The 72,089-nt window shown below is 35.4% G+C and overlaps 1 protein-coding gene across 2 annotated transcripts; it reads right to left on the reverse strand.

Annotated features, from left to right (window-relative positions):
- Positions 1-19,901: 19,901 nt before the first annotated feature.
- Positions 19,902-46,774, reverse strand: LOC104899206 (THO complex subunit 5A). 2 transcript variants are annotated; one of them, XM_010686367.4, is made up of 8 exons: positions 46,290-46,774; positions 32,157-32,447; positions 30,229-30,553; positions 23,475-23,812; positions 21,841-22,097; positions 20,961-21,549; positions 20,742-20,873; positions 19,902-20,317 (listed from the first exon to the last, which is right to left on the reverse strand). In XM_010686367.4, exons 1-8 carry the CDS (start codon positions 46,539-46,541, stop codon positions 20,060-20,062), a joined length of 2,442 nt encoding a protein of 813 aa, XP_010684669.2. In that variant the 5' UTR covers positions 46,542-46,774; the 3' UTR covers positions 19,902-20,059. The 2 variants fall into 2 exon arrangements, with proteins under 2 accessions (XP_010684669.2, XP_010684661.2); XM_010686359.4 differs by having other exon boundaries at positions 30,217-30,553.
- Between the last annotated feature and the right edge of the window lie 25,315 nt (positions 46,775-72,089).

The raw sequence follows: 72,089 nt of genomic DNA on the forward strand, positions 1-72,089 counted from the left end.
GTTGGACCACAATGGAGTCAAACAAGGGAACATCTTGAATGAGAAGACCCTAAATGGACTTGGCTTGTCTGTCCAAGAAGGTGTTCTCATTCAAGGAAGAATGCTCCAGTTCCTCAGGAAAAAGAAAACTGCCCAAACTGACTTAGAAGAGGATAATGATGTAATCTTGGATAACCCTGTTCCTAACCGGAGGAACCGAAACCTAAGAGGCGCAAACACATTGCCATAAGCCTAAACCCTCTGTTCCTCTGAGAGTGAGAAGAGCACTCGTGAAAAATTGCTCAGTTCCTGTTCCTTCCAACGAGGACTCTCCTTAGTCCTTTCGGATAATGAGGAACAGGTACCTCACTCTCAAGGAACCTACTCCACCACCATCTCCCAAACTCTCTGTTCCTTTCACAAAATACCCTCCATTTCACCTTCTCCTTCTCTGTTCCTTCCAGTTTTGAGCAGTTGAAGGATGAAATAAAAGGCCAAATCCTTTTGCTTCCACCTCCACAACTCTTCCACCCACACCACCATTTCTTCCTCCCATTTATCACCCTTCACCTTCTGTTTCCATTCCTGGAACAGATGAGCCTTCAACTCAAACCCCTCCAGTTCCTTCACAAAAATCTCCCTTTGCCTCATGTTCTAAAGGTAAGGAACAGGACACTTCGGATGATACTAACTGGGTTAATGAAGTTGCCTTCCTGCACAACATATGAAATTATAATCATCTTCATTGGACTTTGGATGCCAAAACTGATACTATGATAAGTCTTATGAAAAGCTTGAGTGATACCGTTGTTGCGCAGCAAAAGAAGATGGACTCTATGGCCCGTGCCTTGGAGGAGCTGAAGGAACAGGTTGGACTCAATCATGGGGTGGTGATGAACAAATTGGAGGATGTGGTTGAAGAAGAAGTTGTAGAGGAACACCATTCCCCTTCCCTTTCTTAGTTTTTTTTTGTTGTTCCTGTTTCTTTAATCAAGGAACACAACTTTTGTTTTTTTCTTTTCTTTCTTTTTTTGTTATGGAACAAGTGCTATATAATCAATGACTTTTGCTATTATGTCTATGTTTCTAAATGATTTGCATAATTTCTTCCTTGGAATGGCTAGTATTATGTGATTGATGTTTGAGCAAGTTTACTCTTTGAACTTCTAACTTAACCACAATGGTGCTTGTATATTGGTCTTAAGGTGTTAAAAATCAATACATGCAGAGTCTATTCTTTTTGAGGATGACAAAGGGGGAAAGAGATTTAAGGAACAAACTGTACATAAACTTGAAAAAAGGAAAATTGAAAAAAATAAAAAAATGGATAAGGTAAATGAAAAATCAAAAATAGGTTAAGGTAAATGAAAAATCAAAATTCAGTTACTCACATAATTGTGTATTATTTTTCATTTTCTTCTTTATGTTTTTATTTCATTCACTTATATTATTTGTTATTTTCCTTAGTTTGTACCTTTGTTGTCATCATCAAAAAGGGGGAAATTGTTGAACCCTAGTTTTGATAATGACAAAGAAACAAAGGAACAAACTAAGTAGTGAACTAATGAATTATTTAAGTGTATGGTGTTTAAGGTATCAATGCAAGGAACTGGGAGAATACGAAGTCAATGAAGAAGTCAAGAGAGGATTTCAAAGGCTAAGTAAAGAAGTTTCTATGTTGATACTGGAGCAAGCATTGGATCAAGAAAAATAGAAGCTAGGCGTTTTATTTTCTAGTTCCAATGTAAAGGAACAAAGAAAGAATGGTAAGGAACTGTGGCAGTTATTTGAGAATGAGAGTTTGTTCCTTTGTAAGGAACAAACAAGTGGCACTAACGAATATGTTAAAGGAACTGTTAATAAAGGAACTAGACTTAGGCGTGTAATATTGTAACGGTTAAAAGATATTGGAGTAAGTCATGCCTAATTATAGGAAATTAGTTATTCTAATTTCAAATGATAAAATCAGTTTTAAAAAGAAAATCTGTTTGAAAAATATTTTATTTTTCGGAAAATAAGAAAATAAATATCCGGTTGTTAGAAAGATTTTATTTAAAGATATTATTTTCTTAAAGATTAAAATTCAGTTTAAAGATAAAAAGAGTTTTATAAAACTGATTTTCGGATAAGCTCAAGGAACTCCTATTACTTAGGAGTAATGGCTGAATTATCCACGTTCATTTTAGTTCATGGGATCATGGGACATGATGTAAAACGTGTTCCTTAGGGGAAGGAACATCATGGGTAATGGACTTAAACATGTACTCTAACTTAATCCCACGTTCTTCATGATTAACACTATAAATATAGAAGTCTAGATAAGTTCCAAATTGTGTCTGACTAAGTAATTAAGTGAGTTTAACTTATTAAGTGTCAGTGCCTTCATTCTCTCATAATAGCCATTTGTTCTTTGCCTTCTTACTCTAATTCCACTAAGCTTATTTCGATCAATTGTATTTGGTTTTTGGGGTAAGGGAACTTTGAGTGAAGTTCTGTAAGAGAAGGCTTTGAGTGAAGCTTGTATGTGTGAGAAAACTTCGAGTGAAGTTGAGAGGAACTGCTGTTAAGGGAACAGTGGCTCAGGAACTTGAGTTTAGGAACTCAAGGTGTGGCTCGAGTTAGAATTAGGTTGTAACAGAGTTGTTTGGCCTAATTAGTGAAAGTGTTGAGTTTAAAATCCCTAGTGGTCGAGGTTGTTTCTTCTTGTTGGGCCCAAGAAGTTTTTCCTCGTAAAAATCCCTTGTGTTCCTTTAGCTTGTTTATTCGTTTAAGTTTTAATTTCCGCAAAAAGTTACGTTTATTTCTACACCTACAATTCACCCCCCCTCTTGTAGTGTTCCTAGGGAAATAACAATTTCGTTTTTATTAATTAATATGTTATTAATTAAATCAGATTTTCGAGTAATGCTTAAAGTGGTTGCTAAAATTGAGGAGTAGTAAATAAAAACACTCCCATATTTAACAGCGTTCATGGAGATCATGGGATGTTTAAGGAACGTGTTCCTCCAAGTAAGAAACATCATGGGATAATGGTTTTTCCATTAATACATGTTTTAAACCCATGTTCTAAGATATTACCACTATAAATACTAGTGTCTAGTTAAGTTCCAAAGGGTGTCTGACTAAGTGATTTAGTGAGTTTAACTAAGTAAAGTGTCAGTGCCTTCATTCTCTCATAAAAGCCATTTGTTATTTGCCTTCTTACACTAATTCCAATATGTTTATTCGATTAATTGTATTTTGGATTTTGGAGTAAGGGGACTTTGAGTTAAGTTCTGTAAGAGAGAAGCTTTGAGTAAAGCAAGGAAAAGTGAGAAAACTTCAAGTGAAGTTGAGAGGAACATCTGTTAAGGGAACAGTGCTTCAGGAACTTGAGTTTAGGAACTCAAGGTATGGCTCGAGAATAGAATTAGGTTGTGACAAAAGTTGTTGGGCCTAATTAGTGAAATAGTTGAGTTTAAAATCCCTAATGGTCGAGGTTGTTTCTTCTTGTTGGGCCCAAGAAGTTTCTGTTGAACCCTAGTTTTGATGATGACAAAGGAACAAAGATGCAAACTAAGTACTGGAGTAACAAGTTGTTTAAGTGAGTGAATTTCAAGGTATCAATGAAAGGTACAAAGAGAATACTAAGTCAAGGAGGAAATCAAGTTTGGATTTTGAAGACTAAGTGAAGATGTTTCTATATTTGGTACTGGAGCAGCATTGGAGCAAGAAGACTAAAAGCGAGGCTTTTGTTTCTAGTTCCATTGTAAAGGAACGAGTGAAAATGATAAGGAACTATGGCAATTTAGAATGAGAATGGTCGTTTGTTCCTTTGAAAGGAACAGACGAATTGGCGCTAAACTTATAAGTTAAAGGAACTAACAGTTAAAAGGAACTAGACTTAGGATGAAGCATTACAACGGTACATTTAATGGCAGTTGAGTAAATTATGCCTAGAATCTAGCTAACCAATTTATTTAAGGAAAAATCTGATTTTATGAAAAATCTTTTTAAGGAAAAGATTTTATTTTTCCAAAGATGATAAAAATACTTTTCGATTTTTACAGAAATAATTTAAAGATAAATATTTTTATTAAAAGGATTTTATTTCTTTTTTATTAATTAATATGTTTTTAATTAAATCAGATTTCCGAGTAATGCTTAAAATGGTTGCTTAAATTGAGGAGCATTAACTAAAAACACTCCCATGTTTAACAGCGTTCATGGAGAATCATGGGATAATGGTTTTTCCACTAATACATGTTTTAAACCCACGTTCTAAGATATTACCACTATAAATACTAATGTCTAATTAAGTTCCAAAGGGTGTCTGACTAAGTGATTTAGTGAGTTTAACTAAGTAAAGTGTCAGTGCCTTCATTCTCTCATAAAAGTCATTTGTTCTTTGCCTTCTTACTCTAATTGTACTAACTTTATTCGATTAATTGTATTTTTGTTTTTAGGGTAAGGGGACTTTGAGTTAAGTTATGTAAGAGAGAAGATTTGAGTAAAGCAAGGAAAAGTGAGAAAACTTCAAGTGAAGTTGAGAGGAACAACTGTTAAGGGAACAGTGGTTCAGGAACTTGAGTTTAGGAACTTAAGGTGTGGCTCAAGAATAGAATTAGGTTGTAACAAAGTTGTTTGGCCTAATTAGTGAAGGAGTTGAGTTTAAAATCCCTAGTGGTCGAGGTTGTTTCTTCTTGTTGGGCCCAAGAAGTTTTTTTCCTCGTAAAAATCCCTTGTGTTCCTTTAGCTTGTTTATTTGTTTAAGTTTAAAATTCTGCAAAAAGTTATGTTTATTTCTACACATACAATCCACCCCTCCTCTTGTATTGTTCCTAGTTAAATAACAACTTCATTAACTAGGAAAGGACCTTAAGACTCTTTCTAAGGTCTGAGGGTCGAGAGGATGTCTTATATTAGAACTCAATAATTGTTATTGTGTTCCTTCGATAACTAAGAACATAATTTCTGCATCTGTTTTTGATTCTCAAGGGTTTTGTTTTGAAATTAAGAACAAGTGTTATTCCATTTCCTACAATAATATGTTTTATGCCAGTGCTAAATTGATAAATGGCTTATATGTGCTTGATAGGTCAGTATAAGTATATAACAAAAATCAAATGATTCAAACCTAACCTACATTTGACATTGTCGAATGGGTCATATAAACCAAAAGCGTATCCAAAAGTTACAACAGGATGGTATTCTTCCATCATCTGATTTCGAATCATTTCAATCTCTATGTGAATCAACAGGATGGTATGTATGTGAATCATGCTTAATGGGTAAGATGACAAAATCACCATTTACTGGAAAGAGTGACAAGGACAGCGATATCTTCGGCCTCACACATACGGATGTTGTGGTCCTATGAGCACAACGGCTATGGGAGGGTTTAATTTACTTCATTACCTTCACTGACGATTTCAGTAGATATGGATATGTCTACTTAATGAAACATAAGTCGGAATCTTTTGACAAATTAGAAGAGTTCTAAAATGAAGTACATAATCAACTTGGTAAGACGATAAAAGCATTGTGATCCGATCGTGGTGGCAAGTATTTGAGCCAATAATTTGATGATCATTTGGAGGATTGTGGAATTCATTCACAATTGACTCCACCAGGAACACCGCAGTTAAATGGTGTATCCGAAAGGAGGAATCGGACCTTACTGGATATGGTTTGATCAATGATGAGTCTTGCTGATATTCCGATTTCTTTTCGGGGATATGCTCTCGAAACAGTTGCACACACACTAGGAGCTCGTCAAAGGTTGTAGAAAAGACTCCATCTGAGTTATGGAATGGAAAAAGTCCAAACATGTCCTATATTAAGATCTGGGGATGTGAGGTCTATGTAAAGCGGTTACTATCAGACAAACTTGCACCCAAGTCAGATGAATGTCTCTTTGTGGGATACCCAAAAGAGACAAGGGGTTATTACTTTTATAATCGTAAAGAGAACAAAGTGTTTGTTGCTCATGATGGTGTCTTTCTTGAAAGGAATTTGTTTCTAGAAAGAGAAGTGGGAGTAAAATAATACTCGAAGAAATTCGAGATGAGAAACAACTAAACATGGTTCACACCATGCCAGAGACGGCCCGACGAGACGAAATTCCTGTCCAGGAGATGACGTATCAACCCGTGAACCTCCTATCGTCCCACTTGAATCTAATTCAAGCGAAAATCTTCAAGAAGTTGAAGAAAACATTTATGTTGATGCTCAGGCCCCGCGTAAGTCAAGTAGACCAAGAATTCCAAACAAGAAGCTGGTTGATTTCCTATTAACTGAAAACTCTGAAATTACTCCCTCTGTCTCAATTTATTTGCTACATTTTGCCATTTAGGTGTGTCCCTTATTATTTGCTACATTTGCCTATCTTACTACAAATGTTAATAAAACAAACAACTTAAACTTCAGCCCAAAAAATTATCCCACTGAAACAAATACCCTAAACCCACCCAACCCACCTAACTCTATTTATTACCCAACTTTCCCCATTTAACCCTACCCCAACCCCCCTATAATTGCTCCCTCCAAAACCCTAATCTCATTTCTTTCGTCACTTTCCTCTCTCTCCTTCTGACTCTCACTTTCCTCTCTCTTCTTCTTCTTCAAACCCTCAGATCTAGGGTTTTTCACTCCAAAATTGTTGAAAAAAACAGCAGATTAATTATCTACTCTTTTCTACGATCATTATAAACCTAATTTTTGTGGTTTTTGAGTGATTTTAGAAAAGCGAGTCCCTTGTTTGTTGGTTATTTTTGGGTATTTCATGGATGAGTTAACTCCGAAATCAAAGAAACGACTCTTTGATTTGATGGACGAGTTAGATACGGAGGCTAAAAACTCTAGGGTTTCAAAAAAACCCTTGGATTTTGGTTCGTTTTGTTGGGCTTGTGGCGCGCCTTCAAGAAAACCACCAGATCTTCAATTTGGTGGTGTAGTTGAGGGCAAAAAACCTGAAAACTTGGAGGATCCACCTCCGGAAGGCTTTAAATCATGGCGAGCTTACCTCTCTTGGTATAAAAACCATCTCGAAATGGTTTCCAAGCGTCCCCTTTCAAATTTTGGCTCAGATCGGTCCACTCCTTAACTTAAATCTCTGTTTTTAAAATTTTAGGAAGTTTTTTTAACATGCTTTGCCTGTGGGGTTGCGTTTGATTAGATTGCATGTTTAGGTTTTTGTGTTTTTTTCATGTTTTTGGCTCGATTTGTTTATACGCATGTTGTTTTTGCCTCGATCTGTTTAAAAACTTGTTTATTTTCCCTTGATTTGTTTTATGTATGTTTATTTTGCCTCGATTTTGTTATATATATGTTGATTTGCCTTGATTTGTTCGAATAAATGTTTAGGTTGCCTTGATTTGTTTGATTTTTCCCTTGATCTGTTGTTTTTGTGCTCTGAATGTGTATAAATGTTTGATTTGCCTCGATCTGTTTAGAAATATGTTTATTTTTCCTTGATTTGTTTTATTTCTGTTTATTTTGCCTCGATTTTGTTATATATATGTTGATTTGCCTTGATTTGTTCGAATAAATGCTTAGGTTGCCTTGATTTGTTTGATTTTTCCATTGATCTGTTGTTTTTGTGCTCTGAATGTGTATAAATGTTTGATTTGCCTCGATCTATTTAGAAATATGTTTATTTTCCATTGATTTGTTTTATTTATGTTTATTTTGCCTCGATTTTTTATATATATGTTGATTTGCCTTGATTTGTTCGAATAAATGTTTAGGTTGCCTTGAGTTGTTTAATTTTTCCCTTGATCTGTTCTTTTTTGGCTCTGCATCTGCTGGTGCTCTGTTAAGGTCAAAGGCCTCTGGTTGTGGTATCGGTTCTGGTTCTGGCAGTGGGTCATTCAGATCAAAAGTTGGGTAATTTTGTGGTGAATTAAGAGCTGATGGGGATGGTGTTGAAGTGTTATCAGTAGAACTGTCTAGGGGGGGCATAGCTAAGCTATGGATGCCAGACATTTCAAGCTGAGAAAGCTTCTACACTTTCCTCAAGTGAAGCTATGAAATCATAAATGACTTCTAAAAAACTCTATGATGATTTTTCTAAGAGTTAATCTACCCAAACCCCCCCCCCCAAGGAAATGGCTACTATTTGGTGTCTTTGATGGTGGTGGCTCGCTGTTGGTTGGTGTCTTTGATGGTGCTGGTGGCTGGCTGCTGGTTGGTGTCTTTGGTTTGGTTAATGGCAGTGGTGAAAAAATTTAATGCAAGTGCAAAAGTGGTTGTGTATAAATAGTCCCCTGTTGCTTAGAAATTTTTTCCAAGTTTTTTGGGGGAAAATTCAATTCCCCCTTAATTTCGAATTTTTGGGGAAAATTTCAAACCCCTGTTATGTAATTTTGCTTAAAAATTTTGGAGGGAAAATTTTAGTTCCCTTTGGTTGTATAATTGTAACTGAAATTCAATTCATTAATTATTCCTTGTAAAATTTTGGAGGGAAATGAAATCCCTCCTTCAATATGACTGGCGCCTTCTTTTAAAAGCATGTGGGCCAAGTCCTTTTTTTTGGCTTTTAATCTGCTTTCTCACACTATAATTAAGCACCATTACTTTTGTTTAATTTCCCCTCTGCACAGTGGGCCCCACTGTTTTCCTTGGTCTTTTTGAAAAAGTGCTTGTAGCAAATTAATTGGGACGGAAGGAGTATGATTTTGGAGAATTCAGAACCTACTACCTACAAACAAGCTTGACGAGCTCAGACTCTACGAAATGGCTTGAGGCCATGAAGTCCAGTTAGACTCCATGTCTGAGAATAAAGTTTGGACCTTGGTCGACTTGCCTGATGGGGTTAACTCTATTGGATGCAAGTAGGTGTTCGAATTGAAAACAGACAAAGATGAAAATGTATATGTCTACAAAGCAAGACTGGTTGCAAAAAGGATTCATGCAAATTCATGGCATATACTATGATGAGACCTTTTCTCCAGTGGCAATGCTTAAGTCAATTTGGATAAAATTAGCGATTGCTCCATTTTACGATTACGAAATTTGGCATATGGATGTCAAAACCGCATTCTTTAATGGGTAATTGAATGAGATGTGTGCATGACACAACCTGGTTTTGAGGATCCAGAAAATCCTAAAAGGGTGTGCAAGCTTGAGAGATCCATTTATGGATTAAAGCAGGCATCTCGGAGCGGGAATCTTCGGTTTGATGAGGCAATCAAACAATTTGGTTTCCTCAAAAGCGAAGAAGAATCTTGTGTTTACAAGAAGTTTAGTGGGAGCAGCCTAGTCTTCTTGGTTTTGTATGTAGATGACATACTACTCATGGGAAATGACATACGATGCTTGAGTCAGTCAAGGAATGGTTGAAAAGTTGTTTCTCTATGAAGGACCTTGGAGAAGCTGAGTACATACTGAGAATTAAAATGCATAGAGATAGATCTCGAAGGATAGTTGGGCTAAGTCAAGAAACTTACATTGATAAAGTCATTTCAAGGTTCAACATGGAAAACTCGAAAAGAGGATTCGTTCCCATGTCATATGGCGTATCGCTTAGCAAGAGTCAGTGCCCGACTAAGCCTGATGAGTTAAAGAGAATGAGTAGCATCCCTTATGCTTCGGCTATATGGTCTATCATGTATGTCATGATAAGTACTCGACCAGATGTTGCATATGCCTTGAGCATGTGTAGCAGATACCAAGCAAATCTAGGACAAGCACACTGGACTGCAGCTAAGAGCATCCTTAAGTACTTGAGGAGGACTAAAGGCTTGTTCTTAGTATATGAAGGTTATACTAATGCAAGCTTCCAAACTGATAGAGATGATTAACACTCTCAGTCAGGGTACGTCTTTCGTCTAAATGGAGGAACAGTGAGCTGGAAGAGCTCAAAGCAAAGCACTATAGCAGACTCTACGGCTGAATCAGAATATTTAGCATCGGTTGAAGCTGCTAAGGAAGCAGTTTGGATAAAGAAGTTCTTGACAGAGCTGGATATCATACCTAGTGCTCTGGAAGGGATTGAGTTGTTCAGTGGCAATAATGATGCTATTGCGCAAGCAAAAGAGCCAAGATCGCATAACAAGTCCAAACATGTAATGAGAAGTTTCATTCATTTGAGAGATAGTTGACAGGAATGATGTCATGATCTGCAAAGTTCACATGGATAAGAATGTGGCTAATCCGCTAACTAAACCACTACCTCAACCCAAGCATGATTGTCATGCTAGGGCTATAGGCTTGAAGCAAATGATGGAGTGACTTAATTAGATTGTACTACACTAGTAGAAAAAGGACAATTTTCGTCGCACGAAAGGGAAAACGACGCAAAAACATAATTTGTATCGCACGTAAAGAAGAGTGCGACGCACAATATGGGTACATAAGCACCAGATACGAGCTATATGCGTCGCACGTGCATAAGGTGTGTTGCAAAAGCCCAATTTGCGTCATAAGGTGTGTTACAATATGGGTACATAAACACCTTACTCAACGTGCGACGCATATCGCATCTTAAATCTCCCACAAGGCCCGATTCCCTTTTTATTTCAAAGCCAACCCGAAAAAAACTCTACACGCACGCCGTCACTCATCTCCCATCTCTCTCCCCCCTCCCTCTCTCTCTCTCAGTCCCTTCTTTCTTCTTTCTACTTCATGGGTTTTTCAATCCTCTGAAATCCGGACAAATTCTTGAATTCCATCTCCATCATTAAGCAATACTTTCAATGGATCAAACCCTAATTTTCGAATCAAGTTCTGACGATGAAGTGGGCCTCGATAATTCTTCCATCGCCGATAAGTTCGTGTAGAACACGAAGTTTTTTGGCGAGAACACAATTGATAATTGAAGAAATCGCCATAGAAGAAATCGCCATCGCCACTGAACTCGCAATTTGTGACTACACAGGTTTGATTTATTTTTCATTTTCGATCTGATTCATTTAGGGTTTTTTTTTCATTTTTTAGATTTGATTTTCTGTTTTAATTTTCAGATATGAAAATTTGTTTTTTCAATTTAGATCTGAAAACTAAAATCTTCATGTTTACTAAAACACAAGCAGCAGGTGAGGAGGAAGATTGATACAACGCAAGCAACAACATAACAACAGTAGCGGTGGATGAGAATAGCAGCGATACCGGCGGCAGCAGCCACACAGAGCAGCAACAATACCGGCGATAGATGCGAGTGATTCATGCTATTAGTTTTTCATTTTGTTTGCAATACATACTGTAAATTTATGTTTTTCATTTTGTTTGCAATACATACTGCAATACTGGAATTTTGTTGGTTTACTGTTTTGTGTTCGAGTTGTAAATTGTGAAATCATGGAATTTTATTGGTTTATTCTTTTGTGTTCGGTTCTTCTACTGATTCGAGAATCATTTTTTGTTCGCTTCTTCTTCTACTACTAAAATTATGGAATTTTGAATGCAGTATAGCCTAGTTCATAAAATTAATTTTTTTTAAAAAAAAATAGCAATTTGCGTCGCACGTAGCCCATGGTGCGACGCAAATCACTCATCTGCGTCGCACCCTAGGCAATGTGTGACGCACATTACCCTCTGAAGCTCTGTGTTGGGCTGGGGAGAGCCATCTGCGTCGCACCATATACAATGTGCGGCGCAAATAGCTGAAGATCAGCGTCTTTTGAGCATCCAACGCAGATCACTCATCTGCGTCGCACGTAGCCCGTAGTGCGATGCAAATCACTCATCTGCGTCGTACCCTAGGCAATGTGTGACGCACATTACCCTCTGAAGCTCTGTGTTGGGCTGGGGAGAGCCATCTGCGTCGCACCATATACAATGTGCGACGCAAATAGCTGAAGATCGGCGTCTTTTGAGCATCCGACGCAGATCATTAATAGTTCATCTGTGTCGAGACCTGTGCCATCGGACACAAGTCCCACGCAAATAGGGGTCTCGGGTCCAACGCAAATAAACCTTTTTCCCTTAGTGCTAGGTTTAGTGAAACTTATTACAATGTAGAGACATGGTTTTGCTATTTTATGTTTATGAGAAATAAATTTTATCGTATTTAATTTATGTTTGGTATTAAATAAAATGTCCAAAATATATCTTGAATTCAATGGTTTTCTCAAATATGTGATTTGATGAATGAAACATCATAAGTGAACAGAATTCATAGAATATTAGACTTCCTAATCTAAGTCATTGAATTGGACATAAATGACACATTAAAGGATTAGCATATAAGAATTGATTGATAGCGCCGTTTTGTGGGATATGGGAACATGGAAATGTTTAATCGATCATGTGGATATGTATAGTTGGTACATGATCGAACAAGACCTACTTAGAAGTTTTATAATTTTGTAACTATAATAGTGGATTCCTAAGACATGAGTGGAACACTACTTAGCCTAATGATTGGTATAACTTTGATGTTGTCAAATGTCATGCCGTAAAAGGGGACTATAAAGGCTGCATTCGGGTTGTGCTAAAAGTTGAGTGGGAGTTTTGGTTGCCACAAGATTGAAAAGTCCTCCTATATTAGATGGGATGGGTGTCTTGGCCCCTTGGAGAGTAAAAATTAAAAAATGCATGGCCGTGCTCAAATGGATTATTTGATGATCATTTGTTTGTCAATTTGAACTCGAATCTCAAGGATTAATTTGAATACTAGTATGGATGATATAGATATATGGGTCATACTATCAAATTAGACACTGAGAGACTTAAGGAATTTGAATATTGCATACTCGTCTCAGACAAGTGGGAGATTGAAGGAATTGTGTCCTCGACTTTAATGCAAATACTAAATATAACATGGGTCATATTATGGAGATAATAAATTCATTAAATTGGGTCGTCTATACTTCTTACTAGAGAATGCTATAGAACTTCATATTTAGTAATTACTAAATTCAAAGCCCAATTAGATGGATCCTACAAGGTCACACTTACACAATCTTCATCAACAAAAGAAAGACCTAGAGCCCATAAAGGAAGTACTCTAGGGGTGGTCGGCCAAAGAGAAAGAAAAAGAGAGGATTCCTAACCTAATTTATTCCTATAATTAGGTGAGGGGATTAGAAAATAAAGTAGTCAGTTTCTCTCATTATTTTCTCTCCTCTTTTCTCTCTTTTCAAAAGCTACGTAATACTGCTCCAAGAAATAGAAGAGTCCCTCTTCCTTCCAACTAGCATTGGTGGAGCGTTGATCTGGATTGGTGGACCTAGTAGAGGAATCTCAATTGCGGTTCTATCTCCGGATCTCGAAGAGCTTTATGGAAATCACGCATCAAAGGTTAGTTCTTAACTATTATGTGATCTTTGAATGTATATGCATGAGATCATGTTTTAAGTGCTTATGAATATGATTCATGAAATTCCACTTACAGTACTTATAATCCTACAAATCCTATATGATCAAGAGCTTCAACTTCAGTTGGTTGCAATTGCAGTTATGTAAATGACTGATAAAATGGATGTCAGAGAAAGAAATAGATAAGCAGGGGGAGGAGTACAAGTATGGGCTAGTTGAAGATTCTCCCCTAGGTTACAACAATGACCCTTTATTTATATCTAAGAACTTTCCTCTATGGTCGTCGCTTTCTTCCACCAAAGTAGAACATCTCTCCACTTCCTCAAAATGCCTACAAGATCCTTGCTTGGTTTGTTGTTAGTGGACCCGCATATCGTTCCATCTCCTCTTAATTAACTTGATAACTGCCTTCACATATGAATATCTTTGTAATTAAAATTAAAAATACCTTTTCCAATTCAGCATTTTTTGGATAAACATCAATGCTAGTATTTCCTTTAACTACACTGCAAACACTATTTTCAGCACATCTTTTTTCCATAGTTATTCCATCATCTTGTAGGAACTAAAACCGCTAAGAACATAAATTAAACTTATCTGAAAACCGTGGCGTGAAGAATTCACTGCCCTAAAGTTGAATTTACCCCGCTACAACAGACGGCCTCATAGCAATCAACCTCCAGGGGTACACGGTCTCTGCGTTTCCAGTGTAGATGGAAAAACGGATTGAAAACGATCTTGAATATTGCCCAAAATTATTGAATAGAAAGAGAAATTATAGAGAAGAAGAAAGTGTTTATGATTTTCTGTGTGTTTAATGAGAACAGTAACCTCGGTATTTATAGAAGAATAAAACCAGAAAGTGAGTTAAAACGTGGTTATTAGTGGGAGGAGTTAATGGCACGTAATTAGGAAATAACGGCACATTAAGGGAGGAAATCAGGGGGAAAATGGTAACTTAATTACTAACTAAAAACGGTCATAAAACTGACAGATTTTTGACCCAAAACTTTAGTTAGCCAAAGCCCAAGGCCCATGGCTCTGGCTCGGACCGGGCGGGCGCGCGCGTGTGGTGACTCCACTCACCACATGCCCACTAAAAGTCCTTTTGTCACACAACTCAATGGGTATAGAAAGTGTAATGTATATAAACCCCTTACACTTCCTATTATTCTATGAATGTGGGACTCTTCACATTCTCTTTTGAAGCAACTCTTGAGTTTCCTTTAAAACACTTTTTATAATAAACTCCAGCAATCCCCCACATGATTCAAAAGAAGAAAACAGGAAAAAAAACAGGGCTGAAAACAGATGATCTGGGCAATAGATACTGAGTTTTGAAGTATTAATGTCTTATGGACTTGAATTGACACTCAGTGCATACAAATATGTCTTACTGTCGTAAGAGGTAGATTTCTCTTTGAACCTTTCACGAGGTTAGCAAAGCATAGTTGCGCACTCAACCTTTTTCAAATCAAGATACGTTCTCGCAAATATAATATAGGTGCCCCACAATTAGCCTGGATTCTCGTGAATGCTCTAGAGAGCCTAAGCCTTTGGACTCTCATAGGGATTGGGCGTAACCCCCACATTCACATAGGTAAGTTCATCAAGTTTGTATTGTCACAAACCACCTCAAATAAGGCTATGAACTTATTAAGAGCTTATGCTCAACCTTACACATATAACAGTAAATTAAAACAAAATACTACATCACTTTTATTAATAGGAATGGTAGTAGTACACAATAACTTGAGTTGTTTTGTGATTTCGTTTGACCCTTTGAACTTAGGAATTCCTAAGAAGCGTATCCATCACAATTCACTCCCCAATAGGCTTTAAACCCATTCCTTGTGCTGACTCCAGCACCATTTACAAAGGCCTTTGGTGAGAGGATCAACAATATTCCTCTCTGATTTTACATACTCGAGTGACAACACATTATCTCTAATTAGATTTCTAACTATGGCATGCCTTAAGCGAATATGCCTTCTTTTTCCATTATAGGCTTGATTATTCGCTACCCCAATTGCTGCTTGCGAGTCACACCGCATAGAAACTGAGGGAGCTGGCTTCCCCACAATGGAATATCAGCAAGCAAACTCCTTATCCATTCAGCTTCTTGACCTGCCAATTCTAAAGCAATAAACTCAGATTCCATTGTAGATTTGGCATACATGTTTGTTTTGATGATTTCCATGATATAGCTCCTCCAGTAAGAGTGAAAACATAACCGCTAGTAGATTGAATCTCATCATTATCCGACACCCAATTAGCATCACAAAATCCTTCAAGACACAAGGTGTCCTTTGATAATGTAGACCCCAATTGGTAGTGCCTTTTAGATACTTCAACAATCTAATCAAGGCAACCCAGTGCTCCCGATTAGGATTGTGAGTATACCTGCTCAATCTACTAACGCATAAGCTATATCAGGTCTAGTATAATTCATCAAGAACATTACACTACCAATTATTTTTGCATATTGTTCTTGTGATATACTATCACCTTTATTCTTTTTCAAATGAATACTAGAATCATATGGGGTTTTCACAGGAACACAATCAAATTGATCAAACTTCTTTAATATTTTCTCAATATAATGAGATTGATTTAAAGATATCCCATATGAAGTTCTAGTAATCTTTATTCCAAGAATAACATCAGCCTCTCCTAAATCCTTCATCTCAAAGCAAGAATTTAGGAAACACTTAGTTGCATTTACTACGTCTATATTGGTCCCAAAGATCAATATATCATCCACATATAGACATAGAAAACACAACCAAGTTCATCAAATTTGGAATAAACACAAGCATCAGAATCGTTTACCAAAAAACCATTTGACGTAATGGGTTGATGAAATTTATCATACCATTGTTTTGGTGCTTGTTTTAAAGCATACAAAGATTTAATAAGTTTGCATACCTTGTCCTCTTGACCAGGAACTTCACATCCTTCAGGTTGATTCATATATATCTCCTCATTTGACTCACCATTCAGAAATGCAGTTTTACGTCCATTTGATGCACAATTAAATCATGAATAGATGCAAGTGCAATTAAAGCTCTAATGGTGGCTACCTTGGTCACAGGAGAATAAGTATCAAAGAATCTAACCCTTGTTTTTGGCGATGCCCTCCAACTACAAGTCTAGCCTTATACTTGTCTAAAGACCCATCAGGCTTGCATTTCTTTGTAAAAATCCACCTACTGCTTAAGGCCTTACAACCTCTAGGAAGGTCTGACAAAATCCAAGTGTTATTACTCATAATAGACTCTATTTCACTGTTAATAGCCTCTAACCAAAAACTTGAGTCTACCGATCTCATGGCCTCAGCATAGGTTCTCGGGTTCTCTTCTAACACAAAAGCATTGATATCTTGCTCATCTAAGCCCTCTTTCTCAGCTAGAAAGGTAGTAATGAAATCAGGTCCGAAACTAGACTCAGTTCTAGCTCTCTTACTCCTTCTAGGTTCTAAGGTCTCACTAGATGATGCAATGTCATGATGCAAGCTAGAAGAAGATGCAGCAGGCAAGCATGATGTAAACTAACTTTCATAGGAAACAATGCTCAAAAAATTCAACATCTCTTGACTCTCTAATAGGACCAAAACCAGATGCATCCTTAAGAATGAGTCTATATGCAGCACTGTTAGACGCATAACCAATAAAAATACCATCTACAGTCTTAGGTCCAATTTTACTCCTTTGAAAGTCAGGAAGTCCTATCTTCCCTAAACACCCCACACTTTGAGGTATCCCAAATTCGGCTTGAACCTTTCCACAATTCATAGGGAGTCTTATCTAACTTCTTATGGGGAACTCGATTAAGGACATAACAAGCAGAAAGGATAGCCTCACCCCACATATTAGTAGGCATACCTGAACTAATAAGCATAGCATTCATCATATCTTTAAGAGTTCTATTTTTCCGCTCAGCTATTCCATTCTGTTCTGGGGTATAAGGAGCTGTAACCTCATGTATAATCCCATTTGACTCACAAAATTTCTTAAGGCAAATACCATCATATTCTCCACCCTATTTGATCTCACCCTTTTAATCTTAAGGTCCAATTGGTTCTCTACTTCGGCTTTATAGATAAGAAATTTCTCTTCTGCCTCATCCTTAGAACTCAATAAAGAAACCTTAGTATATCGAGAAAAGTCATCAACAAAAGTAATATAATATTTCTTTCCTCCCCTACTCATGGAATTCTTAAAGTCACCTAAGTCACTAATAAAGTAGAGGAGCGGGACACATTTTTGTTGAATGCTTTCTTAGGGTGCTTAGCTTCTACACACACTTCACATTTATCAAAAGAAGTATTGCTAAAGTCGGGAATAAGACTAAGCTGTTTTAGCCTTTTAATAGAGGCAACATTCACATGACCTAGTCTAGAATGCCATAAAGAAACAGACTCAGCAATATAAACAGAAGCAGTAGAGTTTTTATTATCAATAACAACATCCAAAACAAAAAGTCCAGCATTACAAAAGCCTTTACCCACAAAAATACCATTTCTGGTTAATACAAGTTTATCAGATTCAAAAGATAACTTAATCCCAGCTTTGTTTAAAAGTGAACCAGAAATGAGATTTATGCGGATATCAGGAGCATGCAGAACATTCTGCAAAGCAATGGTTTTCCCGGATGTTAATTTCAGGAAAACCTTTCCTTTGCCTAAAACACTCACAGTGCTTGAGTTTCCCATGAAGATGCACTCTGATTCTGGAACTTTCTGGTAGTCCTGGAACACTTCCTTGTTGGCACAGATATGACGGGTTGCACCAGTATCCACGATCCATTCTGAAACATTGCTTACCAGATTTACCTCGGACACCACAGCAGCAATAACATCATCTTCAGCAAGGTTGGCTTGAGGTTTGTTGTCTTTGGCTTTGACTGGAGCTTCCTTCCTTTGACGGCACTCCTTGGCAGCATGCCCATACTTACCACACACAAAGCAGTTACCCTTAAAATTTACCTTTTCCCTTGAAGTTGTTGTTATTCTGCCTTGTACCATGAAACTGATTTTGGCCTTTGCCTTTTGGTCCTTTACCTGCAGCAGTCTTACTTTCCACAAGATTAGCAGAACAAGAAGAATGATCAACTGATTTTCCCTTTATTTGGATACGGCTCTGCTCCTCAATTTTTATATGGGACACTAACTCTTGAAGGGTAAAATCTTTCTGCCTATGTTTTAAGGAATGAACAAAATTCTCCCAAGAAGTAGGCAATTTTTCTAGTAGGCAATTGGCTTGGAAAAGGTCAGGAATGGCCATACCCTCGGCAACAACATCAGCACATAAATGTTCATACTCATGAACTTGATCAAGGACAGGTTTCTCATCGCTCATAGAAAACTTCAACCAGAAACAGTAACCTCGGTATTTATAGAAGAATAAAACCAGAAAGTGGGTTAAAACGTGGTTATTAGTGGGAGGAGTTAATGGCACGTAATTAGAAAATAACGGCACATTAAGGGAGGAAATCAGGGGAAAAACGGTAACTTAATTACTGGCTAAAAACGGTCATAAAACTGACAGATTTTTGACCCAAAACTTTAGTTAAATTTATTCCCCAGGGCCCAAGGCTCGGGCAGGGGCGTGTGGTGACTCCACTCACCACATGCCCACTAAAAGTCCTTTTGTCAGACAACTCAATGGGTATAGAAAGTGTAATGTATATAAACCACTTACACTTCCTATTATTCTATCAATGTGGGACTCTTCACATTCTCTTTTGAAGCAACTCTTGAGTTTCCTTTAAAACACTTTTTATAATAAACTCCAACACATCTTCGTATAAAGGCGCTAAACATAATTTCATTTCCCCCGACAATCGTATACTCTATTTGCAAAATTTGTTCTAGTTCATAATAATAGTCTCTGTTCAACCAAAATATAAATGAATCATTTTACAATAGCTTAAATTTTGATTTCATAGATTATGCAAATGCAATGTCAGCCTATTTCCCTCCAATTGATCAGTAAAATAAGCTCAACAATAATTTCGACGAGACCTTCTACAAATATGTCTAGATAAAATTTCAGATTTTGTGAATTTGATTGGATGAGTATAAGACGCAAAGGATTCTATCTAAAAACTGGCTTTTGGTGATAGGATCCCTAATTTATTACAACAGGCAGACTTCGTGAAGTCCCCCCCATAACAAGTGCCAAAAACCTGAAATAGAGATCTAAATCTTGTGGAAGAAGTGGGACATTGAAAATCTTCCGTCACCGAGTTACTTGGAAAATGCCAAGAGATAAAATCTTCTTGTTTCAGCTTCTCTCTCCTTTGTTAGTTTGACTGGAGCAAAATAGTGTAACCTTTCTATAAACAATCGATTATATTGGTCAAATACCAATATGTGTGAACCATTTGCTGCACCTTAGCATTTCCAAAGCCTAGCATCTGACCAACTACTGTTTGCTTCCCTTAAATCGTGTTGCCCATTAATTTGTTCAACAAATATTGATTTTATTTTTTCTTTTTCTTGTCAAAGCTTAAGCTCATATATGAGGAACAGAATCATCAAAGCATACTTTTCTTTTCCCTAAAAAAAAAAACATACTTTTTTTTTCTTCTCTAATTTCATTATGTCCGCGACAACCTTAACCCTTATACGGCAAAAAAGAAAGAGAACCACCATAGTGGCTAAAGTTAGAGCCAGTCACTAGGGAAGAGAGAAGCATATAGATATATCATCCAGCTGTATTTGTTGATTCACAAATTTAAATGAGATCCCTATTGCTATGCTCATTCGACGAGGATAACTGAAACATCAGAAATGCTATTGAAAGACTGCAAGACGCAGAGCTAAAAACAAAATCAATCAAGGACAGCCAGGATTGCACTTCATATCCTTCCACGGTATCATTTTCCTACGATCCCTTCCCCTGAAAGATCTGGCTTTGAGGGCACTGACAGGCTTGCACAAGCTATCAATTGCATTGCTAACCTTTCTTCCTTCTAAGGGTTGAGAAGCCTCGTTTAGGTAGACGTCAAAGAGCATGGCAAGACAATGCACTTGATGAGATAAGATCCAGTTTCCTTGATCCGAAGGTAACATCTTTAGTATGTGAAGATTGACCTACAACAAGAGAGTAAAACATTCATGTGAGAAAGTGACCAAAGTTTTTCTCGCAAAAATAAGAGTGGTCAACGCTAGAAATCATCCAGTCAATACTGTAAAAGTGACCAAGGTTTTTCTCGTAAAATAATTTACTTTGAGGTTTTAACTTGCCAAAAAAATCTAAAAGGTTTTTTCTCGCAAATGATGAATATACAAGGTCATTTGTGACAAATTTTCCAAAATGACATTTGATGCAACAAGACCACCCAAACAAGATACAAAAAGAATTGAAGCAATGCAAGGTGAAGTTTCAAGAATCCCTTCAAAAGAGAAGGTGAAGTTTGTAGAATTTTATCAGAAATAAGCTTCAAATTGAACAGCATAAATCAATTCAGTAAAACTCAGTTGAGAAGAGCAGAGCCTTTAAAAATTTATTGACTACCTCAGCTTCCATGGCACGAAGTTCATTGTACCATACGTGATCACCGGATGAACTGTTTCCACCAGGAGATTGAGAGTGTAAAGTCAATCTGAAAAGAGGGGGCCTGAGTGGATACTCCAAGCTTATACTAATCTGTCGTTACAGAAAATCAGTCAGCATATCAACAAAAAGACCAAACAAAAGAGACAAAAGGGACGTGAAGTTCTGAGAATTCGCTACCTTTGCTTCAAGGTCGACATTCCCCTCTTCCACATATCTTTTATTGGTTAACATTAGATTAAAGTCTTTAACTCCATAATCCACCCATGATATCCCCTCGACAACAGCACATTTGTTTTCCCTTTCAGTTTCCGCAGACTCATCTACTTCACTTTCACTATCCAATATGAGGTCTGTATCATCGTCATAGTGTCCAAAACTATGGCTTCTGGTAGTTTTGACAGGAATTGTGAAACTTTTTGAGATAAGTGTCTTCCTTTTAAAATGATTGGTACCTGATTCTTGATTCAGATCAGCAGTACAAATATCATCAGTCACACCTGCTGGAGGAATCAAAGATGGAAGCTCCCCATCTTCTGTTACAATCCCTATCTCTTCCTTAGAGGAACCAGCTCTTACGGTCTCATTAACATCCAAAGTATCACGGTCTTGATCAATGTCAGCTCTAGGTAAAGAAGCATCTTGGTTAAGAGAGGATCCTACAGGTAACCACCTGCGCACAAAGCACAGGTGTTCCTGTGTGGCCCACGGAACACTTTGACAGTTCAGATAGGGCCATGTAAGGTTTGTAAGTGAATCAAGCTGTTCCCTGTAAGCCAAAAATAACACTCAACAAAACAGACTCAACATGGACAAAAAGAAAAAGATAAGCTAAGATTATATTCAATCATAGCCAACAAAAAATGCATTCTCAAGAACAAATATTTGATTGTGTAATCAATCATACATACAAAAGTCAGCAGCTGCAACTAAACCAAAATAGCTGGGATTCATACATCCAAACTCAGCTACATTCTGGTTTTTCTTAATATCTCTCAAAGCCACTGCCTTGCACTCTATATTATTACTTAAAAACCTAGAATATAAAGCAGTGACTCACACAAGTGCAAGCTGAGCCTTCTTCCTCAACCTTACTCTTTGCACCACCGTCTGCACTCGATTTTGCTGCCGATAGAGGGAAAGTCCTGAGATAACAGCATCTTTACCAAATTCAGACTTAGAAGATTCATTACTAGTCAGTGCGGGGGACACCTCCGGCAAAATATCAATTCCTGCCAAATGCTGGGCCCACTTATATGGCCGCATAGTCCGTGTTTCGTCGAACTCTGCTCCATTACCCGAGAGAAGCTTAGCAGACTGCACCAGTAGCATAGCAAAATTTTAGCGGCGAAATGACCAAGTTGGTAAAAAGAAATAGAACTTGATGACAACTTGGTAAAAACAGTAGCTTAGGTGATATTTTGGTAAATAAAAATAGGTTTAGATTCCATTTTGGTAAATAAAAATAGGCTTTGATTCCATTTTGGTAATTAAAAGTAGGTTCATAGTTAAATAAACCACAATATTTATTCTCTATCAAAATAACCCAGTATTTTTATTTTTATTTTCTGTAAATTCCAAAAACCACCTAAGAAATATGGTATTTTTCAAAAGTCCAACCTTAATTAGTTATATATTATAATAGAAACACTTCAAAAAGCTATGTAATAATTGTTGATGAAAAAATATATATAATGGTAAATATATATTCTCCCTCCATTCCTTATTGGTTGTTCCTAGTCTGATTTGCACATTTGCCAATTCACATCTTTGACTATAAATATATGAAATTATGTATTTGTAAAAGTTACAAAATTTTGATATTATTAAAGTACTAATCACATGACTCTGTTTTTTCTTATATATCGAGAAAAAATTATAAGATTCTATATTTTTCCAAATAGTACCAAGATTCCAACTAGGAACATCAATAAGGAAAGGAGGGAGTAACACATTCACTATATGTCACTTTGTATAAAATCTATTCAATTAAATAAAGCTTACTTTATAGTTTTAATCAATGAGAGCAAGCAATTCTAAGCCAAGAAATGACTTGGTTAGCTAATTAATTGTTATTTTTTTCCGTTGATGAGATAAATCTATCATTAAAAGATCGTTCGACATCATTTTGGCTTTTCAATATACATTTGTAATTTTTTTCTATTTCTTGAATGTTACCTGGTATGTTAAGTATTTATTATTTTTACATGAAATTGCTACAATAATTTCAGTGTGACTAAATAATATTATGGTTTAGATAATTTTGTAAAATTTACAAAGCGAACGTGTAAAGTAATGTGTTTTTTTAAAAGTAAAACTAAGTAGTGTTTTCTTAAAAGTAAAACCAAGTACTGATACGGTTTTTTTAAAAAAAAAATCTTTTTAGCTGGTTTTTTGAAATTTACCGAAAAAAAAATTCAGGTTACAAATGTCAAATCTAATATTCTCGTCTATTTGACTAGAAACCAATTTTTATTTACCAAAATGGAATCCAAACCTATTTTTCTTTACCAAAACGCAACCTATGCTACTTATTTTACCAAATTGTCACCAACCTTGAATTGATTTTTTTATCTTATGCTACACACAATAACTAACCCTTCTTCCCCAAGCACAATAATGTATAGAACACAGTTTCACACAATAGCTAAAAATCATCCAGCAACTAACACGACATAAACAAAATGATCATACCTGCTGAGGTAGTTCAAGGCCCTTGTCATCAGGGAATAAATTGCAAATTATATTATTTTCAGGCTCTTGATCAGAACCCTCAACGCCCACACATACAACATTCAGCTTATACAGATACTCAAACTTCAAAGTAACAAGTCTGGGAGGCTTTGGATCAGAAACCTCGTCGTCACACACATGGAGAATGATTCTAAGCGGATGAGGTTGATATATTCCAGCTGTCTCAATATTTTCCTTGCCAGCCACCTTTCTGGGCCGTTTTCTCCTCCTTTGGCCATCATCTTCCTCATCCACTACATCATCATCAATCCGCGAATTCTCCTGCATGGATGATATGCCTGGACAACAGAGCTTGTCAGTCCATTCACACAAACGAATGAAAATGATATGTGTAGCTTATTGACTAGGCTTCGAATCATTAAACACTGAACTCCATTGGCATTAGGACATGTCGTAGCTACTGCCTGGATTTGCCTTTTGTTTTCTTAACTGAAGCAACAAGATTAACACATGAAGATATATACTAATATAGTAAGTGGGCATACATGGAAATATTAGCACATGATGCATTAGCCTCTTTAGGACATGGTTAACCATCAACCAACTTTCTTCCTCTAAAGGTAGGGACAAAGTTGTCATATCTCTTGAGGTATACTGGACAACCGACCATTTAACTTTCTTGCCTCCCCTTCTCAGTCTCTCATATTAATCGCAAATAAACGAGAACTCCTTCTCCCACTCTGTTTGTTCATTTAAATATTCTCTCTTTGTTTGTTTGCTTTTCATCAACCCATCTGATGTCACTGAAACACCTCCAAGTACACATCAAAAATACTTAGCCTGAATCTACTTAGATTGAAATGCTTTTCAAAGTTAAATTGTGATTCTTACAGAACATATCCACACAGTAGAGCATGCAAATCACTAGATTCCACAAAATTTTAACCAGAAGTAACTTGACTCTTTGTTTTATCAAGAATTACAATAATATGCACCATTTTCTTACAAGTGAAATTTACACTAATCATCTCTCCTTGGAAATTACTACCCCTACAGACAACAGCGAGAAGAAAGAACTTCATGAAAACTTTTTCTATAAGTCTTCCTCCTGGTGCCAACAAAGTCATGAGAAAGTCAGCTGATCTCCCAAACACATTCAAAGGTTTTAAGCACCCCGCCCCCCACCCGGAGAAAGTGGCATACACTCTCCAATTCTGCGGTCGCCGCTAGACCTTGCCACCAGTTTGCAGCAACTTCACTTTAAAAATCCACTAGCTTCACGCTGATTATCATCCCTAGAATTTGGTACCTGAAGGGGTTCAAATCAAGGTCTAGCAGTTGTCCATACCTTGGCCACAATGACTTCTTTGCGACTTTACCTATAATCCTGCTATCTTCACAGCGAAAATAAAGATTATATAATAAGCCAGAATTCAAAGAGGTCAAGACCAGGTTATATTGACAAGACAGAGTGACAGTATATTTCTATTGATGTTTATAAAAACAAAATAAGAGCTCAGCAAATCGGGACATTTCCAAAAGTTCTGTTGGAAGAAGGTTACGAGAATTCATTATACTGTTACGAGAACTCATTATACTGTGACATAGTAGCTGCTAGCTATCTCTTGCATTGACAGAATGTGGGAGTATCACCGAGTTGGTTACTAGCAAGGAAAGCCAAACGACGAGTTAGGAGGATGATCTACACTTTAGCTATTTGAAGTTAACTATATTCCATACATAATTTGTGAGAATTGGTAGCACTAAGTCTTGCACAAACATGACTTTGTAAATACTGAGCATATATGACTGAAAAGATCTAACCTATGATACTCGGACTCAGGTACGATGGATTAAAACGGGTACGGATCTGAGCGTTGGATCCTTGAAATCTCAAAATCTAGGAATTGGGGACACATTTTAAAAGGACTCAGAATATGAACTTGAACTCGAGGACACAATAATTTTTACAGTTTTAGTACCAATTTTTAATTTTGGAAAGATGTTTTTCTTTTAAAAGTATAACCAAAAACTAGCTTTTTCCTGTAAAATTACAATTTCCTGTCAAAAATTTAGGCTTACACAGTGCCTTTACTTAATTTTTGTAGAGAATAAAAGTATAATATAGTATGCTAAGTGCATGGGGAATACACACTAATGACCTATCATAACGAAAGTACTTATAAGGTTGCACAGGGAAACACAATACTTATAAGGTTGCACAGGGAAACACAAAAAGGAGACCCACTTGCCCAAACAAAGTAATAAAGTCATTATTTAGTTTAAAGGAGAGAGAAAGGCTGAAAGAGAAACAAGAGAAAAGAAAAACATAGAAAGAGAGAGAAGAAGGAAAAACGCAGAAAGAGCGACAAAAGAAAAATGCATAAAGCACTGACTTCCAACGATGGCTGCCTGAGGAAGAAGGAAGCGCCGGGTCCAATTTCACCTACCCAGGTCCGACTCGTATTCCATGTCCACACCCGAGTCGCATCGTGCTGAGACGGGTAAATCGGCGAGTCCGAGCATCACTGAATCGAACACTTCAGAACTTGAAAAAGGAAAAACTCAGATGGCAAAACCACATAATCATGTTTCCTTTCTAAAAAATAGAAGATTAAAAGAAGTGACACCAGAATGGGAGGCAACTGAACATTCTCGATCACAGATTTTTCTCAAAAACGTTGACAACTATATTACTATTATTTTCAGTAATAAAAGTTTCCACGGACCAAGAAAAAAGTATGCTCTGCTAAGAATACCAGGAGTCACTATGCAAAAAGGAGGATTTGTGTGCTAGTCACATTATCATTTTGTTAATATAGGTTCTCCAAAAACCTCTAGATAACGAGCACAAAGTGATCCCAGCATAATAGCTCCTTCTGGAAAGAGATGTGTGGAAAACCTATTTTCGAGAAAAATATATCAATCATCTTTATCCACAATAGAGGAGGGCCATCAAGCTGATTGACATGACACTTAAACCCTTGATATCACCTACTGACCAAAGCCTGCAGGCTACATCTTTTTGTGCACAAGAATATCCACATCATCAAAACTGTTTTATAAAATTTGTGCTAAAAAAGCACCAATTTCAGTTAAATAACGAGGAAAGATAACCTCTATCTGATGGAGTACAAACCGAACTGAATTACCATCAAATAGTATTTTCTTACCAAAAGAATAAATGAAGTTTCTAGAAAACCTTCGTATGGTACTATATTACATCCTGATGATACAGCACAACCTTCACATGGTACAATAAGACATCCTGGTGTTGACATACAACCTTCAAGTCATCAAGTGCTACTATAAAACCTATTTACGGTACTAAGTGTAACCACGAAATCTGATAGGGGTACCACCAGAACACTTCTTATCACAAACGGACAATCTCTTGTTTGAAACTATCAGTGCACTCACAATATAGATGATAGCGGTATCTCAGCACTCATTTAAAAATTGTTGCAATTAATCTCATTATTTCAAAGCATATGACATGACCAGAGTAGTTAGGTTGTGAATCTATTGACTACAGTTCATCCTTGGACTGCATGCATTGTAAAATAAAGCAAGAAAAAACACCAGATGAATCTCCAAATTCTATCTTCTGAAATAGCAAGATTCAGGAATTTTGACAAATTTCTTAGTTACCAGAATTCTCAAATCATGTAGGTTCCTCAAAAGGAGATTTCAAGACAGTACTATCATCCCTCACCATGGACATAGAGACAAGGGCCTGATGTAACAAAGAAGAGCAATAAAGTAAAGGCAAGGAAAATGAACTTTGAAGGATGCTCTCTGCCTATCTCCCTGTCTATTCTTTCCTGGAAGGGAACTTTTAGCTGTTTATGTTTGACTAAGGGGGAAAAGAGAAATGTGGGAGGCTCAACCAGAAAGATTTCACATAGAAATTATAGGCTATATATTTTAAGGAACCTGCATATTAGACTTCCAGGGCAAGTTTGAGAATCATGAGTACCTGCCAAAGTATCCATTTTTTCCTTCAGAAAACACATGTCTATTTTTGAACACTTGTAGAAAACAAAGTAACTATCAAAAGGAAAACCGCAAAACGTTTGCCAACAAAATATGCTTTCAAAATTAAGTCAACTCATTCTTGGCTACTCACTCCAGTCTATAGAGAGACTCTCAGCGAAAATTCATCTACTCTCCTAGCTCTAGATTGAGAAAATCACCAATGAGTCTCTTGATCCTACACGGCTACACGCTTGGAAACACATCAGAAAACCAAAGCGTGGATTATGCACTAGGGTGCACCATGCTCATTGTGCACCCAAAAAGAACATGTAATTTATATGAAAGAGCACGAACATTTTTCAACAACTTTTCTACGTTAAAAAAGAACACACGACTTACAATTAAAGAACGTGTATATTTATATTTATAAAAGAACGAATGTCATAATGAAAAGAACATATAATAAATGAACATCTACACTTAAGGTAAAAGAACATATACCTTTTAAATTTAAATTTGAAAAAGGAATCTTTAGTTGCAAAATTTAAGGAAGCAAATAACAATAATTTTCTAAAATTATAGACTCTAAAAATGATAAAACAACGTAGTTTAGAAAAGGGTGCACCATGCTCTACATGCACTTGGGTGTATGTACTACAAAGGGATGCTATGAACTACAATAGCTAGATCAGAAAAGTGATGATGCTTAGAGACTGAAAATGAACGTCAATTGATTAAAGGGAAATTACATAAAGTAGATAATTTTCAAGACTTCCAAAGGCTTGAAACTCACATATTTCTCCATACTTTTCCCTTCTTAATTTCTGCTATATATACCACTTCGATTCCTCTCTTTCTCTAACTTGGTGGATATTATCGAAAAGTAATATGAAGATTTGTTTTTCGGTGCACCCACACCATATAATGAGTTGCGCACGCACCTCTTTCTGGGGAAAGATTCTTTTCAGGGTTTATTTTCTTATATAAATACTTTCTTTGTCCGTTTCTTTCTTCATTCACAATATTGTTAACCTCAAACACATAGCCTACCTTTCTTCTCTAGGCTTTGAACAGTTCTTAAGAAATTCCAACCTTTAAGTTCGGGATATAGAATTCAAAAGTGGTGTGTCAACCTTAGGGGGGTTCGTCATTATAAGCATGCATGAGGGTGAAATTCGCTTCTAAGGAAGTGGCCTCCACACAACAGCGCAACGTTATTCTTATGAGATTCAATTAAGTATTATCATTTCTTTGTCTATAATGATTCTTGATCAACCAATACTAACTCTGTAGCTTCTTTCACAAACTTCCTGATAACTTAATTGTATTATGCTTTCGAATCCTTTATATAAGTTCTTAGCAAGGGATATGTAATATAATGTGACACTAAACTGAACCCATTTGACCCCTTTGAACAAACTAAACCCAGCCTCCATCAATCATATTCTATAGTGTGGAGATACGAAGAAGTTTGTATTGTAGGACTACAAACCCAAAAACAAAATGAAGATACACAGATAAAGAAACAACAAAAAAAAAAAACCCCAAAGACCAAATTAGACAAAACTTTAACTAAAGACACTAGGTTAAGGAGGAGAACCAAATTAGAATCCTGTCATCCATAGTGAACCCTGTAATACTATGCACTAACATGTATCTACGAGTAAGATCATCTCATACCCAGGACTAGAGAGAAGTGGAGTAGTTTAAAAGCAATAACATTTTGGACCCATCTCTAACAACTTTCTTTCATGTTCCCAAAATTCAACACCCAAGCCCCATAATCGGTATGTTCACTACTATTATGCTCCATACCAATATACTCCATATCCCACATGTGCAATTCTTGCTCCTTCCTTACACCTCATTCTCTCCTATATTTTTCTTCTCATATTTCTCCTCACTTCCCTAGTTCCCTCTAGTCCAGTAAAAGGAGCCCACAGGCCACAACCATCTTTACGGGTAAATTTATGACATGCAAGTATGAACTAGTTTGTGGCAAATTGGAATGAAGGTTTGCTTGAGCTTGTGCTCATGTGGGCGGTGCAACTGAAGATTAAAGTGTGTTTGAAGAATAGTAAGTTATCTATGATTGACAGATGGTTGGCCCAAAGAACACAACCTATATTTAGTTTTAATAGTATCCCAGAATAGCGTAGTAGTATGTTAATAACAAGACAAATTATACTAGCTCGTTCCATCAATAACATTTTTTCAAGTGGGATTAGATTCCCCATATTGGACTAAAATAAACACCTCTATATAAAAGAGAAATTTCATTGGTAAAAAGAAAAAAATCAAGTACAGTTCTCTCCTAGGACAAATATACTCAAAGATGGGGTTACAAGTCTACAATTTCAATGTTTGGGCTGAGCGGTTAATCACCTCCAACTTAGCCATTGGATTCTTATTCTTTAGTGCTTATCAATCACACAAAACTTGTTGGCTTGAATAAGAATGATAAAGAAGGGTTTGGAGTTTGCAAGAAAGCTCCTATAGCCATATTGGCAGCGCACATGAAACGGAAAGAAACTAGCATATCTTTTCCTAGCCACCATCGATTAAGAAAACGGAAAAGCCTCTAATTTACTCAACTCTTAAAGGGCTTTAGCCCTAATTAAAGAAATCAAGCTTCTTATTTGTAAGCACTATGTTCATGCAATTCAGTAATAGCTAATTATTCATATAGGCCAAACACTCCGCCAAAGACGCAAAACTAATTTTTTATTTTGAAAAAATTAAGAAGGAAAACAATTGCAGATACCAGTGTCTTTACATGTTTGCTGCCGGATAAAGACTTGAGCATCTTTCAAGCTTCCAATAATTTCCAGCTCGATATGCTCCCCAAAAGCTTCCTTTTGAGCCATGAACTGTGAGTAAATAATATACAATGGCAGCGGAAGCAACTCTGCTGCATGTAGCTGTTTTTGTTTCTTTGTATGTAAAAGTCCTAGTTGATTTTGTGCAGGCAATGATGCTTTCTTCAAAGCCTTGAGATGCGAGGGTAGACTTGACAAGAACTTCTTTCTGTTGGCAATGGTCTCCAGGAGACTTTTCTTCTTCTGTTCGAGCAACTCACGAAGCTTGCAAAGCTCTTTTCTCTGTTAATTAAAAGTCATGTCAGCAGTTATCCCCAGTATAACTTCCTCCACACAACTAATTTTGTAGAAACGGTATAATGTATTAATAAAAGAAATTTGAAAAGTCTAGACAAAATGGCCAGCTAAACAATAGAAAATCAGAAAATAAAGCTTTCCAGCCCATTTTGTATCATGAAGAGAAAGCCTAGTTTTATTTTTTCCTTTGGGGGGGGGGGGGGGTTATCAAAAAATGTAATCATACAATCAAATAGTCATTCTAACTCAGTTATAGTTAAGGATCAGTGGAACCAATCAACTACAACCCTTATGTTTCGAGAGGATTAGAACTTTCCACTCTTAGTGAACTCACTCTTACAGCGTTTTTTGGTATTGGATACACAAAATGGAAGGAAAGGGGCGGAATGGGAGAGGAGGGAAGGTAATGAAAGGGAAGGAAAATATTTTAGATACTTCTCTTAACAGAGAAGATGAGGTAAGGGGGGGGGGGAGAGAGAATCAATTAGCACAATTACCTTTCATAAATTCTGGATTTTGATTAAAAAAAATCTGAATACATCACCTAATTTCTGATATGTTTTTGCCAAACAAAAAAAACATCATCCCAAAAGTGATGGAAAGGAGGGCAGAAAGAAAGTGAACAGAGAGAGGGGGTTTGTACTGTTGAAGATAGGGGAGAGAAAGTGATGAGAGAAAAAAGACAGTGGAAGGAAGGAGAGAGAAAAGTACAAGGGGTAATCAGAAAATACATTTGGGAAAGTATACCTCATTTTTCATTCTCTTCCAGATCTTTCCAATTTTGGAGAGATTTGTTTACTGAATATTGTTGGGAAATAATTCCTTCCATTTCCCTCCCCTCCATACTTTGTCATCCAAATAAGAGAAAACTCTCCCTTTCTTATGTCTTCCTTTCCCTTCAAATCTCCCTATTCAAACAAGCTGTTAATACTGGATAATCTATCTAACCCTCACCTCGGTATATATTACAAAATTGCTCACTCTTTCTTGGGTGCTACCCTTTTCCCAAGTAACTAAGTGTCTGGTCTATTACTAGATTAGCCCTTCCTACTATCATAAATAATATGCCATCTAAATTAAAGTATTGCCCTAAGCAGTGTCAATGACTTCATTGCCCTCAGTATTCTTCTTGTGCTTCTTCATTGCATAAGTGAATAGCAGAGGAGGGTTAGGCTGATTCTCAGAGAGAGGGGGCTGTAAATAATGAAAGATACTCCATCTTTTAGTTTTCACACTATCCATTATGGCACATGTCCCAGAATAAACTTTCCACCCCTCTTGCATTTCTCTCTCTAAATCACTTTGTCTTAATTTTTCTCTCTCCACCCAAAATAAATTGGGTGACAGCCTGAGCCTGCAATCAAAACCCTAGGCCAGCATCCAATTAGGTTTTTCATAGCAAGATGAGCAATGAATGTATGATGACACAAGAATGCATGATGAAATGAGCAAATCTCTCACCTAGATCAATAGCTAAAACAGGCACTTTCTTGAACATATGTAAAACAGAACAGGAAATCAACAGAACGATTACCATTTCTGCTCACAACTCCGCAATAGCATAGCGACGCAGATAAGTAGTAATTACCTGGAAAAGCTCATAATTAAGCCTCTTAAGCATCAAGTTGTGAGCAGTATCATTTGATACAGCAGTTCCTTTGAACTCTTCAGGAGCTTGACTAAAAAACTCAGCCTCAGTAACAAGTTGAATATCAGGATACTTGGATTTAAAGTCTTTGCATGCCTTTATAGCTTTGAGGTAGTGGCTCTTCTCATACATCAAATTATGAAGCTGCAAAGTAGTCGAATCCACAGGTGCTTTCGCACGTTCAGTCTCAGCTTTCATACGATCTTCTTCAGTCAAGATATTACGATTTGCCTGCATCAAAGGTCTTGTATTACAACCTTACAAAGGAATAAGTAATCTATATTATAAAATAATATCCTTAGAGCACAATCAATACTAATGAACCTTAGTTTAAAAGGCGCGAGGCGCAATGTGAAGGTACGCACATCCTGAAGGAGAGTGCTAAAGTGAGCAAAAGTTTCCTAAAATAAGCAACATAAAATAAGCAAAAAAGCCGGTTTTCAATTTTCATCTTAAAGCTGGATTTCAGCGGATCCTACCCCTATATATATATTACTCTAAATTTTCTGATTGGTATATATCTGGTCTACATATGAAATTAAGCTACTTGTTGCCAACTACGGTATTTATAATTTATTAAGTCCTCCCAAAAGAATAATTCAAAGAAAAACAATCTAACCAAAGGCTAAGAACAACAGAAGTAGAAAGGAGACTAGGTAAAAAAAAACAGAAAAATTGAAGTAATCTCATGCAATTATTGATGGCTTTTGCTCCCATTTACATCTTAAAGACTAACTAAGATGTAATTTGAACTCTTTTTTTCATGTTTAAAACTCAAATCTTCCCTTTCTCTCCCTTCTTAACCAAAGGCAACCAAGATGTTCACATTGAACCTTAGCGAAGGCGGTATGAGGCGAGCTTGATGAGCCTGGCTTGCAGGATGCGCTTTGGCTCGCACCCATGGAATTAAAACTTGGTCATTTTTTTACGTAGCGGCCAATCTGTAACGGATTTGGAAGTTGTCGTCTCGATAAATCCCGTTATAGGACGTCGTGACAAGAATTACGTCCTTCTCGCCGTGTCCTATGTTACGTGACAGTGACTCTCCACATTTGAGCGTTCTTTTTCCCGCTATGTCTCTTCTTTTGGCAGAATTGGCGAAAGAAAAAGCATAAAATAGTAAGAAAAACATGTACACACTCAAGAAGGGAAAATAAATTAGTGGGAACATCTAAGTTTGGATGTATATGAGTTTTTTCTATTATGATGAAGAAAAAACTTCTTAAACCATAAATTTGTAAATATGACGTTAAATCCCTAATGTCGCGTTAGCCACAATCCGTTCCATAACATCATATACAAGCCGCTTCCGCGATAACATGACCGTTACCACGACCGCATACGGCGATGTTTTCTATGCTCGCGCCTCCTCTCGCCTCGCACCTAGGCTTGCGTTGGGCGCGCTTTTTCAAACTAAGTAATGAGCACCATTATAAACAATAGATTAGCAAGGTTTTATCCTAGTGACATGACGGCCATTTCCCGATAACAAGTTTACAAAGACATGGGCCCATAACAACATAACATCCCCTTGGATGCATACTCTATCATGAGTTATGGGGGCCCTTATCAAACAATAACCTACTCCATGATGCTCTTGGGAATTCAAATTATTAGGTTAATACTGTTGCAACTGAAAGCTCGAAAAATTGCTTAAGTAGTGCACGATTGAATGCAAAGCAGATAAAAGACCAAATAAATAGTTTTCAAGTTAAAACTATTACATGTCTTCCACATTGATATAAAAATGTTAAAACTCTGACATGTCTTCCACGTTGATACACGTTCCATACTAAGAAGTATGATTTCATGATATACAACTCGAGATCTCATCTCTTGTATGTTCTACTCTAATGGTAAGAGATCGACACTGGTAAAGGACAACAATTTCTTTCATTTCACTCGGAGTCACATTACTCTATAGAAAGAACGGAAACAACAATTTCTTTGTTTAAGCAGGTTATCTGAAGTTCTTGATTGATTTTTGTTTGAATATGGAAGTCAAGCAGCTACCTGAATAGGCCTTTAGTGTTGTCTTTGGTCAACACTTCATTTAAATATAGAATTCAAGCAGCTAACTGAATAGCCTCCTCCAGCTTTGTTTCTGGTGAATACCACCTAATCAACTAGTCTTCATGAATTTCAAATATAGCCCATACAAATGATGTCCCCTTTGTAAAACAATTTCCTTAAGTTCTTGCAAAGATTTTAGAGTTTGGACACACACTCTATTTCCCACCCTTTATTTGCAGAATTTTTTGTCAAATACAACCCTTTAAAGTGACCACTTTGATAATTGCAACCCTTTCATTTCAATCTCTCCAATTGCAGCCTAAAATAAACCAAACTCTTTTAAGTTGCAGTCCCAAGGCGTTTAGGCATGAAGATAGGTTGGATTTGGGTTGCAACTTAAAAGTGTTTGGTTTATTTAAAGCTGCAATTGAAGAAATTGAAATGAAAGGATTGTAATTCACAAAGTGATCACTTTAAAGGGTTGCATTTTGCAAAAATTCCTTCTTTGCATCGGAATATTTTGGGGGTGATAATCTCTGCCGTTGGAATATGTATATTCAATTCCATCATTCAAAGCTTTCAATCAAGTAACATGGTCTAGAGAATCTCTAGCAAAGTAGCACTGGATTAGGTATTTCCAGTTATATCATTCAAAGCTTTCTGTCAAGTAATTATGGTCTATAAGAAAATACGAGCTTCCATAAGGATATTGTAGACACAAAATTGTGTCTCCTCATTTAAGACACTGATGATGACTAATACCTCCATCAATTGGTTCGCATCGAAAAAAGCAAAAAGAACGAGCCTAAAATCAACTCTAGTTCAAGTCCACTCCTTTTAACCCATTTTCTAAGCTCGTTCTACAAAATGTTTCCAAATAGTTTTAACAAAGCCCATTACCTAAGAACTCCTTTTCTAGCCCATTTTTAATTAATGGAATTTATTTATTTGATTTTGTTAATTTTATAAAATATTTCAAAATATTTGTTTTAAAAGATTTTCAGTCAAATATCTCGTAATTAGGGAAAAATTTATGTTTTTAAAAGATAGAAATTGCAAAAAAAATTCTGGTGTTGACATGCCTCAGGAGTAAGATGTTGGCCACAATTGAAAAGGTCTTATCAGTAAAATTTCCATTTATAGGCGATCTAGGCATAGGTCAATCCATTCTAAAAATTTCCTCATTACCCCTTGTGGGAAAAAGATTACACAAAGGATTCGTAAACGTGGCTGGAATGCGTGTTGCTTGCGAGACGCAAGAAGTATTGTGATCAGCACATAGTTTGCATCTTGCATGTTATGATGTGCTCTGAATACCATATCTGATTTTGGCTTCTTTTTACCTATAAATATGGAGCATTTTGTATTGCATCAGTTTTAGACTATCTCTCACCTATTTTACACTACACATGCATATTCACGCCTCAATCCTCATCATCATCACTTCACAAACATCATCACCTAATCATCATCATAATTCTATTATTTAATCACGAACAGAAGCATCAACTCCTAAAACTACAAATATATATCCACTTGATCTTTCAAGTGCTGGGTATATGGTTCGAGTTCATGGAGGTGTTTGGGTGTGGAGATGAGGTTGCGTAGAAGGGAAATCGTCGAAAAATGGCTTCATAGGGTATCGCCCGATCAGGCTCGCAACGATTTTGGCAGCGGGACAAAATTAAGCTTTGCCCAATCGGGCCAGGTAAGCGAATTACGACGCGGGCCTGAGACACTTGTTACCTTGGCTTTAAGTGCCCAATCGGGCGTGGGTCGCCCGACGGGGTGCTTTTGTGCGGTTTTCGATTCCAAAAACGCGTTTTTCCCGAGGAGTATAAATATAGTGCCCTAATTACGTCATTAATTGTATTATTCATCATTATATACATATGAGAGAGAAAGCTATAGAGAGAGTTCTTGAGCGCTTTTGTAATCTTTCTTGAACATTCATCCATTCCTAGTGCATATTCGTGGTTTTTCTCCCAGTTCTTGGGTTTCCAAAGTAAAAGTTCTTGTGTGTTCTTTCTTGCTTTGTTATTTGTTGTTCTAGTATTGCTTGTTATTATTTCTAGATTGATAGTCAATAGAACTTACAAGTGGTATCAGAGCTAGGTTGGTTTATTGTCTAGATCTAGAATAATTAACATTGGAGGATGCAAAGATCAGAATTGAGAAGTTTGATGGAGCAGATTTTGGATATTGGAAGATGCAAATAGAAGACATCTTATATCAAAAGAATTTGTATCAACCTTTGTCTGCAAAGCCAGATGACATTGAAGAGGCTAAGTGGAAGGTGCTCGATCGGCAGGCAAGATTGACATGGGCTTGGAATGTGGCGTTCAATGTCAAGGATATCAAAACAACGGCGGAATCAATCAAAGCACTTTCCGATATGTATGAGAAACCCTCGGCAATGAATAAGGTATATCTGATGCGCTGTTTATTTGATTTAGAGATGAATAATGGTAGTTCTGCTGCTGAACATATTAATAAATTTAATTCAATAATAAGTCAGTTATCTTCGGTTAATATTGTCTTTGAGGATGAAGTGAAAGCCCTAATTTTATTGTCCTCCTTACCTGTTGCTTGGGAAACTGTAATAACTGCTGTTAGTAATTCTTCTGGTAAAGAAAAACTGTTTATGATGTTGTCCGTGATCTGATTTTGAGTGAGAGTATTCGAAGGAAGGAGAGTGGAGATTCATCTGGAGCACTGAGGGTAGAGGGAGGGGAAAAGGGAGGAACTTTCAGGAAAAATCGGAGTCAAGGGGGGGGCGGAGTAAGTCAAAAGGCAGGGCTAGTGTTACTTGTTGAGGTGTGGTAATGAAGGACATTTAAAGAGAGATTGTCCTAAGAGATTGAATGGGAAAGGGAAGAAGAAGGTTCAAGAAAGTGATGATGAAGAAGATGCATCAACTAACTTGATTTCGGAGTACGATTCCGATGCTTTGATGGTAAGCATGGATGATCAGGAAGAATTGGTTGGGTGCTCGGGATCATGGGTCTTGGATTCGGATTCTTATCATCATTCCTCACCATGCAAGGAGTTGTCTCGGAATTTCAAATCCGAAAAACTTGAAAAGGTCTATCTTGCATATGGCAAGGTAGTGGAAGTCATGGGGAAAGGTGATGTGAGTGTGAAACTCACTCATGGTGGCTCTTTGGAGTTGAAGAATGTCAAGTTCATCCCAAGGTTGAAGAAAAGCTTGATATCGGTAGCCTAACTTGCTACATCGGGTTACAAGGTTGTGTTTGAAGGTGGTTCTTGGAAGATTGTCAAGGGAGCTATGATCATAGCTCGTGCGATAAGAAGCGGAACACTTTACACCATGGGGAGCACAATGAAGGGGTCCGGGATTGGGATGAGAACTTCATGTAAAGTGTCGTTTGGTCGGAAAACTATCGATAGTGGGCCAAGGGATGAGGACCGTGGTGAAGCGGTATCCTGGTGGCAAATTGACCGGTAAGCGCACATGGTGAAGGACAGCACACAAGCATGTTGTGCCGGAAATCCTAAGTGTGTATTGTTCGAGTGGGAGCAATGTGAGTTTGTTTTTAGAACAATGAGAAGCTTCTTTGGCTTAGGTGGTAATTTGTTTTATTGAAGTTTGATGAGACTTCAATGTGCTTCTTTGGTTGGAGAGGAAGTGGTTATCTTCCTTAATTGTAGAGGAAGGGATTTTCATTTGGTTGTGCTTGTCTCTAAGGTGATCCGACCTCCGTGTGTAGGTTCATGGAGTGGTGGTGCGATGATTTGGAGGTTAGTCATTAAGAATCAGAATCAAAGTCAGTGTAAACTTTGATGCCTTTTGTTGGAGTTGGTGCAAACTTCAATGTTAGTTTCCTTGGTGTAGAGGAGATGTGTTATCATGGGATGCTTGAGGTATGCCATGGTTTGGACATGACTAGACATTGCTTTTGCAGTGGAAATTGTGTGTAGGATGATGAAGGTATGAAGTTTTCTTCACTTACACCTATCTCCAAGTGGGAGATTGTTGGGTATATGGTTCATATGGAGTTCATGGAGGTGTATGGGTGTAGAGATGAGGTTGCGTAGAAGGGAAATCGTCGAAAAATGGCTTCATAGGGTCTCGCCCGATCGGGCCCGCAACGATTTTGGCAGCAGGACAAAATTAAGCTTCGCCTGATCGGGCCAGGTTAGCGAATTACGACGCGGGCGTAGCTACCCGGTCGGGCCCGAGACACTTGTTACCTTAGCTTTAAGTGCCCGATCAAGCAGGGGTCGCCCGACCCGATCGGGCGGGGGTGCTTTTGTGTGGTTTTCGATTCCGAAAACCCGTTTTTCCCGAGGAGTATAAATATAGTGCCCTAATACGTCATTAATTGTATTATTCATCATTATACACATATTAGAGAGAGAGAAAGCTATAGAGAGAGTTCTTGAGCGCTTTTGTAATCTTTCTTGAACATTCATCGATTCCTAGTGCATATTCGTGGTTTTTCTCCCAGTTCTTGGGTTTTCACGTAAAAGTTCGTGTGTGTTCTTTCTTGCTTTGTTATTTGTTGTTCAGTATTGATTGCTATTATTTCTAGATTGATAGTCAATAGAACTTACATCAAGCCCCATAATCATCGTTGTATCTTCCGTCATATCATCATCATCAATTTTCTTTTTTATTCCAAAGCTAGCACAAGCAAATTTAATAAAGAAAACTTTCAAGGCTTGTTCCAATATTCGATTGAAGATCCGTTTATACATACGACCTTAGTTTCCAAAAGCGCGCCCAAGGCGCGCCTAGGCGTGTAGAGGCGCACTAGAAAACGCATCTTCGTGCGCAGTCGCAGGCAGCACGAGAGGCGTAAGGAGGCGCGCGCTTCTTGCCGCCTTGTGAGATGATGTGATTTTTGTTGGCGGTTCGCACTCTTTTTGTGTTTTTACGAACTCATGGATGAACAACATAAAAATAAAAGGGATAGGCTCTTAAATCGCATTTAAGAGGTTCTCTTGTGAGTCTCGGCTCCAAGATCACACAAAGTTGCGGTTTGTGTATTTGAACTGTCAGTTCTATTCAAGCACGACAAGCTTAACACTTTTCTTAAACTCTAACACAATTGATTTTATTCATGAATGAAATAGCCTTATATAGGCGTGCAGAACACAAAGCAACCGAAATAAACCCTAGTCCTACTAAGGCTAGGCAAGCTAAGAACAAGACAATAAAGAAATAAACATACTCCTAATCCAAGTAGAACAAGCTCAACTTGGTGAATACTAACTAGACTCCTAATACTATTATAACTCTACTCCAATTAGAATTCTAATCCAACTAGGATTTGGACTTCTAACTCAACTAGAATTTCAAACAAACTAAAACATTAAAAAGACTCCTAACAGAACTAGGAATTCTAATCCTAATAGTTTTAGGAAAACTAATTCTACTAGAACTAGGAAATAAGCAAATCCTAACAGAACTAGGATTTGTAAGAAACGAGCCATCTCTCACATGCATCATCCCCTCTCTTTTGAAAACATCCCTTGTCCTCAAGGGTCTTCCGGCACCAAAAAAACTCCCTCGCCACGCACCAATAAAACCTTGTATGTGTCGAACCAAAGCTTCTTAACAACCTTGAAAGGACTCTCATCCATTGGCTCATCATTCTTATGATCAATATGCATCTTTTGAGCACTACTAAGAGAAAGCCACACATGGTCACCTTCACTTAGGCGTGAGTCTGTCAAAGATGCAGCAAATTAGCCCTTCTTTCCTTCTTGTTGCTTGTGGTCTCTAGCATCTCATCTCGGCATGAGCGTAGATAAACATGACCACCACCATCTCGAACACTCGATGCACTCTCCTTAGGCATCGACAACAAGCTTCTCTAAGGCGGCAATGGTTTAGGCCCACACGAGCACCATCCACGAGCATCGAATACACATTGTCTCGACCATGGTGTAGTACTTGTCGATCATATTGCCACGGGCGCCCTAAAAGTAACAAGCAAGGAGTCGTTGGAACTACATCAAACTACATTTGATCCATATAATCCCCCACTCAAAAACCTACGAAGGCCCTCTTCATAACCCGCACACCTCCATCATCACTCAACCAACTTAGCTTATACGATTTTGGATGATCTTGTGTAGGTAACTCTAACGAATCCACCAAGGAACGAGCTACAACATTGGTGCAAGAACCCGAATCTATGACGAAATTATAGACCTTACCATTGATCAAACATCTAGACTCAAATATGGTCTCACGTTGCTCATGTGTTGCTTCCTCCAATGGTGCTGCCACCAAAGTCCTTCGCACAATCAACCCCCTCTTTTCTTCCGATTCATAGATAGGTGTCGCAAAAGGCTGAGTCTGCCATGGCATGCAACGTTGCTTCAGGACTCCTCTCATCCTCCCTAGATTTCTCCCCCGACACCTCTTCCATATGTTGTGTCAACAAGGCAAAACGTTCCTCCAAAGTAATCAACATCCTATTAGGATGTTGTTTTGCAATATGCCCTTAGCCTTGGCACTTAAAACACACTCTTTCCCTCATCCCTCTTTGACCAGCCGTGGGATTAATAGGGGGTTTAAATTCCTCTTCACCTCCCTTCCCCTTGTCCTAAGTTTCAATCTTTACAAAAGAATAAGAAGTTTCAGTTTTAGGAGTGAAAGGAAAACGAAAGCTCTTACCTTTAGCCTCCTTTTGCTGCCTTTCCACCTTCGTAGCTAACTGACATAATTCATCAAAGGTGTTGTAGACTTGTAGTTCCACGCAATTAACTATAGGTTTAGCTATGCCACTCAACAACTTCGCCATCTTTTGTTCTTCCTCCTCCTTGCATCCACACGATGGGTAAAGCTTCTCAAACTCACTCACATACTCTTCAATGGAACGGTGATCTTGCTCAAAGGAATTAAGTCTAAGATAGAGTTCTTGTTTATAAGACTTGGGAACAAATCGTTTCATCTTCAGTTTCAATTTAGTCCAACTTTTGATCTTTTCTTTCCCTTCTCGCACTCTTTGGACTTGGAAGGAATCACACCAATCCGAGGCATAATCTATAAGCCTTAGAATAGCATGAGAAAAACGTTGCAACTTATCTATGTCCTCATGATCAAACATCCTTTCTATCCTCCTCTCCCAATCAAATAGGCTTGGGGATCTTTCAATCCATTAAAATCCGGAAGGTCTCCAATCTTGATCAATTCACTCCTGTCGTGGCGTTCTCCCCTCTCTAAGATGAGTTTCTCAATCTCCCCATGAAGTTACAGTATGTGTTTGGCATAGTTATCACTCCTAGCCTCGTTCTTTTCAAGCCTTTGAAGCAAAGCATCCAACTTTTCCATATCGGGACCCATAACAATCTGCCAGGAATTTTCGTCAAAAGTTTGAGATTGTTATGGCTTCGTTACTGATCGGATGGGCTGAAATTTTGACACAATGTAGCCCTGTATGTTATCTTTCCACAAAATCAAAAAAATCACAATTTGGCCACCGCACGCGCCCTCACGCGCCGTCGCAATGAACCCTGCTCTGATACCACTTGATGTGATTTTTGTTGGCGGTTCGAAGTCTTTTTGTGTTTTTACGAACTTATGGATGAACAACAATAAAAATAAAAGGGATAGGCTCTTGAATCGCAGTTTAAGAGGTTCTCTTGTAAGTCTCGGCTCCAAGACCACACAAAGTCCCGGTTTGTGTATTTCAACTCTCAGTTATATGCTGTGAAGCTCGGACTCGGCCAGCCACCCTGCCGTACCGGTGTCGACACGACACGACACCGGTGCCGACACGGAATCCGGACTGAACGCGGGGAGGAGAAAGTGGACGCGGCATCGATTACCTGTAAACCCTAGATCTAAAAATTGACCTAGAAATACACGATTTTATTTCTTGAGATATTGGGGCTTTTACTCGGGAGGGTGAGTCATTTACAATGGTCTAACTTTCGTCATCTTACCGGCCACTTCTCCGGCGACGGTAGAGGAGAGAGAAATGGAAGTTACTGGGTGTTGCTGTTCTAGAAACCCAGATGGTGAAGATCTCTTTTTTTTATCTAATAATTTAAGGTGAGGTGGGAAACCAGAAAGGGGGAGTTAAAAAAATCACGTGAACCAAAAAGTGAAAAAGTAAAGCAATAAAACTGGCCTATTAAATTCAAGAAGTAGTACAGCAGCAGACAGTTGTACTACATTACATTTACACCTTTTTGTTTTTTTAGGAAACATTACATTTACTGATTTACACCTCTTTCTCTTCTCTCTCTCAAAAAATAGTAAACCTTTAGCTTCTTTTTCTCTTTTACTTTTTTTTTTTTACAATTATACTAGAGCTTTTGAAGTTAAATCTAGAAAATAATATTTCCTAATACTTAACTGCTGTGTCCCCGAGTCCATATCCACAATTTGGACTCTTCAAAAACGAGTCCACGAATCCTTAAAATTAGAATTTGAAGGGTCCGACACTTGGACCCATACCCGAGTCCGACACCCGTACCCGAGTCCGAGCATCCTAGGTTATATGCAAGCATGACAAGCTTTACACTTTTCTTAAACTCCACAAAACTGATTTTATTCATGAATGAAATAGCCTTATATAGGCGTGCAAAACACAAAGCAAAGAAAATAAACCCTAGTCCTACTAAGGTTAGGCAAACTAAGAACAAGATAATAAAGAAATAAATACACTCCTAATCCAAGTAGAATAAGCTTAACTTTTTTTTTTTTAGGGGAGAACAAGCTTAACTTGGTGACTACTAAGTAGACTCCTAACACTATTATAACTCTACTCCAATTAGAATCCTAATCCAACTAGGATTTGGACTTCTAACTCAAATAGAATTTCAAACAAACTAAAACATTAAAAAGACTCCTAACAGAACTCGGAGTTCTAATCCTAATAGAATTAGGAAAACTAATCCTACTAGAACAAGGAAATAAGCAAATCCTAACAGAACTAGGATTTGTAGGAAACGAGCCATCTCTCACATGCATCATGAGAGGCGCAAGGCGCGCCACTTTGGTCGCCTTTGGTGGAGAAGCGCCGAGAAAGCAGATCTAAGTTGAAAAATAAAAGAAAAACCAAAATTTCTTCAAATTTAACAAACCTTAGCTTTGATTTACTAATTCGAGCAAAAGCCCCTTGTTTATCGCATTAATTTTTGTCAAATCCAACCCCTATTTGAAATCCCTAAATTGGGAGTAAAACCCTAATTTACGATTTGGTAGCCATTGGTGACCGCCAACTCGCCAGAGGTGAAGGATATTGCCGGCGAGTCATGTACCGTCAGCATCGGCACCATAGCTCACGTGTCCTTAGCCGACGAGCAGTTTCTCTCTTCATCGTCCGTAGTTTCTCTCCTCTTCGTTTCACTCTAGAATGTCGACGGTTTGGAAAAAAATTTCTTATATCACGTGGGTTTTTTTCTTATTTTTTTTTTGGCTTGTCCTTCCCTTTTCTTCTGTCCTGCTTAAGCCTTGACTGCTTTTGTTTTTTACTTTTTGTTTTTTTTCTTTATCCTTATCCTTTCCTTTTTATTATCTCCTGCTTCTGTTCTTCTAATATGTATGACCAAATTGCTTTTTTTTCAATTAAAATTTACAATTGACTAAAAATATGCAATACTAAAATCTACATTAGCTAATTCAAAGTATAGGCAGGTATCTTTTAAATTACAATACCTTATAGATTTTCAATTAATTTTTTATTTTGAGCATAAACTATGTTTTATCATTGATTATTAAGGTTTTTAACACCAAATGTGCGCCTCGCCTACGAGATGTGTGCACCTGCGCCTTGCGCCTCGGTGTGCCTTGCGCCTTTTAAAACTAAGCATACGACCTAAAGGGTCACCTTTTCAATTCCAATTTACTTTTACAACTAATGATCGATTTTTCATGATGTAGATTTTAATTATGTGCTCGCGATTGTAAATATTTTAGTATCTTAACTACCTCTAATACATATGGGATATGGTCAATTTCTATAAATCCTGATTCTGTTAGGATTTGTTTATTTCCTATTTCTAGTAGGATTAATTTTCCTAATTCTATTAGGATTAGAACTCCTCGTTCTGTTAGGAGTCTTTTTAATGTTTTAGTTTGTTTGAAATTCTAGTTGAGTTAGAAATCCAAATCCTAGTTGGATTAGGATTCTAATTGGAGTAGAGTTATAATAGGATTAGAAGTCTTGTTAGTAGTAACCAAGTTGAGCTTGTTCTACTTGGATTAGGAGGGTGTTTATTTCTTATCTTGTTTAGTTTTTCTTATCTTGTTATTAGTTTCATAATATCAGTAGGATTAGGGTTACTAGTTTCTTTAGGTTTGCACGCCTATATAAAGGTTGTTTCGTTCATTAATAAAAGTCAGATTTTGAGTTTAAGAAAAGTGTTAAGCTTATTGTGCTTGCATAGAACTCAGAGTTCAAATACACAAACCGCGCCTTTGTGTGATCTTGGAGCCGAGACTCACAAGAGAACCTCTTAAACTGCGATTTAAGAGCCTATCCCTTTTATTATTATTGTTGTTCGTCCATAAGTTGATAAAAACACAAAAATAGTTCGAACCGCCAACAAAAATCACATCAACCTGATTGCAGATATTTTATTTCTTTATCTTGATTGCTAGATTATTTTACATGTGTAATTAATTTATTTATATTGATAGCACTGCACGATCACCTTTAATTTATTTTTAGCAAAGACCTAAATAAATGTTCTAACGACTCAATCAGATAACTTTGACAACCTGCTAGGACCTTGTAATTTGCTATTTAATGAAGCAGTCGATCGAAATTAGATCTTTGATGTTAAAAAAAAATTTGAGGGGCAAAGTTTTAAATTCAGTACAACTGTGCACTCAATCTGTCACAACCTCATTTATGTATATTTAGCTTGTGTTTAATCAACAAAACATTTGGGCCCAGTCATTGTACATTTATATAATACACATTACACATACAGAAAAAGGATAGAAGGCCTGACATGTAATGATGACTAGCTGTTATTATAACAGAACGAAAAAGGAGAGAAGTAGTATAGAGCTTATCATCTTTTGTAATTCATTCAAAGAGTACAGAGAGAGAAGTGTCACCTCTCGAAAGTAATAAAGGTTGCATTAAGCTAAGAACACTAATCTTATTGAATATGATCCTATCCTTACTCGTTTTGTTCATAATTTCCTAGCTTAATACAGTTTACACTTGAATTTCTTTAGTAATTATTAGCACTTCCAAGGTGAGATGAATTAACATTTGCTTTGTTATGCACACCCAAGGGGCTCTCACATACTAGAATATCTAGGCTTTTTGAACACGACAACTTGTGCACAATCGGCTTTTAGGAGGTATACCTTGCAAAAACTTCTAATAGACCTTGCGTTTTCTATTCCTAGCTCATGTCCTTTTTGTGTATAAAACCTACGACTGCTAGCAACAAATTTGCCCCATTCAAGCTCATTTCCATGAAATACCATTTATACTCCATCTGTGCTATGGAAGGATTTAAAGTGTTCACCATTTTCCGCAAGACAATGCAATATTTCTGGCTCGAATGAATTGACTCCTCTAGGGAATGGATGCTAGGATACACAAGGTGAGAACTGAGAATAGACAGAGCTATCAGCCTATAACACCTCCATGCTCTGGTCTACATACAATTATGTAATTGCAATAACTGACACACCACAACCACGCTGTAGAACACTAGAAACATAGACTTTTATAAGTCCAGTACAATGAATAAAGCATGAAATCTACCAATGTACAAATAATTCATGAAACAAAATACTCACTTCGTTCCTAAATAGACTTCTCATTTGCTTTTATCAAAGACAAACTTATGAATTTTGACAATATCACCTAATATATAACTAACAGAAACATAGTCACGTGAATCTTGTTAGATTCATGTAAATTCAAAGTAATAACTTTCTTAACATTTACGTAAAACGATCCACCGGAGACTGTATATTGGAGACCGTGCAAAAAATACATATAAGAAGTCTACTAAGCCGCAGAAGGAGTACAAATCGACCATGAAAACATTGAAACAAACCCTAGAAGTGAGAGAATAAATGATAAATAGAGGAGAGAAAAGAACCTGGCGGAGAGAGACAAAGTGGAGGAACATCTGAGTGACTAGCTCGCGAAGTTCAGGTTTTGCATCATCATCTCTTTTGAGAGAAAGCATCTTGGCCACTATTTCTTCCACACAAGTCTTGCTCTCTTTTAGCATATCATACGGAGATTTCTCTACCCTTTCGGCCGCCATTGCAGGAGAAACTACAATATCTTCTAACGTCGATACTGCGGCGGAGGCGGAGGCGGAGGCGTCTTCCATTTTAGCATCCATAGCTAGTCTTTCTCTCTCTTAGCTCGGTCCGTGAAGAAAATTATTCAGTTCAAAGAAGCACTTCCTGGGCTATTTTTCCCCTTCGAATTCGAAACCTCCAACCTCTTCTTCTGTGTCAAATCGAACCAAACCTACTGCTATTTTTTGAGGGGGGCGTTTGATTCGATATTGGAATCAGCTATGGGTTTAGTTTTAACTTCTCTCGTACAACAATCAAAATCCAACCCGATTCAAATAATTGATGGTATTGGTAGGTACTTGGTGTGGTGTGTTTTTATTTCGCCTACACGAAATGAGTGTGTATTTGACTAACTCATTAAGGTTTTATTCAAAATATTTTGAAGTCACCAATAAATATTTAAAGAAAGACTCATAAACCTGATTGGATATGTGAAATCGTATGGACAACTTACAGTGTGTTTGGTTCATTTTTAGTAAAGGAAAGAAAGGGAAGAGAAAGGAAGGGAAGAGAAAGGAAAAGAATGGAAGAGAAAGGAAAAAAACCTTAATTTTTCATGTTTGGTATAAATTTTCCCTTTCCTTCCGAATTCCCCCGCTTTTGGGAGGAAAGAAAAGTGAAATTTTATTAAAGAATCTTTCCTTCCAATTCCTCCCATTTCCTTTCATATAAATTTTTTTAATGAACCAAACATTAGAACGTAATAAATTTCCTTCCACTTTCTTTCCTTTCCTTCCAAATTCCTTCTACCAAACAAACTGTTAGGGACTTATTCAATGTAGATTTTTCTGTCCTGACTCCATAGATTGTCAGTAAAACATATATTCAGTTCAAGTGAAAGTACGAACACGGTCAGGAACCATGTCGCCCATTATTGGGCTCTACTTAATACGATTCATAGCAAGTTTTATGCAAAATAATAACCACATAATATTTTCATGCACCCTAAAGAAATAATTAGATTTCATTCCGGTCCATGGATAGGTCATCAAAAAAATTATTCAACTATTAAAAAGAAAATTTTATCTATTGTTCTTTGTATTTCAAAATTTCAAGATGATTTATATAATAAAACCTTTTTATTACGAATAGATTGCAAATCTGCTAAAGAAATTCTACCAAAGGATGTTCAAAATATTGTTTCAAAACAAATTTTTGCCATATGGCAAGCTATATTATCAGTTTTTGATTTTCAAATAGAATATATAAAAGGAGAAAATGATTCTCTTCCTGATTTTTTAACTCGAGAATTTTTACAAGGAAAAGGCAATAGTAATAATATTTATAGTTCGATTATTACAGAAGGCAAAATGAATCAAGATTCTAATAAAGGCAAAGGTATTCAAAAACCAGAAGATTATGTGATGAGATTTCACAAGCTCCGCCCATCAAGTGAAAAAACATCTTCATCAGAAAAGCTTGACGCATTTTCTGATTTTCCACCTTTATCTTATTCCCAAGCAGTCAAGTATCCTACTCAAACTTCAAACTCAAAATCAACTACTCAAAAATCTCAATCTACAAATTCCGAAACCCACAAATACATCACCAAACCACATAAAGAACACCTACTCCTTACACGTTTCAAAGAAACTCCTCAAATTCCCGAACTTATCAAATTTACCAGTTCTCTTTTCCCAATGTACTGTCAATACCGACCTGAAACATCTTATAAAACACAAAGGTTTTATGAATTCATACTTGTTGATACCAAGTCTGTTGAAATTGAGCATAGTGAAAAAGGAAATTACATAGCCTATTCAAAATGCAAAATCAAGAAGATTATTCCACATACTGAATGGATATCTGCTTATGTTCCGAAAGAATTCTCGGTCCCTTTCCAGCCACAAGAATATAATTACATTGATTATCAGATGGCATGGTTTCGAGCATTCTTACTCAAGGCATTTAATCATTCAATGGTATCCAACACCACTCCCCATGTCTCTAGTACGTGAATTCAAGATCAAATGGTGGGAAAAATTTGCCATTGAAAAATTTTGCTCATTAAAGACTGTCCAAGATCAAATGGTTGCAGATAATCAACTCATCAAAGCAATCAAAGAAATTCCTAATTCTTCTACTCCACAAAAAGAGAAAGAAACAAGGATGCCGGAAATTCAAGACTCTGAAATTGAATTACTTAAAAAAGAAATCAAACTTCTTAAAAGACAAACTCAACTCTTAATCCGAAATTCAGACGATTCATCCGGATCATCTGTCCATTCTTCACCTGATGACCCATTCGGAGGACCTTGTGCTCAGGACCCTTATTTACAATAAAGAAAAAGTTTTCTCTTTAAAATAAAATTGTCCGCAGGATCTTCCTTGCAAAAATTTAGGGCATTAAAAAATAAAAAATAAAAAGATCCCGCTAAGTGAATATCACTTAGGCAAAAATAAGGGACATATTTTACTAACATTTTCAATACAGGTACTCCTATGACAACTCATCAAATATCCGATATGCCACCTGACTATCTGATGAATTGTACATCCACCACTCAAAGACACAAAAGGACAAAGGGATTAATCTACAAAATAAACAAAAGATCTTGCAAAGAACAAAGCCATCCATGGGCATGCACAAACCCATTCCACATAAAGTCACAAAAAACCAAAACTTTCATTTACACATAATCCAAAAACCACAATCAAAACTATCAGAAGAATACTTACCAAATACAAAGGTTACCGGATCAACTCAAAGATAGCAGATGAATTCAAAGAAAAAAGCTGCGTCTGTCTTCATACGGCAACGTTTATCAAAAGAAAGGCGGCGAAACTTATCAAACAGATTCTATGTACTATAAATACCATGTATTACATCTCCGCAGACATCAAGTGTTTTTCTTTAGTACAAAAATTTAGAGAGAAAAATTTAGGAATCTATTACAAAAGCCTCTCGCTCAAAATTAGTTGTTACTCAATCCTTTTGTAAGATCATTCAAAGTTCAATCAAAGTAAGTTATTATTCATATATGCGTCTCTTTTAATTGCTTTCAACATCTGTTCAAACTATTCAAAACATCTATTCAAATTTTAAATTACTTTTTTAAAAATCAAAAATAAATTTCAAAACTTTTATTTTCAAAGTTTTTTGACGAGATTAATTACCTACCAAACAGTCCCCCTTTTCGCTATATAATTAATCTGAACTACGTCCGGAACGGTCCATAACCCGTCCAGTCCTGGGGTCCATCTTGGTATCAGAGCCAAAAAATCGCCGGGGGGTAGGATCTGCCGATATTAAGCCTAAAACAGCCTAATTACTCATACTAGTACTACTAATAGTAGGATGGGTTGCTATTCCGTCCTTTTGTGGTTTTGTTTTTTAGTTACTTTGATGTACATGTTTACTTCATACGTAAACTTGCACTATATCACAATCATTTGATAAAATCTACTTTATTTTATTAGAATAGTAAAGCTTTGTTTATTTAAAAGGAAAATCTATTATCTTTATATGTACTAAGTTTAGTTTAACTATCTAGTGTTAGTACTTTCACTAAAAGCTACCTACATCATACTACCTCTGTTTTTATTTAGTTGCAACGTTTTGACTTTCACGCTTGCCAATGTACAATTTCAAATCGTTTTATCTCTAATTGTATGTAAGTAAAAATTATAAAAATTTGATATTATGAAAGCTTACATCGAAACGAATCAAACAAGACCCCACATGACTATATTTTGTTTAACATATAAATCAATAAATGTGGTCAAATAAGAGAACATGAATAGTGCAATTTGTCAAACGTTGCAACTAAAAAAGAACGGAGGTAGTATAAAATATAATTTTTTGAGTTTAGTAGTTAAGAACTTGCACTAAGTGTTGGTCAGACGTTGGTCAGCCCTTGTTAAATCCGTTGGTCAGCCGTTAAGAGGAGAAAAGGTTGTCCCGGTAAGGGTAGTCCCGTTGGTCCCATTTATATGCATTTACTTATCTGCTACGTGTACTAAATTTTATTATTATATGATCATGGCTACTTTTGTTAGAAAGTTATTTTCACATGATAGTGATAACTCAAACATAGTACAAAGTAAGGAAATATCTTTTCCGATTAATTTTCAAAACTGGACTATACCTAGGAAACATATCGATACAATTTATCAAATAGGAAAACTTAATTTTAAGACTTCTTTTTCTATTAACCATCATGAGGAAACTACGAGTTTAAATCAGGAATTTCAAAGTATTAAATTACTTAATAAGACATCTATAGATAAATACTTGAAACATATAGGTATATTCATTTTGGTATGATTCAAATAGCCTTAAAACCACTGTCTAGAGAAGGTCTTGATTGTCCAATATATATAGCTCTAAGAGATAACCGCTTAGTTGGCTATAAAGATTCCCTTTTAGCTATGATCAAACTAATATTTGTAATGGCCCAATCTACTTTAATTGTTGTCCAAACTTTACGGTAGACTTAACTGATCCATGGATACTAGACACTTTAGTTCTAGATGTCCATCTTTCAAATGATTCAACAGTACAATTTAGGGAATATGTTAAAAACTTCGCATTAATTTACCGTGTCTATTTTAGACTTTTATCGTTCTCAACTTAATCCAAAATGTTTATTTCATCCCACTATAGATGAAACTATACTCTTGAAAGTTGAAACTGAAAGTACGACTACTTTTACTCCTAAAAAATTAAAATGGAATGAAATTACTATTCCTAAACAATTTTTAATTCATTATAATCCTCCTCCTAGAAACAGTACTCAAAAGAAAATTGATCAAATTATAGAAGAACCTGATGGTCAAGTAATAATAAAGTTAGGTACTAATTATGAAAGAGCTAGACCATCAACCTCCTATGAAAATGCTCGACCTTCGTATGAAGATAATTCTTATAATAATCATCAAACGTCTACTTCAAAAAATTTACATTTTGAAGAATCTTCAAAATTCCGTTATAAAAACCCAATACCTGAACCAGTAGGAGAATCTTCTACTAATTCTAATTCACCTACTTCTTCAGCCATGAAACCTCCTACCTTTTCCTCTATTAATGTTATTAAAAAGGAATTTCAAATAGACTTAGAATATATTCATAATGACTTTTATTCAAAACAAAATAATGATAAAAAAGATTGGTTCTTTGGATGTTTTGATCAAGCTGCTAGAAATCACGTCAGACTAGAATGGATTTCTGATATGAAAAAATTAGAAATTAATATTCCTTTTTTCATCTGGTTCTCAACTTACACCATAAAAAATAATATATTTTATCCCTTTAATAAAAATCAAATAAACATGACAGGTAGTTTAATTCAAAGATGGACTTTAAAAGATGAAAGTATAATTAAGTCTATTCATCCTCCGTTAACTGAAATTCAAGTTAATAATAATGAAAGATCTTTTGTTATGGCTCCTTTTAAAAAAGGAAGAGAAGATGAAAACTCCTCCTCTGTCAATTTAGGTGACATAAAAAAGATATATCACTAAAATAATTATTCAAACCAACTTCTCACTACCATTTCAAAACAAATAGAAATATTATCTATGCAACTAGAGTCAAAAAAATCTCCTGATATTGATGACATTACATCTAAATTAGAAACTTTATCTATAAATAAAAAGGAAACAAAATTTCCCTTCGACATAGCTGCTCCGTATATTAATACTTCAAGAATTCCTATACATCGTCAAAAATCTCTTAATTTACCTGAAAAAACAACTCCTTTAATTAGTAAGATTGAAGAAAATTATCTAATTTAAGTACTTCCAAGTCAACTAATAATATTAATGTTTTGGATAAATATAGTTCAAATAAATCAATCAATCAGATGATGACGATGAAAATAAAATCAATAAAATAAATAATAGTTCTTGGAAAAATGTCTCTAGTAGAAATTATTATACTAGACCTACTCCACCAGATATTCAATATGAAGAACGACATAAATTCAGAGACTCACAATATGATGGAACTGCAGTTTATGAATGGAATTCGATGGAAAATCAGAATATGAAATATTAAATGTTCTTTCTGAAATGACCATGGCCATAACTACTTATAGGTCAAGAAATGCTCAAGAACATACTATTATAGATTTTCTCACAACTGGTTTTACTGGTCAATTAAGAAATTGGTGGGACAATAGTATTAATAAGGAAACTAAAGTTCAAATTTTTAATCACGTTAAAATAGAAAATGAACAACAAGCCTTAGATGGAAGCTCAATCCTTATGAATATGATTGCTATGCATTTTATTGGTAATCCAAAGGAGGAAATGTCAACAAACCAAGTAGTTCTTACTAATCTTAGGTGTCCTACACTAGATGATTATCGATGGTATAAAGATGTATTCCTTAGTAATATTTTTAGAAGAGGTGATTGCAATCAATCTTTTTGGAAAGAAAGGTTTATATCTGGTCTTCCATCCCTATTTTCTCAAAGAATATTCCTAAAATTAAGAGAAAGTGCGGGTCAAGACGAAATTCCATATGATAGTATGACTTATGGGCAAATATTTTCCTTTGTTAAAAAAGAAGCAATTGCTTTGTGTCAGGAATTAGCAATTCAAAATAAATATTCATCTGAAAAAAGGGAAAGACGTAGAGAATTAGGAAGTTTTTGTGTTGCTTTTGGTTTACCAGAAATTCAACCTCCCTCTGCCATCAATAAAAAGAGATATAGGGAAAATTTCCGACCAACTAGAAAAATTATTAATAACGACCCATATTATAAAAAGACCTTTAAGGCACCCACCAGACCAAGAAAATTATAGATTCCAAAAGACCAATTTATTGTTATAAATGTGGAAGAGTAGGTCATAAGGCTAACGAATGTGACTTAAAACAAAAGGTTAATGAATTATGTGGTCATGATCCAGACCTTCAACAAAAAATTTTAGCCTTATATTCGCTAGAAACTTCCTCAGAACATAATCTTACTGACCATAGTGAAGATAATCTACTACAAATAAAATCAGATAATGAATCAACCTCTTGTTGTTCAAAAGAATCAGCCCCGTTTTGTCAAAAAGGATGTTGTAATAATATTTGTTGAATTTCAAAAGTTTAAAAAATTATTTTTCATTGATCAAAATTAATTTTTATTCATATTTACTCATTTAATTATTTCAGATGCAGAAAACTCAACTATCTTCCAGTTCCAAAACCCATACCTCACACAAAAAAGAAGAATTCATACCCAAGGTATTCAAGATTTATTCAAAAAACTTTCCCCACCTCAAAAGACTTATCAATTAACCTCACTCAAACAGCCAAAATCCATGCTTTACCTACAATACATAAAACAATTTCCAAACTTTTCATATATGAACTAATCATCCAAATATATCAACTTCCAACCGATATGCAGAAATCATCATAACAAAGTAAAGCAAGAAAACTTCAACAGCTGGTATATCAATTTCCTAACATCCGAAAAAATATCCCCCTATAGCATTTGGCGAACATGGGGACGGTCTATATTAATAGTTTCATATTACCAAACCGGAGGATTCTTTATATCCACAAAAAACATTCAAAAAACTGATCCATATTTTTAATTATGGAAATATGGCTTGGTAAAAAAAAATTTTACGAAGTACCAGAACCAGACACAGAATTTTTTCAAGAGTTCACAAAATTCCAGCAGTATATATTTTCAACAGTATGCTCTCTTCAAAGGAAAGAGTGAACTTATGAAGAAGTCATTTGCGCCAACATAAAAATGGTGGACGGCAAAATCAAACCAGCCCACTACCTCATACTCATTAATATAGTAAAGTGTGATCATTATTGCAAAGATCCCGCTGTCTTACATCCAACTCAAGCAAGAGCATACGGGTTCTTCTACATCATCCGCAAACTGAAGAATTAATTCGAAACAATGACAAAGACCCTGTTACTTTTATCCATTGCGGAAATACAACAGTTGTTTTTCCTACATGGCTACAAGAGTATTTCATTACTGGAGTTAACCACTCTGAACCATTAACTCCATATTTGTCTCAACTCAGAGCTGGCAAATTTCTCTCTCAAGAAGAAAAAATACTCTTATTCAAATTATTACAAAATTGTCCGCAGGATCTTCCTGGCAAAAATTAGGACATTAAAAAATAAAAAAATAAAAAGATCCCGCTAAGTGAATATCACACTTAGGCAAATATAAGGGACATACTTTACTAACATTTTCAATGCAGGTACTCCTATGACGACTCATAAAATATCCGGTATGCCACCTGACTATCTGATGAATTGTACATCCACCACTCAAAGACACAAAAGGACAAAGGGATTAATCTACAAAACAAACAAAAAGATCCTACAAAATACAAAGCCATCCACGGGCATGCACAAACCCATTCCACATAAAAGTCACAAAAAACCAAAACTTTCATTTACACATAATCCAAAAACCACAATCAAAACTATAAGAAGAATACTTACCAAATACAAAGATTACCGGATCAACTCAAAGATAGCAGATGAATTCAAAGAAAAAAGCTGCGTCTGTCTTCATACGACAATGTTTGCATACGGCAACGTCTATCAAAAAAGGCGGCGAAACTTATCAAACAGATTCCATGTACTATAAATACCATGTATTACATCTCCATAGATATCAAGTGTTTTCTTCAGTACAAAAATTTAGAGAGAAAAATTTAGGAATCTATTACAAAAGCCTCTCGCTCAAAATTAGTTGTTACTCAATCCTTTTGTAAGATCATTCAAAGTTCAATCAAAGTAAGTTATTATTCATATCTGCGTCTCTTTTAATTGCTTTCAACATCTGTTCAAACTATTCAAAACATCTGTTCAAATTTTAAATTACTTTTTTAAAAATCAAAAATAAATTTCAAAACTTTTATTTTCAAAGTTTTTTGACGAGATTAATTACCTACCAAACAGTCCCCCTTTCGCTATTAATTAATCTGAACTACGTCCGGAACGGTCCATAACCTGTCCAGTCCTGGGTGTCATCTTGGTATCAGAGCCAAAAAATCGCCGGGGGGTAGGATCTGCCGATATTAAGCCTAAAACAGTCTAATTACTCATACTAGTACTACTAATAGTAGGATGGGTTGCTATTCCGTCCTTTTGTGGTTTTGTTTTTTAGTTACTTTGATGTACATGTTTACTTCATACGTAAACTTGCACTATATCACAATCATTTGATAAAATCTACTATATTTTATTAGAATAGTTAAGTTTGTTTATTTAAAAGGAAAATCTATTATCTTATATGTACTAAGTTTAGTTTAACTATCTAGTGTTAGTACTTTCACTAAAAGCTACCTACATCATATAAAATATAATTTTGTGAGTTTAGTAGTTAAGAACTTGCACTAAGTGTTGGTCAGACGTTGGTCAGCCCTTGTTAAATCCGTTGGTCAGCCGTTAAGAGGAGAAAAGGTGGTCCCGGTAAGGGTGGTCCCGTTGGTCCCATTTATATGCATTTACTTATCTGCTACGTGCACTAAATTTTATTATTATATGATCATGGCTACTTTTGTTAGAAAGTTATTTTCACATGATAGTGATAACTCAAACATAGTACAAAGTAAGGAAATATCTTTTCCGATTAATTTTCAAAACTGGACTATACCTAGGAAACATATCGATACAATTTATCAAATAGGAAAACAGAATTTTAAGACTGCTTTTTCTATTAAGCATCATGAGGAAACTACGAGTTTAAATCAGGAATTTCAAAGTATTAAATTACTTAATAAGACATCTATAGATAAATACTTGAAAACATATAGGTATATTCATTTTGGTATGATTCAAATAGCCTTAAAACCACTGTCTAGAGAAGGTCTTGATTGTCCAATATATATAGCTCTAAGAGATAACCGCTTAGTTGGCTATAAAGATTCCCTTTAGCTATGATTCAAACTGATATTTGTAATGGCCCAATCTACTTTAATTGTTGTCCAAACTTTACGGTAGACTTAACGATCCATGGATACTAGACACTTTAGTTCTAGATGTCCATCTTTCAAATAATTCAACAGTACAATTTAGGGAATATGTTAAAAATTTCGCATTAATTTACCGTGTCTATTTTAGACTTTTATCTTCTCAACTTAATCCAAAATGTTTACTTCATCCCACTATAGATGAAACTATACTCTTAAAAGTTGAAACTGAAAGTGCGACTTTTACTCCTAAAAAATTAAAATGGAATGAAATTACTATTCCTAAACAATTTTTAATTCATTATAATCCTCCTCCTAGAACAATTACTCAAAAGAAAATTGATCAAATTATAGAAGAACCTGATGGTCAAGTAATAATAAAGTTAGGTACTAATTATGAAAGAGCTAGACCATCAACCTCCTATGAAAATGCTTGACCTTCGTATGAAGATAATTCTTATAATAATCCTCAAACGTCTACTTCAAAAAATTTACATTTTGAAGAATCTTCAAAATTCCGTTATAAAAACCCAATACCTGAACCAGTAGGAGAGTCTTCTACTAATTCTAATTCACCTACTTTTTCAGCCATGAAACCTCCTACCTTTTCCTCTATTAATGTTATTAAAAGGAATTTCAAATAGACTTAGAATATATTCATAATGACTTTTATTCAAAACAAGATAATGATGAAAAAGATTGGTTCTTTGGATGTTTTGATTATATTGCTAGAAATCACGTCAGACTAGAATGGATTTCTGATATGAAAAAATTAGAAATTAATATTCCTTTTTTCATCTGGTTCTCAACTTACACCATAAAAAATAATATATTTTATCCCTTTAATAAAAATCAAATAAACATGACAGGTAGTTTAATTCAAAGCTGGACTTTAAAAGATGGAAGTATAATTAAGTCTATTCATCCTCCGTTAACTGAAATTCAAGTTAATAATAATGAAGGATCTTTTGTTATGGCTCCTTTTAAAAAAGGAAGAGAAGATGACAACTCCTCCTCTGTCAATTTAGGTGACATAAAAAAGATATATCACCAAAATAATTATTCAAACCAACTTCTCACTACCATTTCAAAACAAATAGAAATATTATCTATGCAACTAGAGTCAAAAAAATCTCCTGATATTGATGACATTACATCTAAATTAGAAACTTTATCTATAAATAAAAAGGAAACAAAATTTCCCTTCGACATAGCTGCTCCGTATATTAATACTTCAAGAATTCCTATACATCGTCAAAAATCTCTTAATTTACCTGAAAAAACAACTCCTTTAATTAGTAAGATTGAAGAAAAATTATCTAATTTAAGTACTTCCAAGTCAACTAATAATATTAATGTTTTGGATAAATATAGTTCAAATAAATCAATCAACTCAGATGATGACGATGAAAATAAAATCAATAAAATAAATAATAGTTCTTGGAAAAATGTCTCTAGTAGAAATTATTATACTAGACCTACTCCACCAGATATTCAATATGAAGAACGACATAAATTCAGAGACTCACAATATGATGGAACTGCAGTTTATGAATGGAATTCGATGGAAAATCAGAATATGAAATATTAAATGTTCTTTCTGAAATGACCATGGCCATAACTACTTATAGGTCAAGAAATGCTCAAGAACATACTATTATAGATTTTCTCACAACTGGTTTTACTGGTCAATTAAGAAATTGGTGGGACAATAGTATTAATATGGAAACTAAAGTTCAAATTTTTAATCACGTTAAAATAGAAAATGAACAACAAGCCTTAGATGGAAGCTCAATCCTTATTAATATGATTGCTATGCATTTTGTTGGTAATCCAAAGGAGGAAATGTCAACAAACCAAGTAGTTCTTACTAATCTTAGGTGTCCTACACTAGATGATTATCGATGGTATAAAGATGTATTCCTTAGTAATATTTTTAGAAGAGGTGATTGCAATCAATCTTTTTGGAAAGAAAGGTTTATATCTGGTCTTCCATCCTATTTTCTCAAAGAATATTCCTAAAATTAAGAGAAAGTGCGGGTCAAGACGAAATTCTATGATAGTATGACTTATGGCAAATATTTTCCTTTGTTAAAAAAGAAGCAATTGCTTTGTGTCAGGAATTAGCAATTCAAAAAATATTCATCTGAAAAAAGGGAAAGCGTAGAGAATTAGGAAGTTTTTGTGCTGCTTTTGGTTTACCCAAAATTCAACCTCCCTCTGCCATCAATAAAAGAGATATAGGAAAATTTCCGACCAACTAGAAAAATTATTAATAACGACCCATATTATAAAAAGACCTTTAAGGCACCCACCAGACCAAGAAAATTATAGATTCCAAAAGACCAATTTATTGTTATAAATGTGGAAGAGTAGGTCATAAGGCTAACGAATGTGACTTAAAACAAAAGGTTAATGAATTATGTGGTCATGATCCAGACCTTCAACAAAAAATTTTAGCCTTATATTCGCTAGAAACTTCCTCAGAACATAATCTTACTGACCATAGTGAAGATAATCTACTACAAATAAAATCAGATAATGAATCAACCTCTTGTTGTTCAAAAGAATAGCCCCGTTTTGTCAAAAAGGATGTTGTAATAATATTTGTTGAATTTCAAAAAGTTTATAAAAATTATTTTTCATTAATCAAAATTAATTTTTATTCATATTTACTCATTTAATTATTTCAGATGCAGAAAACTCAACCATCTTCCAGTTCCAAAACCCATACCTCACACAAAAAAGAAGAATTCATACCCAAGGTATTCAAGATTTATTCAAAAAACTTTCCCACCTCAAAAGACTTATCAATTAACCTCACTCAAATAGCCAAAATCCTGCTTTACCTACAATACATAAAACAATTTCCAAACTTTTCATATATGAACTAATCATCCAAATATATCAGCTTCCAACCGATATGCAGGAAATCATCATCAACAAAGTAAAGCAAGAAAACTTCAACACTGGTATATCAATTTCCTAACATCCGAAAAAATATCCCCTATAGCATTTGGCGAACATGGGGACGGTCTATATTAATATTTTCATATTACCAAACTGGAGGATTCTTTATATCCACAAGAAACATTCAAAAAACTGATCCATATTTTCAATTATGGAAATATGGCTTGGTAAGAATATTTTACGAAGTACCAGAACCAGACACAGAATTTTTTCAAGAGTTCACAAAATTCCAGCATATATATTTTCAACAGTATGCTCTCTTCAAAGGAAAGAGTGGACTTATGAAAAAGTCATTTGCGCCAACATAGAAATGGTGGACAGGAAAATCAAACCAGCCCACTACCTCATACTCATTAATATAGTAAAGTGTGATCATTATTGCAAAGATCCCGCTGTCTTACATCCAACTCAAGCAAGAGCATACGGGTTCTTCTACATCATCCGCAAAATTGAAGAATTAATTCGAAACAATGACAAAGACCCTGTTACTTTTATCCATTGCGGAAATACAACAGTTGTTTTTCCTACATGGCTACAAGAGTATTTCATTACTGGAGTTAACCACTCTGAACCATTAACTCCATATTTGTCTCAACTCAGAGCTGGCAAATTTCTCTCTCAAGAAGGAAAAATACTCTTATTCAAATTATTAGAAAATATCCGCAGGATCTTCCTAGCAAAAATTAGGACATCAAAAAATAAAAAAATAAAAAGATCCCGCTAAGTGAATATCACACTTAGGCAAAAATAAGGGACATATTTTACTAACATTTTCAATGCAGGTACTCTATGACGACTCATCAAAATCCGGTATGCCACCTGACTATCTGATGAATTGTACATCCACCACTCAAAGACACAAAAGGACAAAGGGATTAATCTACAAACAACAAAAATCCTACAAATACAAAGCCATCCACGGGCATGCACAAACCCATTGCACATAAAGTCACAAAAAACCAAAACTTTCATTTACACATAATCCAAAAATCACAATCAAAACTATCAGAAGAATTCTTACCAAATACAAAGATTACCGGATCAACTCAAAGATAGCAGATGAATTCAAAGAAAAAAGCTGCGTCTGTCTTCATACGGCAATGTTTGCATATGGCAACAATTATCAAAAGAAAGGCGGCGAAACATATACAAACAGATTCCATGTACTATAAATACCATGTATTACATCTCCGTAGACATCAAGTGTTTTTCTTTAGTACAAAAATTTAGAGAGAAAAATTTAGGAATCTATTACAAAAGCCTCTCGCTCAAAATTAGTTGTTACTTCAATCCTTTTGTAAGATCATTCAAAGTTCAATCAAAGTAAGTTATTATTCATATCTGCGTCTCTTTTAATTGCTTTCAACATCTGTTCAAACTATTCAATACATCTGTTCAAATTTAAATTACTTTTTTAAAAAATCAAAAATAAATTTCAAAACTTTTATTTTCAAAGTTTTTTGACGAGATTAATTACCTACCAAACAGTCCCCCGTCCGGAACGGTCCATAACTCGTCCAATCCTGGGGTCCATCTTGGTATCAGAGCCAAAAAATCGCCGGGGGGTAGGATCTGCCGATATTAAGCCTAAAACAGCCTAATTACTCATACTAGTACTACTTATAGTAGGATGGGTTGTTATTCCGTCCTTTGTGGTTTTGTTTTTAGTTACTTTGATGTACATGTTTACTTCATACGTAAACTTGCACTATATCACAATCATTTGATAAATCTACTTTATTTAATTAGAATAGTAAGCTTTATTTATTTAAAAGGAAAATCTATTATCTTTATATGTACTAAGTTTAGTTTAAACTATCTAGTGTTAGTACTTTCACTAAAAGCTACCTACATCATATAAAATATAATTTTGTGAGTTTAGTAGTTAAGAACTTGCACTAAGTGTTGGTCAGACGTTGGTCAGCCCTTGTTAAATCCGTTGGTCAGCGTTAAGAGGAGAAAAGGTGGTCCGGTAAGGTGGTCCCGTTGGTCCATTTATATGCATTTACTTATCTGCTACGTGCACTAAATTTTATTATTATATGATCATGGCTACTTTTGTTAGAAAGTTATTTTCACATGATAGTAACTCAAACATAGTACAAAGTAAGGAAATATCTTTTTCGATTAATTTTTAAAACTGGACTATACCTAAAAAATATGTAGACTTTATACTTGTTCCTTCCGTTAATGTTATTACAAAAGATAATAATGAAAAAGAATTTTTATTTGAACTAATAGACAAAATTAACGATCCAGATATAAAAAAGGAATACCTTTTAAAGTTAAAAGATATTGTTTGCAAAAAGGAAAATCCTACTAGAACTGAACCAATTACTTTATCAAAAATATTTGATCAATATACGACTCCTAATATTTTTAAACAAATTACAACTAAAGATTTACAAACTGAAGTTAGCACTCTTAAAACTCAAGTAAAAGAGATTAAAGAACAATTGTTAGAATTCAAAACTAAAGACTTAGAACTTCAAACTAGAATAGCTTTGTTAGAACCAAATAATAGTCTAAAGGATCAACCATCTACTTCAAATTCACCTCCTATTCAAATTTCGTCGCAAGAACCTAGAGAAGATCAAATAAATATTATAGATAGAATAAATTTTCAAAAATGGTATATTCTAGTTTCACTTAAAATTGGTAATGACTTTCATTTAAATAATATAGCATTATTTAGATAGCGGAGCTTGATCAAAATTGTATAAGAGAAGGACTAATCTAGCATCTTCTATGAAAAAACAACAGAAAAGTTACATAGTGCTAATGGTGAACTTTAAAAATAAAATATAAGCTCCCCTAATGCATATATTTGTAATCAAGGTTATTGCTTTAAAAATACATTCATTTTAGTAAAGGATATAAATAATGAAATAATACTTGGTACTCCTTTTATTACTCAAATTTCCTTTTCTCAGTTGATCGTATGGGTGTTCATACTAATATTATGGGAAAGAAAATATCTTTTCAATTTCTTGCACCTGTCTGCCAAAAGGATTTGGCTATATTACAATCTTCGTCTATATTCCAACAAGTAAATACAATAACAAATAAAGAATCTCAAATTTCTCTTTTACAACAAGAAATATCATACTTAGAAATAGAAGAAAGTTTAAAAAGCCCTTATATTCAAAAGAAAATATGTGATTTAGAACAAAAATTTAAAGAAGAAGTTTGTGCTGATATTCCTAATGCTTTTTGGGAAAGGAAAAAACACATGGTTTCACTCCCCTATGAAAAATAAATTTCAGAAAAATCTATTCCTACTAAAGCAAGACCTTTTCAAATGAATCAAGAAATGTTAGAATTTTGCAAGAAGGAAATTCAAACCTTATTAGATAAAAAATTAATTAGACCATCTAAATCCCCTTGGAGTTATGCTGCTTTTTATGTTATGAATCAAGCGGAAAAGGAAGAGGGGTTCCTAGATTAGTAATTAATTATAAACCTCTTAATAAAGTCTTACAATGGATTAGGTACCCAATCCCTAATAAAAAAGATTTATTGAGCCGTCTTTTTAATGCAAAAATCTTCTCAAAGTTTGATATGAAAAGTGGATTTTGGCAAATTCAAATAGAGGAAAAAGATAGATACAAAACCCCTTCAATGTTCCTTTTGGACATTATGAATGGAACGTAATGCCTTTTGGATTAAAAAATGCTCCATCTGAGTTTCAAAATATCATGAATGATATTTTTAATCCTTATACTCAAAATATTATAGTCTATATTGATGATGTCCTAATATTTTCAGATTCCTTAGATCAACATTTCAAACACCTTAATACTTTTTTACATGTTATTAAAAAGAATGGTTTAGTCGTCTCTTTCCCTAAGATGAAAATATTTCAAACTAAAATACGGTTTTTAGGACATGATATTTTTCAAGGTACTATAAAACTGATTAATAGAGCTATAGAATTTCACTAGTAGAATAAAGGCTACTTGCTGCGGTTAAAAAGTGCCCTATTGCTGCGTTTTGGGGCGCGCAGCAATTAAGGGCGCAACAATAGGTATTAATAATATTGCTGCGGTTTTAAACCGCAGCAATATATACCAATATTGCTGCGGTTTTTTAGGCCAAACCGCAGCAATATATGAATTTTTTTGCGGAAAGTAAGGTGACTGAGAGATAATATTGCTGCGATTTTTAGCCCAAAACCGCAGCAATAGGGTCCTACAAGAAAATTTTTTTTTTTTTTTTTGCATTTTGCCATAAGATTTGAAAAATAAATCCCGAAAACAAACCCATCCACAAATAAGCATTATATCATTTAATAGAAACCAAAATCAAAATGAAACCCACATCACTTCTCATTCACAATAGATAAAACTAACAATAAGAACCAGAAAATTATATTATGCAGTAAAATCTAAATAAAAAACTGTACCAAATTATAACTATACCAACTTACAAAGAAAATAAAGATAATGAAAACAATCAGATCTAAGAAACAAAGATAATGAAAACAATCAGATCTAGCAGTATGTTCTTTCTCGGAGATTCATCTGAGAAGGAACTTCGAAAATTCAGATCTGAAAGGGACAAAACTTCGAACAAAACCCATCCACAACTTCGAAAATTCAGATCTGAAAGGGACAAAACTTTGAACAAAACCCATCCGCAACTTTGAAAATTCAGATCTGAAAGGGACGAAATTCATCTAAATAATGAAAAAAAAACGAAAAAAAACCCGAAGAAGGAAGTCGTCCGCTTCGTGGAAATTTATTGCGTCCGCTTCGTCGGCTTCGTCGTGTCGTCCGCTTCGTGGAATCAGCCACAAATTCATCGCGTCGTCGCCGGAAATTCATCCACAAATTCATCGCGTCCGCTTCGTCGGCTTCGTCGCTTCGTCGGCTACGTGAAGTCGCCGGCTTCGTGAAGTCGCCGGCTTCATGAAGTCGCCGGCTTCGTGAAGTGAGGGTTGAGAGAGATGAGAGAGAAGAGGAGGTTGAGAGGTTGAGAGAGAGATGAGAGAGAAGAGGGGCTGAGAGAGACTGAGGGTGAGAGAGAAAATGTTCAAAAAAACCCTAAGTTTTGAGCGCTGAAAGAAGTTTTTTATTTTTATGGGTAATTCACAGCTAATATTGCTGCGGTTTTCTAGTAGGACCGCAGCAATATATTTAAAAAATATTTGTTTTAATATATTGCTGCGGTCCTACTAGGAAACCGCAGCAATATTAGCAGTAAGGGCCCACATGTTTTTAAAATGGTAACCGTTAGACAATATTGCTGCGGTTTTGGGCGGAAACCGCAGCAATATTGTCAATTTTTATTTTTTATTTATTTTTGCGTGTTATATTGCTGCGTATAGGTAAAACCGCAACAATATCACCGCAGCAAATAGCATTTATTCTACTAGTGTTTACTGATAAATTTCCAGACGAAATTAAAGACAAAAATCAATTACAAAGATTTTTAGGATGTCTTAATTATATTTCAGACTTTTTTCCTAATCTAAGACAATATTGTTCATGTCTTTATCAAAGATTACGAAAAAATCCCCCAGCTTGGTCACCTAAACATACACATATAATACAAACATTAAAAGAAAAAGTCAAGTCCCTTCCATGTTTAGGTCTACCAAATCCCAATGCATTCATGATAGTAGAAACAGATGCATTCGACATAGGTTATGGAGGCATTCTTAAACAAAAATTACCTGAAAATAAAAATGAACAAATAATTAGATTTCATTCCGGTCTATGGATAGGTCCTCAAAAAAATTATTCAACTATTAAAAAGGAAATTTTATCTATTGTTCTTTGTATTTCAAAATTTCAAGAAGATTTATATAATAAAACCTTTTTATTACGAATAGATTGCAAATCTGCAAAAGAAATACTACAAAAGGATGTTCAAAATATTGTTTCAAAACAAATTTTTGCCAGATGGCAAGCTATATTATCAGTTTTTGATTTTCAAATAGAATATATAAAAGGAGAAAATAATTCTCTTCCTGATTTTTTAACTTGAGAATTTTTACAAGGAAAAGGCAATAGTAATAATATTTAAAGTTCGATTATTACAGGAGGAAAAATGAATCAAGATTCTAATAAAGGCAAAGGTATTCAAAAACCAGAAGATTATGTGATGAGATTTCACAAGCTCCGCCAATCAAGTGAAAAAACATCTTCATCAGAAAAGCTTGACGCATTCTCTGATTTTCCACCTTTATCTTATTCCCAAGCAGTCAAGTATCCTACTCAAACTTCAAACTCAAAATCAACTACTCAAAAATCCCAATCTACAAATTCCGAAACCCACAAATACATCACCAAACCACATAAAGAACACCTAATCCTTACACATTTCAAAGAAACTCCTCAAATTCCCGAACTTATCAAATTTACCAGTTCTCTTTTCCCAATGTACTGTCAATACCGACCTGAAACATCTTATAAAACACAAAGGTTTTATGAATTCATACTTGTTGATACCAAGTCTGTTGAAATTGAGCATAGTGAAAAAGGAAATTACATAGCCTATTCAAAATGAAAAATCAAGAAGATTATTCCACAGACTGAATGGATATCTGCTTATGTTCCGAAAGAATTCTCGGTCCCTTTCCAGCCACAAGAATATAATTACATTGATTATCAGATGACATGGTTTCGAGCATTCTTACTCAGGGCATTTAATCATTCATGGTTCTTCACCATTTGTCCTCAATGTCCAAATAATTTCCCCTTTACGAATGGTGGCTCCACTTTGGAAGTTCTCAACAAATTTGGCCGATAGAGGTACAAAAATCTTATGAGTTCTTCTCCACTCATGTACAAACCAACACTCCATATTCCACAGAGCTCTTATTTCATCGAGAATTTAATGTTCCATGGATAATGTGCTGGTCTTATAACATCATTCAATGGTATCCAACCCCACTCCCCATGTCTCTAGTACGTGAATTCAAGATCAAATGGTGGGAAAAATTTGCCATTGAAAAATTATGCTCATTAAAGACTGTCCAAGATCAAATGGTTGCAGATAATCAACTCATCAAAGCAACCAAAGAAATTCCTAATTCTTCTACTCCACAAAAAGAGAAAGAAACAAGGATGCCGGAAATTCAAGACTCTGAAATTGAATTACTCAAAAAAGAAATCAAACTTCTCATAAGACAAACTCAACTCTGAATCCGAAATTCAGACGATTCATCCGGATCATCTGTCCATTCCTCACCTGATGACCCATTTGGAGGACCTTGTGCTCAGGACCCTTATTTACAATAAAGAAAAAGTTTTCTCTTTAAAATAAAATTGTCCGCAGGATCTTCCTGGCAAAAAATTAGGGCATTAAAAAATAAAAAATAAAGAGATCCCGCTAAGTGAATATCACTTAGGCAAAAATAAGGGACATATTTTACTAACATTTTCAATACAGGTACTCCTATGACAACTCATCAAATATCCGATATGCCACCTGAGTATTTGATGAATTGTACATCCACCACTCAAAGACACAAAAGGACAAAGGGATTAATCTACAAAATAAACAAAAGATCCTACAAAGAACAAAGCCATCCACGGGAATGCACAAACCCATTCCACATAAAGTCACAAAAAACCAAAACTTTCATTTACACATAATCCAAAAACCACAATCAAAACTATCAGAATAATACTTACCAAATACAAAGGTTACCGGATCAACTCAATGATAGCAGATGAATTCAAAGAAAAAAGTTGCGTCTGTCTTCATACGGCAATGTTTGCATACGGCAACGTTTATCAAAAGAAAGGCGGCGAAACTTATCAAACAGATTCCATGTACTATAAATACCATGTATTACATCTCCGTAGACATCAAGTGTTTTTTTCAGTACAAAAATTTAGAGAGAAAAATTTAGGAATCTATTACAAAAGCCTCTCGCTCAAAATTAGTTGTTACTCAATCCTTTTGTAAGATCATTCAAAGTAAGTTATTATTCATATTTGCGTCTCTTTTAATTGCTTTCAACATCTGTTCAAACTATTCAAAACATCTGTTCAAATTTTAAATTACTTTTTTAAAAAATCAAAAATAAATTTCAAAACTTTTATTTTCAAAGTTTTTTGACGAGATTAATTACCTACCAAACAGTCCCCCTTTTCGCTATATAATTAATCTGAACTACGTCCGGAACAGTCCATAACCCGTCCAGTCCTGGGGTCCATATAATTAATCTGAACTACGTCCGGAACGGTCCATAACCCGTCCAGTCCTGGGGTCCATCTTGGTAGGACTGGACGGGTTATGGACCGTTCCGGACGTAGTTCAGATTAATTATATAGCGAAAAGGGGGACTGTTTGGTAGGTAATTAATCTCGTCAAAAAACTTTGAAAATAAAAGTTTTGAAATTTATTTTTGATTTTTTGAAAAAGTAATTTAAAATTTGAACATATGTTTTGAATAGTTTGAACAGATGTTGAAAGCAATTAAAAGAGACGCAGATATGAATAATAACTTACTTTGATTGAACTTTGAATGATCTTACAAAAGGATTGAGTAACAACTAATTTTGAGCGAGAGGCTTTTGTAATAGATTCCTAAATTTTTCTCTCTAAATTTTTGTACTGAAGAAAAATACTTGATGTCTACGGAGATGTAATACATGGTATTTATAGTACATGGAATCTGTTTGATAAGTTTCGCCGCCTTTCTTTTGATAAACGTTGCCGTATGCAAACATTGCCGTATGAAGACAGACGCAACTTTTTTCTTTGAATTCATATGCTATCTTTGAGTTGATCCAGTAATCTTTGTATTTGGTAAGTATTCTTCTGATAGTTTTGATTGTGGTTTTTGGATTATGTGTAAATGAAAGTTTTGGTTTTTTGTGACTTTATGTGGAATGGGTTTGTGCATGCCCGTGGATGGCTTTGTATTTTGTAGGATCTTTTTGTTTGTTTTGTAGATTAATCCCTTTGTCCTTTTGTGTCTTTGAGTGGTGGATGTACAATTCATCAGATAGTCAGGTGGCATATCGGATATTTGATGAGTCGTCATAGGAGTACATGCATTGAAAATGTTAGTAAAATATGTCCCTTATTTTTGCCTAAGTGTGATATTCACTTAGCGGGATCTTTTATTATTTTATTTTTTAATGTCCTAATTTTTGCCAGGAAGATCCTGCGGACAATTTTCTAATAATTTGAATGAGTATATTTTTCCTTCTTGAGAGAGAAATTTGCCAGCTCTGAGTTGAGACAAATATGAAGTTAATGGTTCAGAGTGGTTAACTCCAGTAATGAAATACTCTTGTAGCCATGTAGGAAAAACAACTGTTGTATTTCCGCAATGGATAGAAGTAACAGGGTCTTTGTCATTGTTTCGAATTAATTCTTCAATTTTGCGGATGATGTAGAAGAACCCGTATGCTCTTGCTTGAGTTGGATGTAAGACAGCGGGATCTTTGCAATAACGATCACACTTTACTATATTAATGAGTATGAGGTAGTGGGCTGGTTTGATTTTGTCGTCCACCATTTCTATGTTGGCGCAAATGACTTCTTCATAAGTCCACTCTTTCCTTTGAAGAGAGCATACTGTTGAAAATATATATTGCTGGAATTTTGTGAACTCTTGAAAAAATTCTGTGTCTGGTTCTGGTACTTCGTAAAATTTTCTTACCAAGCCATATTTCCATAATTGAAAATATGGATCAGTTTTTTGAATGTTTTTTGTGGATATAAAGAATCCTCCAGTTTGGTAATATGAAAATATTAATATAGACCGTCCCCATGTTCGCCAAATGCTATAGGGGGATATTTTTTCGGTTGATAGGAAATTGATATACCAGCTGTTGAAGTTTTCTTGCTTTACTTTGTTGATGATGATTTCTTGCATATCGGTTGGAAGCTGATATATTTGGATGATTAGTTCATATATGAAAAGTTTGGAAATTGTTTTATGTATTGTAGGTAAAGCATGGATTTTGGCTGTTTGAGTGAGGTTAATTGATAAGTCTTTTGAGGTGGGGAAAGTTTTTTGAATAAATCTTGAATACCTTGGGTATGAATTCTTCTTTTTTGTGTGAGGTATGGGTTTTGGGTTTTGGAACTGGAAGATAGTTGAGTTTTCTGCATCTGAAATGATTAAATGAGTAAATATGAATAAAAATTAATTTTGATCAATGAAAAATAATTTTTTTAAACCTTTTGAAATTCAACAAATATTATTACAACATCCTTTTTGACAAAACGAGGTTGATTCTTTTGAACAACAAGAGGTTGATTCATTATCTGATTTTATTGTAGTAGATTATCTTCACTATGGTCAGTAAGATTATGTTCTGAGGAAGTTTCTAGCGAATATAAGGCTAAAAATTTTTGTTGAACGTCTGGATCATGACCACATAATTCATTAACCTTTTGTTTTAAGTCACATTCGTTAGCCTTATGACCTACTCGTCCACATTTATAACAATAAATTGGTCTTTTGGAATCTATAATTTTCTTTGGTGGTCTGGTGGGTGCCTTAAAGGTCTTTTTATAATATTGGTCGTTATTAATAATTTTTCTAGTTGGTCGAAAATTTTCCCTATATCTCTTTTTATTGATGGCAGAGGGAGGTTGAATTTTGGGTAAACCAAAAGCAGCACAAAAACTTCCTAATTCTCTACGTCTTTCCCTTTTTTCTGATGAATATTTATTTTGAATTGCTAATTTCTGACACAAAGCAATTACTTCTTTTTTAACAAAGGAAAATATTTGCCCATAAGTCATACTATCATATGGAATTTCGTCTTGACCCACACTTTCTCTTAATTTTAGGAATATTCTTTGAGAAAATAGGGATGGAAGACCAGATTAAAACCTTTCTTTCCAAAAAGATTGATTGCAATCACCTCTTCTAAAAATATTACTAAGGAATACATCTTTATACCATCGATAATCATCTAGTGTAGGACACCTAAGATTAGTAAGAACTACTTGGTTTGTTGACATTTCCTCCTTTGGATTACCAATAAAATGCATAGCAATCATATTAATAAGGATTGAGCTTCCATCTAAGGCTTGTTGTTCATTTTCTATTTTAACGTGATTAAAAATTTGAAATTTAGTTTCCATATTAATACTATTGTCCACCAATTTCTTAATTGACCAGTAAAACCAGTTGTGAGAAAATCTATAATAGTATGTTCTTGAGCATTTCTTGACCTATAAGTAGTTATGGCCATGGTCATTTCAGAAAGAACATTTAATATTGAGAACGTATTGTGTCGGACTCGTCCGACCATAATCTTTGGTCGGACGACTTTCAGGTGGTTCCAATTTTTTTTTCAGTTAGTCTTAATTTTTTTTCAAATAGTCTTCATTTTTTTCAGGTAGTCTTCATTTTGTTTTCAGTTAGTCTTATTTTTTTTCAGTTGGTTTTCGTACTTCAGTTAGACTTACTTTGGATTTCAGTTGGTCTTTATTCTTTTTCAGGTAGTCTTCATTTTTTATCAGGTAGTTTTCATTCTTTTTCAGGTAGTCTTCATTTTTTTTCAGGTAGTCCAACTGAAAAAAAAACAAAGTCCAACTGAAACAAAACAAAGTCCAACTGAAAGAAACACAAAGTCCAACTGAAAGAAACACAAAGTCCAACTGAAAGAAAACAAAGTCCAACTGAAAGAAAACAAAGTCCAACTGAAAGAAAATAAAGTCCAACTGAAAGAAAACAAAGTCCAACTGAAAGAAAACAAAGTCCAACTGAAAGAAAACAATAACGAACTGAAAGAAAACAATAACCAACTGAAACAAAAAAAACCAACTCAAAATACCTGGAATCATCTTCTCTTCCCCTCTTAACTACAGTACAAATAAGAAGAAATTGTGCTAGAACAAGTTTCTACAGCATATAAGAAGAAACAATTCCTCGAACAATATTTCCATTTCTCATTCTTTGAATTGTTCTCAGTTAGTGGGAGAGCAACTGTCAAAATTAAAATTTGGGAGAAGTTCAGAATTTGTGGCTTGGATGTAAGATTTTCATTTCCTTAGATCTTGGATGCAATATACTGAAAACATCGAGCCAATGGTTGTTAATGTAATAGTTTTATGATTTTGATGAATGGAATGAAATAAACCTATCAAAAAAAAAGTTTCTACCACATATTTCTCCTTTAAATGAGGATTTGTTGAAGACGGTGGAGTAAGGGGAAGTCAAAGGGAGGTTCAGGAATGAGGAGAGAGAATGGATATGCATACTACCTACGGGTGGGTGTGTGAATATGGAGGAGAGCGAGAGCCCGTCTGACAGAAAGTATTGGGTCAGACGGTCTGACCCAATACTTTCAGTTTAATATTTCATATTCTGATTTTCCATCGACATTCCATTCATAAACTACAGTTCCATCATATTGTGAGTCTCTGAATTTATGTCGTTCTTCATATTGAATATCTGGTGGAGTAGGTCTAGTATAATAATTTCTACTAGAGACATTTTTCCAAGAACTATTATTTATTTTATTGATTTTATTTTCATCGTCATCATCTGAGTTGATTGATTTATTTGAACTATATTTATCCAAAACATTAATATTATTAGTTGACTTGGAAGTACTTAAATTAGATAATTTTTCTTCAATCTTACTAATTAAAGGAGTTGTTTTTTCAAGTAAATTAAGAGATTTTTGACGATGTATAGGAATTCTTGAAGTATTAATATATACGGAGCAGATATGTCGAAGGGAAATTTTGTTTCCTTTTTATTTATAGATAAAGTTTCTAATTTAGATGTAATG

The sequence above is a fragment of the Beta vulgaris genome, chromosome 1, assembly GCF_026745355.1.
Source record: "Beta vulgaris subsp. vulgaris cultivar EL10 chromosome 1, EL10.2, whole genome shotgun sequence".
Taxonomy (NCBI): Eukaryota; Viridiplantae; Streptophyta; class Magnoliopsida; order Caryophyllales; family Amaranthaceae; genus Beta; species Beta vulgaris.

Excerpts from the sequence above, each read along its gene's own strand:
- LOC104899206 (XM_010686359.4), bottom strand. The coding sequence starts at position 46,541 with ATGGATGCTAAAATGGAAGACGCCTCCGCCTCCGCCTCCGCCGCAGTA. Across the intron at positions 23,813-30,216 it reads GCAAACATGTAAAGACACTG|GCATATCATCCATGCAGGAG; the intron begins GTATCTGCAATT and ends TCTGTTGTCCAG. Across the intron at positions 21,550-21,840 it reads AAGGCTCAGCTTGCACTTGT|GGAACAGCTTGATTCACTTA; the intron begins GTGAGTCACTGC and ends TTTGGCTTACAG.